The 72,089-nt window shown below is 36.5% G+C and overlaps 1 long non-coding RNA gene across 1 annotated transcript; it reads right to left on the reverse strand.

Moving 5' to 3' along the window:
* Positions 1–16,963: 16,963 nt before the first annotated feature.
* Positions 16,964–35,701, reverse strand: LOC309626545. The gene is made up of 2 exons (XR_014243258.1): positions 28,380–35,701; positions 16,964–28,330 (listed from the first exon to the last, which is right to left on the reverse strand). It is a non-coding gene; the product is annotated as an uncharacterized lncRNA (long non-coding RNA).
* Positions 35,702–72,089: the final 36,388 nt, after the last annotated feature.

The following is a 72,089-nucleotide window of genomic DNA, read 5'->3' on the forward strand; positions in this document are numbered from 1 at the left end:
AAGGCATCTTTCATGTTTCACCCCTAGCTTGCAGATTTCAGAGCATTTATGGATTTGAATATTCCTTGTAAAGTACCATCTTTTGGGAGATGGTTAGAAAGAAAAGAAACTTCTGTGTTTTTCCTTCCTTATTTCAATGAGGCTGGGGATGAAGGTACGAAGGTGAATTCATATCGCATGAGAGAATTTTGGGTGAGTAATCTGAAACATCAATGTCCTGGCTGACTATTCCTTCAGGATTTCATGCATTCCTGATCCATGTGTACAGATCTCAGTTTGGGCAAAGCTACTGGACAAACAGAGACTTACTGTAACCCAGCAAGCTCTGTTCAGCTTGGATGTACAGAGCTTGATTTCTTATCAACATGAGAGCTATTTGGAACAATGGAAAAACATTTTCCATTTCCACTTCTCTCAACTATAGTAAGATAAAATCTCTATTTGGCTTATGCACGATTGGGTGGTTGGTGGTGAACAGAAAATCTCAGAAGTGACCTAGTAACACCAAGCTTGTATACATTTTGTAGTTTGGAAAAAACAATTTGAAATATACATTTAAAAAGTGTCTTAATCTTGACATGCTTTTAAGACTATATAGTAAATATAACATCTCAGGTGAAGAGCAGAGTCATAGCAGTTGGAAACCTGGAAGGAAGTCTCTTGTTTGCCCGAAAAATGAAAGCATGTTGAGCCGGCACACAGAGCATAGGCATGTGTACACAAAAATACACGTGCATGTACACACACACACATACACACACACACAAATGGAGCAGTATTCAGAGATCTGGAAAGCACCTGAATCACACTCTAGGGAAAAAAATTTCTAAGTATCTTTTCTGCTTTTTTCCTTTCAAACAAAATTTCATTGTATAAGTTTGGGCATTCCACATTTCAATGTGAAATTAATCAGAGTAAGAGACCTAAGCACAGGGAGAAGCATGGTGGACATCACAAACAATGATCTAGGAGCATTACAGATGTCACGTGAATAAACACACTTTTAGTAAGTCAAGGAGCCTATATGGCTACCACCATGATATAAAGAATGTGTGGCTATATGCACTTAAGGTCTTAAAAATGACTCCACCCATATCATCTACACTAAAAGAAAAATGTTTATAATAATACATATATTGACTTCTGCTTTCTAGTCAATAACAAGATTTATTGTCCCACTCTTCAGTCAATTTTAACCTCTTTGGGTCAACAAATCTTGATATTGATCTCAACAGAAGTCAATACATGCTTATTATTTACCTCCACATTTAGACGCCTACCAACAACTCTTATGGGCATTCCTTGACAGGCAAAAGTGAATACTTGCTACCTCCTTTCTATACAAGGTAAATTTCTGTGGGGTTTATATATAATGTCACTTTTACAAGCCTAAGTTCAGATCTAGTTATAAAACTAAATGAGGAAAAAAGATAGATGGGTTTCAATAATCTGTAATTATAAACTAGGTAGAGGTTTAGTATTCCCTTATAATTTCCCAAAAAATAAAATCATGATTTTTATATTAACTATTCTCTAGTCATTTCCTACATCAGAGATGATTAGACAATGTGATATTTTTCATTCGCAAAAAAATATTTTTAAGAGTGAAAATCTTAATCTGACAGTATATAAAGGTTAACATTCTAGACTATTTTAAATGCTTTCAAAAGCAAGAAAAGCAGACAAGTCACACATTCCAGAAATTATCCAAATGTCTGCCAAGCTCTAGCATCTAAATGTTGAGATATTTGAGATGTGTAACTTCCATCCTAGTCAAAGATATTCTAGGTTAGATAACTAAGCAGCTTTCAGGAAGGGATTTTTGTTTGTTTGTTTGCCTGGCAACTGAAAAGAAATGAAGATCAAGGAAGCAGCCTTGCCTGGACTTTTTTAATGAATGTGGCACGAGTTCTACCAAAGGCAATTATTAAACCATCCCCCAAAGTTGTTTGTTCCACTTATGAATGCAGCCCTGGTTCCATAAGACCTCTAGGTGTAAAACAGCATCATCAGCTGTCTTGCTAACCTCACCTGTTGAAATATCAAAAAGAAAAAAAAAAAAAACCCCACCAATATGTACAAACCCAGGGGCAGACAAAAAAAATACACTCAGGGCTGTAAGGAATTAATTTTTTAAATTCAATAAATAAACCTCCATTGCACATGTATGCTAAAATGCTTCAAATTAAAATTCAACAATGGTTATCTTTTGTGCTGCCCTTGAAATACTCTGCCTTCTCTAGATTGACTCACAGACATCATAAGGGCCACATTTAAAACCTATGTCTTGCTGCAGGCAAAATGCCAATAAATAATAACAACAAAAAGGGAAGAAAGAAAAAGACAAATGGAGCAGGTAACGCAGATTGCTTTATCACCAGCCAAAGTTTGCTGCGGCACCGTTCCTTCTATTTTCCATATTATATAGTTGTGAATCAAATGTGAAGAAACCAAAAATGGAACATTAGGAGAAAAAAAGAACACTTAAGTATTTAAACGTATGTTAATTCAGAATACGTATAAGCTTTCATAATAATTTAGAGTGGTTTTCTAAAAGATGTGAAAGCATGCATGTTCTTTCAATAGCCACTACTAGCTTGTTAATCAATTTTTATAAGCTTTGTCTAAGAGAGTTAATTTTTTAAAACTGTGCCACTAATTTCACATTGTGCTTCCTGAATAAATTCATTAGCTTCCCTTACAAGTTTTAGTTTCTATGTGCCAAAATAACCTGCTCAAAAGTGAAAAATGCACTAGGGGAAGAGAAAAAGAAACCTGCTGTTATATAAACTTCAAACTCCTTTTGAAAATGTAATTTAAGCACTTAGTTTGTGACTTTAGACACATCTGTAAATTCATCTTGCAGGTCCATTTCTCAAATTTTTTCCCCCTTGCTTCCCCAAAATCAGAAAAATAGGGTCCTGTGCCCTGCTATTCAACTTTACAAGGCTGAACATGAGAGAGACTATGAACAAGACATCTGTGAAATGGCTATATTGCACAATGTTTTTAAGACTAATTTGTGATGGATTTGGGAAACATGAAATAAGAGAAATGACTTCTCAAGCTCAGCCCTACTGACATTTTGGGAGGATAACTATTTGTTGGAGGGGGAGGGGTACTCCTGTGCATGGTAAGGTATTTAGCAGGCCCCCTGACCTCTGACCCTCAAGATGCTAGTAGTACCCCCTTCCCAGCTGTGACAACAAAAATGTCTCCAGAGATTGCCAAATGTCTCATGAGGGACAGAATTGTCATACCAAAATAGACTATTGTAGGTAAAACATCAAGAAATATTGCAAAATCATCTACCACTATACTCATGACAGACTGGCCAAATTGATGGCCATTTTGGACTACTGTAGGCAAAAAGACGATTACTTAAGCACCCCTGCCAAAGTTGTTCATTCTGCTTATGAATTGAGTCCTAGTTCTGATATCCTCAGATTTCTAAGTGAAAACACAAAATGACAACCCTTAAAAGTCAAGTCTGCCAGTCTAGAAAAGAGTAGAATCTTAGAATTTTAGAGGTGGAAGGAAACTTAGAAAGCATCTATGCAAACATCCTCTTTTTACAGCTGGACAATGAATCCAGCAAGCCTAACATCACATAGCTATTTAGTGGCAGAGATAAGAATCCATATCTTTGAACTCTGATTCCAGATTCTTCTGTCTATACCAAGATGCAAATCTATTTACTATGGTAGATTACAAGTTACACATGGAACTTGTTTCAGCCCCATTCATATATGTAAATTTAAAAGATGGTGGGGGCAGAATAAAGATGGCAGTGTGGGAAGATGCTGAGTTAGCGTGGGTACCTAGGGTGCCTGCTGGCCACTGGTGGGGGACTGATGCCCAAGGAGATGGGAGGAACCCCCAAGTGAACCGGTAGGATATGGGGGGGCTGAGGGGGGAGGAGAAGTGGAGGCCAGATAGGATCGATGCTCCTGAAGCCAGGGGGGATCAGGAGAGGCTGGAGGGAGGGGTCCTCTGGGAGGAGTGGGAGAGGAGTGGAGGGCATTTGCCCCTCCCACTGGGGCCTGGGGAGCCTGCTGAGCTCCCAGGACAGTTCCCTGCAGTCCAAGACCCCCCCCTTGGCTGCATTGGTCCTGGGGGCATAAGATGGCAGCTGAGGGGAGAACAGGAGATGCAAGTGGGAAGACCCTCTGGACCAGAGGAGCAGGAGAGGAGAGGAGAGCTTTTGCCCTGCCCACTTGAGCCCAGGATACCTGCTGGGCTCCCAGGTGAGGTCCCCTGCCTTCTGAGACCAGGGTTGGGGGGCAAGCCTGGGCCCATTCTGTTCAGTTGAGCTTAAGCCCCACCCCCACAGCCCCCAGAGCCTTTTCCAGCCCTGTGGGTCCTAAGCATAGGCCCCACCCACTGTCCAAACCTTGCCCTTGCTTAGGTGCTGCCCTCCACAGCCAAAATCTTTTCCCCTCTTTTTTTTTTCTTTACCCTTCTCTTTTTTACTACTGTGGTACTGTTGTACCTTCCAGTTGTTGTTTCACCTATATTTTTATTTTTATATTCTTCCTAGTCTAATTTTACTTTTTACTTTGCTATAGTTCTTTTTTTTTTTTTTTTGCCACCCCATGTGGCTTGCAGGATCTTGGTTCACAAGCCAGGGGTCTGGCCAAAGCTCCTGCAGTGGGAACTCCAAGTCTGAACCACTGGACTAACAGAGAACCTCAGACCCCAGGGAATATTCATCAGAGTGAGGTCTCATGGAGGTCCTCATCTCAGCACCAAGACCCACTCTACCCAACAGTCTACAAACTTCAGTGTTGGAAACGTCAGGCCAAACAACCAATAAGACTGGAACACAATCCCACACATGAAAAAAAAAAAAAATGAGATGGCAAAAATTTATGTCACAGATGAAGGAGCAAGGTAAAACCTACAAGACCAAATAAATGAAGAAGAAATAAACAATCTACCTGAAAAAGAATTCAGAATAATGATAGTAAAGATGATCCAGAATCTCAGAAATAGGATGGAGGCACAGATTGAGAAAAAACAAGAAATGTTTGACAAAGATCTAGAAGAACTAAAGAACAAACAGATATGAACAACACAATAACTGAAATGAAAAATACACTAGAAGGAATCAATAACAGAATAACTGAGGCAGAAGAACGAATAAGTGAGCTGGAAGACAAAATGGTGGGAATAACTGCCAAGGAACAGAATAAAGAAAAAAGAATGAAAAGAATGGAAGACAATCTCAGAGACCTCTGGGACAACAATAAATGCACCAACATTCGAATTATAGGGGTCCCAGAAGAAGAAGGGAAAAAGAAAGGGTCTGAGAAAATATTTGAAGAGATTATAGTCGAAAACTTCCATAACATGGGAAAGGAAATAGACACCCAAATCCAGGAAACACAAAGAGAGTCCCATACAGGATAAACCCTAAGAAAAACACACCAAGACGCATATAAATCAAACTAACAAAAATTAAATTCAAAGAAAAAATGTTAAAAGCAGCAAGGGAAAAACAAAAAATAATATACAAAGGAATCCCCATAAGGTTATCAGCTGATTTTTCAGCAGAAACTCTGCAGGTCAGAAGGGAGTGGCAGGATATACTTAAAGTTATGAAAGAGAAAAACCTACAACCAAGATTATTCTACCCAGCAAGGACCTTATTCAGATTTGATGGAGAAATCAAAAGTTTTTCAGACAAGCAAAACCTAAGAGAATTCAACACCACCAAACCAGCTTTACAACAAATGCTAAAGAAACTTCTCTAGGTGGGAAACACAAGAGAAGAAAAAGACCCACAAAAACAAACCCACAACAATTAAGAAAATGGTAATAGGAACTTACATATTGATAATAACCTTGAATGTAAATGGATTAAATGCCCCAACCAAAAGACACAGACTGGCTGAATGGATACAAAAGCAAGACCATGTATATGCTGTCTACAAGAGACCCATTTCAGACCTAGGTACACATACAGACTGAAATGGAGGGGATGGAAAAACATATTCCATGCAAATGGAAATCAAAAGAAAGCTGGAGTAACAATACTCGTATCAGATAAAATAAACTTTAAAATAAAGACTGATACAAGAGATAAGGAGGGACACTACATAATGATCAAGGGATCAATCCAAGAAAAAGATGTAACAATTATAAAGGTTTATGCACCAAACATAGGAGCGCCTCAATACATAAGGTAAATGCTAACAACCATGAAAGGAGAAATCGACAGTAACACAATAATATTAGGGGAATTTAACACCCCACTTACACCAATGGAGAGATCATCCAAACAGAAAATAAGTAAGGAAACACAAGCTTTAAATGACACAATAGACCGGATAGATTTAATTGATATTTATAGACCAATCCACCTGAAAGTGGCAGAATACACATTCTGCTCAAGTGCACACAGAACATTCTCTAAGATATAGCACATCTTGGGTCACAAATCAAGCCTTGGAAAATTTAAGAAAACTGAAATTGTATCAAGTATCTTTTCTGACCACAGCACTATTAGATTGGAAATCAGTTACAGGAAAAAAAAGTGTAAAAACCACAAATACATGGAGGCTGAACACTGCGCTACTAAATAACCAAGAGATCACTGAAGAATCAAAGAAGAAATAAAAAAATACATAGAAACAAATGACAATGAAAACACGATGACCATAAACCTATGGGACTCAGCAAAAGCAGTTCTAAGAGGGAAGTTTATAGCAATTCAATCTCACCTCAAGAAACAAGAAAAATCTCAAATAAACAATCTAACCCTACACTTAAAACAACTAGAGAAAGAAGAACAAAGAAAGCCCAAAGTCAGTACAAGGAAAGAAATCATAAAGATCAGAGCAGAAATAAATGAAATAGATGAAGAAAACAATAGCAAAGATAAATAAAACTAAAAGCTGGTTCTTTGAGAAGATAAACAAAATTGATAAACCCTTAGCCAGACTCATCAAGAAAAAAAGGGAGAGGATGCAAATCAATAAAATTAGAAATGAAAAAGGAGAAATCACAACTGACACCACAGAAATACAAAGGATTATAAGAGACTACTACAAACAACTATATGCCAATAAAATGAACAACCACAAAGAAATGGATAAATTCTTAGAAAGGTACAATTTTCCTAGACTGAACCAGGAAGAATTAGAAAATATAAACAGACCTATCCCAAGTAACAAAATTGAAACTGTAATTAAAAATCTTCCAACAAACAAAAGTCCAGGACCAGATGGCTTCACAGGCGAAATCTATCAAACATTTAGAGGAGAGTTAACACCGATCCTTCTCAAACTCTCCCAAAAAGTTGCAGAGGGAGAAACACTCCCAAATTCATTCTACAAAGCCAACTTCACCCTGATACCAAAACCGGAAAAAGACATCACAAAAAAATAAAATTATAGACCAATATCACTGATGAGCATAGATGCAAAAATCTTCAACAAAATACTAGCAAACAGAATATGACAACACATTAAAAGGATCATACACTATGATCAAGTGGCATCTATCCCAGGGATGAAAGGATTCTTCAATATATGCAAATCAATCAATGTGATACACCACATTAACAAATTAAGGAATAAAAACCATATGATCATCTCAATAGATGCAAAAAATCTTTGACAAAATTCAACACCCATTTATGATAAAAACTCTCCAGAAAATGGGCATAGAGGGAAACTACCTCAACATAATAAAGGCCATATATGACAAACCCACAACAAGCATCATACTCAACAGTGAAAAACTGAAAACATTTCCACTAAGATCAGGAAAAAGACAAGGATGTCCACTCTCGCCACTTTTATTCAACATAGTTTTGCAAGTCCCAGCCATGGCAGTCAGAGAAGAAAAAGAGATAAAAGGAATCCAAATTGGAAAAGAAGGAGTAAAATGGTCACTGTTTGCAGATGACAGATACTACATATAGAAAATCCTAAAGATGCCACCAGAAAACTACTAGAACTAATCAATGAATTTGGTAAAGTAGCAAGATACAAAATTAATGCACAGAAATCTCTGGCATTCCTATACACCAACAATGAAAAATCAGAAAGAGAAATTAAGGAAACAATCCCATTTACCATCAAAACAACAAGAATAAAATACCTAAGAATAAACCTGCCTAAGGAGACGAAAGACTTGTACTCAGAAAACTATAAAACACTAATGAAAGAAATCAAAGATGACATAAACAGAAGGAGAAATATACCATGTTCTTGGATTGGAAGAATCAATATTGTGAAAATGACTATACTACCCAAATCAATCTACAGATTCAATGCAATCCCTATCAAACTACCAATGGCATTCTTCACAGAATTAGAACAAAAATTTTTACAATTCGTATGGAAAAACAAAAGACCTCGAATAGCCAAAGCAATCTTGAGAAAGAAAAACGGAAGCTGGAGGAATCAGGCTCCCCAACTTCAAACTATACCACAAAGCTACAGTAATCAAGACAGTATGGTACTGGCACAAAAACAGAAATATAGATCAATGGTACAGGATAGAATGCCCAGAGATAAACCCACGCACATATGGTCACCTAATTTATGACAAAGGAGGCAAGAATATACAATGGAGAAAAGATAGCCTCTTCAACAAGTGGTGCTGGGAAAACTGGAGAGCTACATGGAAAAGAATGAAATTAGAACACTCCCTAACACCATACACAAAAATAAACTCAAAATGGATTAAAGACCTAAATGTAAGACCAGACACTATAAAACTCTTAGAGGAAAACATAGGAAAAACACTCTTTGACATAAACCACAGCAAGATCTTTTTTGACCCACCTCCTAGAGTAATGGAAATAAAAACAAAAATAAACAAATGGGACTTAATTAAACGTAAAAGCTTTTGCACAGCAAAGGAAACCATAAACAAGATGAAAAGACAACACTCAGAATGGGAGAAAATATTTGCAAATGAAACAACTGACAAAGGATTAATCTCCAAATATACAAACAGCTCATGCAGCACAATATCAAAAGAACAAACAATACAATTAAAAATTGGGCGGAAGACCTAAATAGACATTTCACCAAGGAAGACATACAGATGGCCAAGAGGCACATGAAAAGACGCTCAACATCACTAATTATTAGAGAAATGCAAATCAAAACCACAATGAGGTATCGCCTCACGATGGTCAGAATGGCCATTATCAAAAAATCTAGAAACAATAAATGCTAGAAAGGGTGTGGTGAAAAGGGAACCCTCCTGCACTGTTGGTGGGAATGTAAATTAATTCCACCACTATGGAGAACAGTACAGAGGTTCCTTAAAAAACTAAAAATAGAACTACCATATGACGCAGCAATCCCACTACTGGGCATATACCTTGAGAAAACCATAATTCAAAAATAGACATGTACCACAATGCTCATTGCATCACTATTTACAATAGCCAGGACATGGAACCAACCTAAATGTCCATAGACAGATGAATGGATAAAGAAGATGTGGCACATATATACAATGGAGTATTACTCTGCCATAAAAGGAAATGAAATTGAGTTATTTGTAGTGAGGTGGATGGACCTAGAGTCATACAGAGTGAAGTAAGTCAGAAAGAGAAAAACAAATACCATATGCTAACACATATATATGGAATCTAAAAAAAAAAAAAAAAATGGTACTGATGAACTTAGTTTCAGGGCAGGAATAAAGACATAGGCATAGAGAATAGAACTGAGGGCACAGGGTGGGAGGGGGAAGCTGGAGAGAAGTGAGAGTATTATCGACATATATACACTACTGAATGTAAAGCAGTTAGCTCGTGGCAGCATAGCACAGGGAGATCAGCTTGGTGCTTTGCGATGACCTAGAGGGGTGAGACAGGGAGGATGGGAGGGAGGCTCAAGAGGGAGGGGGTATGGGGATGTGTATGCATATGGCTGATTCACTTTGGTGTACAACGGAAACTAACACAGTATTGTGAAGCAATTAGACTCCAATAAAGATCTATTTTAAAAAAATTTTTAAATAAAAAATAAAAGATGGTGACAGTATAAATAAACTTTGCTTCAAATTTTTAAGCACAAGACCTTATAGCTTTTATTATCATCTCAGATGATAATTCACTAGACTTGATCTTATATTTAGTACTAGGCATATTCAACTTGGAATCTACTTTAAAGTACTTTGTTGCTTCCTTTTGAAAGATATCTTGACATAACTAATAAAATATTATTAGATATTTTCACTTAAATATTTCTTTATCTCCTGAAACTTCTCTCTTCCCCAAATCTCCCTCCAGATTTTCCTAACTCTATGATTCTCCTAGTTTAAAAACTCACATTGCCTTTTCTTATTTATTTTTATTTCTTATTGTTTTCCAAACATTTTTGAAATCCTGTTTACTCCTTTTCTTCATAATATATTTGAAAAACAATTCTTTCTGTTCATATCCATTGCTAGCACACTGTAGTGGTCTCTATCAATATGTATGTAGACTAATAAGCAATGCCAAATTTATTTTGCCCTATTTACCCTTTTTTACATCTACTACCCAACCCACCTTGCAGACAACCACCTGAGGGTTCTTTCTGCAATGTTTTATATCATGAATCTATCAGTAAGTATTCATGGAACAATTCTTGAGTTAAGGCAATGTTCTAGGCATAATTGCTAGGTGGAAGTATTGAGGTATGTCATGGGGAGGAAGGGATTTGTAGCCAAAGAAGTTTTAGATAGGGTCCTTACTTTCAGAATTTATGTTTCAGTCAAAATGCACATTGCAGTAAACTCAAAGTCTTAGTGCAACAGCACAAATAGGTACATACAGAAACTTGACATTTTCCATTACAAATTCCTGAGGTGATTTACCTTAGTAAAATTTCAGTTTAAAGATAAATCTTAATGATAGCTTGTAAAGACCTTAAAATCCCACTTGTGATCATCTTAACACTGTTCTTTCCCATGTGTGCTGGTTACAGCAAACAGTTTTGCAATGGCATCAACCAATGTGCAATAGTACCTGATGTTACCATCTGCTCTTTGCAAATTGGAAATTTAATTATATCACATGCTCAGACTGACCAATGAAAGCATGGCTAGAGCCATTTTGAAAGGACCTTTCTAGTTCTTCAGAAACTATTGGACCAGACCAATATTTATTCAGGACTATTTATTCATAAGTCACCTCTCCACCAGTGTCCTGTGTTCTTGGTTTCCTTTTTTGTCCTCATGTTAGAAATAAACCTCAGGCCCTTAAATGTAGTGTAGCAGGACTAAACGATGGGAGACTATGAGACTTTGGTGGTTTATCAGAGCTGCCTCAGTTTGCTCTAGTATTTGGATAGTGATTTAGCGTTCTTGTGTAATAGGTATCCTTTTAGTTAAAGTTACACAGTTTCTCTATTTAAAATATGATTGGAATTGTCACTCTGTGTGTATAAGACACATTTTTCTTGTGTGGCCTTTCCCTAACTTTTCTAGGGACATCCATTCTTCATATCCATGTTGTTATCATGGGAGCACCTATTTTATACGATATAAATTTGCCCCTAGGTTGCAGTTGATTGGTTCAGTAGGTAGAATCTGATACAAACTGGGCCACTGAATTCCTTCCCTGAGACTTTGAATTTTAGAGGGAGAGTTTTGGCAATCGCTCTTGCAACCGAAGATGTCAAATGTCAGTTAACCAGGGAGCTTCTCAGTGGCCAATTTTAGGCCATGAAATGGAACCAACTGGTTTATACAAAGAGAAAGAACAATGGAACAGATGAATAAAAAGGTACCTTGGCTAGAGATAAAGCGAATCCTGGTACTCTCCTATTCCCAGGTAGTTCTGGTAGTTCCTGAGCCCAACAGCATAGCTGATGTTTCCATGGCTTAGATTTTCCTTGGATTCTATGGGCTATCCCATTATTCTCCCAATAGATCCTCCTATTTCTGTAAGCTTTTCAAGCTGCATTTTGTCACCTGCAGTTAAGATATATATCATGAATACATTCTGCCTTTGCAAACCCCTGAGGGCAAGATGTGGTAGCTTCAAATAAGGAGCAGTCTAAGAGCCATGAACATTTAAACAGGCACACAGCCTGATACCCATGTGCCACTGTCCTTTAGTCACATATGTACATCCCCACATAGGTGCTAACATATGTAAAGTCTAGACTCTATCTTATAAAAAAGGCCACAAATATAAAATTATTAAGAAGAGGCAAATTAGAGTTTATCATTCATTATCTGGTTTAAAACTTTTACTTGTATCCCATTATTATTGGAATATAAACTCACAGGCCTGGTGTTCTAGGCCTCTTACAAGCAGCCCCTAAGCTCCCTGTGGCAGGGTTCCATCATTTCTACAAAATTGCTCCCTTCTTATTTTCACCTAAGTTCCTTTGTGATGCTTCCTGCCTAAGAGGCCCTTCCTCTTACTCTATGCCCAATGAAACCCTTATCACTCAAGATCACATTTAGTTCCCACCTCCTGAGTTCTTGATCCCACAGAGGGCTCCTCATTCTCTGAAATCCTATAGCTCTTACTATTTCAATCACTTGCTCACCATTTACTATATTTTTATTGGAGTATAGTTGATTTACAATGTTGTGTTAATTTCTGCTATACAGGAAAGTGATTGAGTTACACACACACACACACACACACACACACACACATATATATATATTCTATTTTTATATTCTTTTTCATTATGGTTTATTATAGAATATTGAATATAGTTCTCTGTGCTATACAGTAGGACCTTGTTGTATATCCATTCTATATATATTAGCTTACATCTTGCTAACCTCACTTACTATTTATGCCATATATAGTTAATTAACTATTTCAGAGTTGCTGGTTTTAATTCCTCCTGGGAGATTATTAAAAACTCTTTGAGGGTAAAGACCATGCCTTTTATTTATTTTTACTATACACTCCCCCTGTCCTGAATCCACTGAGAGGGAGCATTTGGTAGTGTTTTATTTGAATTAACACATACAAGAGTAAAATGTGGTATATTCTCTAAGGGAACCAATTATAAATTTTTTATAAAGGGGCATTAAAAAGTTAAATGAAAAAGCTCAGATTGGCAGAAGATAAAAAAGTTTAACAACTGCTACAGATATAGGGACATTTGAGAATGAATGATAGTTCTAAATCTTAAAGGAAAGAAACAAGCGTATGAATAAATCAGAAGACATGATGGCTAAAGAAAAGGAGAAAACAGTCAAACCCTACGTAATATTTTTTTCTTTTCCTAAATCAAGGGACATCCATGCATCCTCCTCACCCTCTAGACTGTAAACTCCACCAGGCCAATTATCACATCTGCTCTGTTTATCATAGTACAACCAGTCCCTGGACCTCAGTCTAGTGAGATTCAATGAACATTTCTGGAATAAGTGAACCATTGCATAGTCAGAATACATTTTGTAGTAAGTATTTCTATAGAGGTCACATGTACTTTCTAGAATTTCCAGAATAGGTACCCACATTCTGCAGTGACAACCAAGGACTAATTGACATAAGTATTAGAAATATTATTGATGAAAAGTGTATGGTCAGGGGAGTAAAACCTCCGTGACGTAAAGACTAAATTCATATTAGTTGAAGACAGGAAGACTGACAGCTGCCATTAACAATGAGCTCTGATAAAAAGGAGTGATCCAACCCACAAGGACAGCGTGAGATTGAACCAATGCAGAAAGCAGAGGACATAGAAGCCGATGTGATGAGTGGCATAGAATGGATTCAGCTAAAACCAGAAAGATGTTCCCTAGTTTCTCCTAGATAAAGTCTTCATGAGTATCTCAGGGAAGAATGGATGCTGATTTTATCAGTCATCTTTCCCTAGGTAATACTTCAGAAACAAATGACCTCCAAGTCTAAGTCGCTTGAGACCACAAAGCTTGATCACGTTTCAAGTTGGCTGCAAGTCCACTGAGGACCTGCTCTTTATTCTGGAACATAGATCAAAAGAGCAACTGTTATATGGGATTCTGCAAAACTAGCATTGACAAACATAGCAGATAAAAATACAAAACACCCTGTTAGATTTGAATTTCGGATAAACAACAAATTATTATTATTAATATTGTTATTTATTGTTATTTCTTTTCTTTAATGTAACTATGTCCCATGCAATATTTGGGACATACTTACACCAAAAATTTATTTGTGGTTTATCTGATTCAGATTTCATTGCAAGTCCTATATGTTTTCTGGCAACTCTTTGCCGGACTCATGAATGAAGGAAAAGAGAAGTGGCGTGACCTCACGAAGGCTTTTAAATCTTCTGCTCAGAAGCGGCATTTGACATTTCTACTCTTCACTCATTGACCAAAAAGACACATGACTAAGTCTGCCATCAGTGGGATAACAGATACAATCCTCTCTTAAGAGACAGGCCTAGGGGCTTCCCTGGTGGCGCAGTGGTTGAGAGTCTGCCTGCCAATGCAGGGGACACGGGTTCGAGCCCTGGTCTGGGAAGATCCAACATGCCGCGGAGCAACTGGGCCCGTGAGCCACAACTACTGAGCCTGCGCGTCTGGAGCCTGTGCTCCGCAACGATAGGCTGCAATAGTGAGAGGCCCGCGCACCGCGATGAAGAGTGGCCCCCGCTTGCCGCAACTAGAGAAAGCCCTCGCACAGAAACGAAGACCCAACACAGCCAAAAATAAATAAATTAATTAATTAAAAAAAAGAGACAGGCCTAGCAAGGAAGGTGCGGCCGGATTATGATGGTAATACTACCTACTACAGTACTGAGTAAAAAATGTAAAGTTCATCTAATAGTGTGTGTGTGTGGGGAGCAGGGGTGCTTTTCAATGATCTTCTTTTCATCTCTGAAAAGGAGCTAAAACAACTCCTTCATCTGTGTTAAGGAAAAGTACCTGGAGCAGGAAGACCTCCCTGCCATTTGCAATCTCTCCTTCTCTGAGCTTCCAAAGGAACAGCCATGCTTGCTGCTCTGCTCCTAGTTGAAGGAACCACTTGAGTTTGACAATGAGGGGTCGTTTCTGTTAGAGTGACTGTCTTAGGCCCCATTCTTTTGGGGCAAGGCTCCTGATACTGGTGAGTGAGCAGTGAACAGAGAATGGAAATCTGAGAGGGAGAAGGAAGTGGTTTTGCCAGCAGAGGCTAACACACTTCTGAAGTGTTGTTTTCGGATGGTGGGGGGATTTGTTTGTTGGTTTGGTTTTTTTGGGCCATGCCATGCAGCTTGTGGGATCTTAGTTCCCCGACCAGGGATCAAACCCCAGCCCAAGGCAGTGAAAGCACCGAGTCTTAATCACTGGACAACCAGGGAACTCCCACCTCTGTAGTGTTGATGTTTGCCTGTGACCCACGGCCTCTTTCACATCTTTTCCTTGGGGAAGGCCTTCCTTCTTTACCCATTGCAGGCTCTTCTTTGTAACCATCTTTCCTATTAAAGGCACTCTTTGTTCATATTTCACTACATTTCAAGGGATATTTTGCTAGGGGAGAGGGCAAAGGTTGGTGGAGATATGGGCTGGTTATACACAGGATTTTCCTGGTCCCTAAAGCCCTTCTAGTTTGGCCCAAGGTTTTACATATATTCAGAATCCTTGTTGAAAAATCAATTTCTAACTTTCTTATTCTTCTGTATGTCCCAGAAGTCATTGTTTACTTAGTACAGCATGTGAAAATTGCTCCTAGTTGATTTCCAAGGTCAATCATAATAGAACTAGATCCCTGAAATAGCCCGGAATATGATGAATACTTATCATCTGCACTGACTTCTTTTTGCTGGGTTTTTCTTTCCAGTTCAAGGCTGTTTCTAAATATTATTTTCCTACCACATTATAATATGCTTCATATTCGGAGTTTTCCTAAATAGGACATTTGACTAATGAAGTGAGATAATGGGGAATTAAATGGTTTTCAGTGTGAAGGGAAACAACATTATTTACAGGGTATATTGCCGATTAAGGAAAAGAAAAGATTTTCTTTTCTTTTAAAAAGAGACAAGATGATAATTAAGTTCCTTAAACACAAAGATTCCCAACTTGTGATATGGTGTGATCTTTTGGGATTTCCTAATTTAATACCAGCCACACAATGATAGTCCTTTCATATTAAATATACTGGTATAAAATGAAATTTACATACTGCCTGTCACAATTCCTGACAATTAACATGAGCTTGTAGGTGAAAAGTATAGTTCATCTGAAAACACATGACTGTCTAAAATCTCCAAAATATGTTTTTCTCAGATGGAATTACTTCATCACAGTGCCATCAGCACTAAGAAACAGAAATGAACTACATGGTTTTTTTAAACTATAATCACTGGAGATTGACAAAATGGTGTAAAACAATGGGACAAAAATTTGCAGATACTAAATATATATTTAAATAAACTATGTGCTTCAGGCTACAATAAAGCTTATTTGACCCTATTAACAACATGTTTTAATTTTAAATATATACAGTAAGTTCCCTACATATGAACGAGTTCCATTCCAAGAGAGTGTTTGTAAGCCCAATTTGTTCCTAAGTCCAACAAAGTTAGCTTAGGTACCCAACTAACACAACCGGCTGTATAGCACTATACTGTATTAAGTTGATAATACTTCTCCTACAAATAATACATAAAAAACAAACACAAAAAATAAAGAAAACATTTTTAATCTTACAGTACAGTACCTCGAAAAGTACAGTGGTACAGTACAACAGCTGGCATACAGGGGCTGGCATCGAGTGAACAGGTAAGAAGAGTTACTGACTGGAGGAGGGAGAGGAGGTGGGAGATGGTAGAGCTGAAGGACCGTCAACAATAGGAGATGGAGGAGAAGCTGCAATTTCACTCACATCTGACGTTGATGGGACAGGTTCTGGTTCCTTGCTGGATTCAATTCGTTCACATCTTTGAAAGTTTGCAACTTGAAGGTTCCTATGTAGGGGATTTGCTGTATTGATAATCTTCAGCTTTCTTTAAAATATAAAGTAATTGATAATTTTCACTTTTATACCTGTGTATAGTTTTTTTGTTTCTGTTTTTTTTTTTTTTTTTAATAACGAATGTAAATTTTTCTGTAGTTGAGAATGAAGATTCCAGAACTAGGAGGAGCATTTTAACATCATCTAGTTCCAGGGTGGTAGAATCTGGTTCAGGTCCTTCCAATCCCTACTTCTTTGCCTCTGGCAGATGTTGCTGATCAATAGAAGTCTTTTTGGAAGAGCCAGGGCTGGGAGTGACGGCCCTTAACACAGCAGTTCAGATAGTCACCAGCAACTGGTCTGAGCTGGCAGAGAAGATAGCTGTTGCTGAAAGTCCTGCCTCTTTATCTCAAAGAAGAGAATACTGGGCGCTAGTTAGGCTGTGGGACTTGCCACCGTAAGGCAGAGCAGGGAGTGGGTCTGTTTTGACTCATAAATCCAGTGCTCATCCACTTTACCAGACTGTTTAGGCAATTTACTTTAATGCAGATTCTTTAAAATGGCATTTTATTTTTGCATAGCATTATTGATATAGAATATTACACAATCATTATCTCTCCCAATAATGTCAGAAGAGAAACAAGGAATAAAATAGTCCTCTTATTTATCATACAGAATTAGTGAAAAAGGAGTTGCAAAAAAGCATAAATAGCATAAGGAAATACTACTTTGTGAATAATTCAAATTAATATCAGCATTGTTCTAAGCACTTTTTATTCTCAATTGTTTAAAATGGTTGGGGGAAAGGTGAGAGAGAATTTAAGACCCATAGCCTGTGAGATGGGAGATTCTGTCTCTAGAGGAGTCAGTGTGGATATTCCCAAGTTTAAGACTGGTTTAACCGGTAATCTGTCAACTGATGATAAATTGATCTACTATAGAAAACAGGAGGCTAAGAACTAGGGGACAGAGGGCACCCACATTCCTGTTAAACATCACAGGCAGGGAAATCTGCACTTTACCTCTGTGCTCTGTACCTCTGGGCATGTTGTCCAGCATCGTGGAAACAGCCCTTAGTCCCGTTTTCAGTTTTGAGTCAAGTGGAGAGTGTACACAAAGGACGGTTTATTTTAGCAATACCTGTTTCTTGTCTTAGAAATACCCATTTCATAGTTTCAGCTTCAGGTAGGGACCATCCAAGGCATCACTGGTAAGCAAAGAAGTGAGTTTTCAGCATCATCACTATCTTTTCTTTTCTTTTTTTTTTTATAAATTTATTTTATTTTATTTATTTATTTTTGGCTGTGTTGGGTCTTCGTTGCTGCGCGTGGGCTTTCTCTAGTTGCAGCGAGCAGGGGCTACTCTTCGTTGGGGTGCGCGGGCTTCTCATTGTGGTGGCTTCTCTTGTTGCGGAGCATGGGCTCTAGGCACGCGGGCTTCAGTAGTTGTGGAACACGGGCTTAGTTGCTCCGTGGCATGTGGGATCTTCCCGGCCCAGGGCTCGAACCCGTGTCCCCTGCATTGGCAGGTGGATTCTTAACCACTGCACCACCAGGGAAGTCCCTCATCACTTTCTATTGTTATAACTTCCTCCCCATCTTCTGCTTCCCCCTCTCCCCCTCCCCTTCCACTCCCTTCGCTTCCCCCACCCTCAATTTGGTGACACACTCTTCATTCTTCTGAGATATTCTCTGCCATGGGCCTCTGAGACCTTGTGTATTAAAATTCATTATCAGGTAAAGATCTGACAGTACTAAAATATAATGCTAAAATATGTGACTAATAAATGTCATCTTCCACTGGGATATTTGCATTTTAATAAGCACGAAGCCTTAAGCCAAAGGAATCAGGGATCTGGGGTTTGGTTTGGTGACATGGAGGTCTTAGTGAGGACTTCTCCCTGAACTTCTATCACATGTAGGACCCAATCTTCCTAGCGGGGAAGATAGCAAAATGTAAGCTTAAAGGTTGTCATGTAAATCAAACAGCTTTGAGGGCTTGGGGAGGAAATGGTCAAATGAGACATTCCATCATATATGTAGAAGTGAACTTTGTCTCCTGAAAAATAATTTTTTATAGTAGATTTTGACATGAGGAACTCTATAACTTTGTTTTCTGCTTGAAATTCTTGCTACCCCCTCAGTGCCCCTACCCTGAGGGGTAAGGTCTCTTTTTTGAGATCTCATCCTTCTGATAACATGATGCTCAACTCCCCACAAAGACATTTCATCCTCCATCTTCAGGCTGAATCTCAGAGCATTGACTCATCAAAAGGATCACTCTTAAATGTTGTTTAATTATTATTTCTTTTTCTCCCCTTTGTTCCCAAGGAGCTCTATTTCTCATGTTCCCAAATGCACTTTGTAAACTACAGAGTGTTAAACAAAAGTGAATACACATTATCTCCATGATCTTATTATCATCTCAAATTTTTCTGGAGCCAGGAGAAACTGACCTTAGGTAATCAGATTATGGTAGAGGGGATTATAAAAAGTGAGTCAAATTGTTAGTGTTTGCAGGGGACATATCTTTAAACACATATTTTGGTGATCGCTGTCATAAAATGTTTAAATTTCTAATGAGGGATTTCAAATGGCCCTAAGAATAAGACCAAATAGCAAAAGGATGGTTTAAGTTTTGATTATTGTTAAGACTGAGAATTCAAATGAGATATACTCCAGCAATATTGTAAACTGTGGGCAGACTAACAAAATAAAAAGGACACATGGACTCATGTACTTTGCATTTGGCAGAAAGATTGCTAAAGTTAAAAAGAAAATAGTGGAGTAGAAGAAGAGCGATAGAAGAAATATAAGCCAGAATTTTCCATATTTCCTCAATTTGAAAGAAAGGGCAACTATCTCCTGTGTTTTGCGTGGGCACTACTTACTAGGGTGCTCTTGCTGGAGAAATGTGAAAAACTGTAGAGTGCCCTCTGCTTTTGTTGCGCTTTCCAGCCTTTCTTACAACATGTGTGTCCAGTATTAGTAACGTTGGTAAAATGGTCTTTCACCGAGAGGAAAGTAGGTCAGGGGTTTAGGAAATGAAAGAGATTTAATACATTCTGTATGTATACTTATTCCTCCTTCAAAAGCAATATTTGAAAGAAAGAAAAATATTTAGAAACACAAATTTAAAAATTAACATAATAGGGAAACGAATCACTGAAGTTACAAGAAAAGACTTCTGGAATGAGATGCTGCAGTGTAGTTTTCCTCTGGACAGCAGTCTGAGAAAAAAATTTTTTCTCTAAGCCTAAGCCTTCATGGAACCAAACTGTATAGGTGCTGGACGCATTATGCCTTGAGATATTTTGCCAAGGAAGTGGTGTTTCATTCTATATTAAAGAAAGGCACATTCTTCCTCACACTCACAAAAAAAAGAAGAAAAAAAAAATCACACCTCTATTCAGAGCCCAAGTTGTCATCAGAAAGGAAAAGGTTGGAGTTCATTTATCCTGTGCATTTCTATGGCTACAGAGATAATTGGGTTGATTCCATCTAGCCCTCTGCTTCTCTCGCATTTTAATTGAAAATCCTCCAGAGTGTTAGAAGCACAGAGCTGGCCTGAGACTTGAGGAGACTTCACTTAGGCAGCAATGGACCAAAAAGACAACCGGAAGGCAGGCTAAGCAGTGTGTGGGACCAGGAGCCTCTTGCGTGGCTGCTAGAAACTGACCAGCACGAGGGCGGGGGCGGGAGTGGGTTTGTGTGTTCTGTACCTCGTTTTTTTTTGCTTGAGAATACTTACAGGTTTCATTTCTGGCTACTTTCAATTTAAGATTTTTATCACAGCTTTTCCGTCAGGGTGAGTACCTGAAGACAGGACCGCTATCATCAGCCTGCACAATTTCAACAGAGTCTGCTGATTTATTAAAATAAAGGGCTCAAAAGCAAATGGCATTGGCGGCAGCAGAGAGTAAAACCAGCCTGTAACTTTTGGGTGGTGTTAAAATGGGCATGCATTTAATATGGTTTTCATGTTTCATCATCGAGCCTGTCCCTATTAAAACTTTGCAGGTTCGGTTGGTCAAGTTTTATGTGTGAGTGGGCTCTCTGAGCAGGCTCAACACATACTTAGGAGATTAATTCATAAGCTGTTCTAACTCTGACTCTCCAAGGTTTGTTCTGTCTCTGTGTTGTTTGCATAATGCACTTTTGTACAGCTAAAGCACTACCTGTAAAGGGATTATTTTCATATGCAGCACATTAAAAATCTAGCTCAATTCACAGATCCCATTCTGTGTCTATGCCTGAGATAACAGGTGAAAAGTACCTCATTACAAGTGTCCAGAAGCAAACATAAGAACGCGAATGTTTGGGGAGAGAATGTACCCCTACTGAAATTAATTCCCCAATGGTTTTATTAAAGTCTGCAAATTGCATTATTTTCCCATCATATTTGAAATACTGCCCTCCCTTAATGCCTGCTCTAATCCATGCTATGCCATCTTCCCTGGAGTGTCTAGACATGGTGTCTTAGATTTATGTGTATGATCTCAGTGTGTTACAACATCGCTCCTGACTAATGCATTATTACAATACTTACAGATATTCCCAAGTGCCACTATATTGATTAGAAAATCACCAATCTGCATATGCACACCATCTGTGCTGCAGAGAAGCAAAAAAATGCAGGATGACATTTGCTTTATTCGAAGGAAGATTCAGAAACCACTAATAGAACGAAGAGGGAATTCTCTTTTGCAAGGAAGGGATTTGGCTTTTCTAGAATTAAAAAAAAGTGCACCATATGAATTTTTATAGAACTATCCAGTGTGAATCCAAAGTGTTTAAAACTCCTCATCCCTCTCCCCTTTCTGGTAGATTGGAAAGCCCAGGTCTCGGCATGCAAACAGCATGCTTAACCACTTAGATCCTGAAAATGATAGCATATCAGGACCACTGGTGCCATGAAATTGATAAATCTCAGCTCCACTGCCGCAGCCATTTGGTGGAAAACTGCCTGTAGTGAGCAGTCGGCTGTGTCTCAGTGGAAAGGCCGAAAGCATGCCTGCAAAAGATGAATGAGGCACGCACCTACTGGGCTAAAATGCTTTTAAAGGACAGGAATCTGTTTATCTTTGATTGATTGTTCAGTCTGATACTTTCCTTTATAAAGTTTATTGACTACAAGAACATAAATCAAAGAAAAACAAATCACAGGTTCAATTTTGGGGGCATTGACATCCTGCCATCTCTGCAGCAACTGCTCACACAAGTCAAGGGGCAGGAAGAAGGATGCAAGGAACCACGGGGAAAAATCACATGATGGAAACGGGCACTAGGAAAGCCCTACTCTTATTATTCTCCTAAAGGCTCTTTAGATGGCAAATGTCTTGTTACATACAGCAATACCAGGCGTTTAGGCAGCTGTTGGAATATGAATGGTCAAAAACAAAAAATAGAAAAAGGATTTTTTTTAAAAGAACTAATTGCAAGCAAGTGACATTCAGATCCAACATTTTTTAATGTCCCCTATTATTGATCACGCTGTTTGTCTCCAGTCTTATTCATTTGAGGGTATTTATTTCACTCCCTCCAATTCTTAAGGAAAAAAAAAAAAGAAGAAAATACTAAAATAAGCACTCTAATGACCTTTGGGTGAACTGAGGGGATGGCAGCAGGAGGCTCTAATCATATTCCCACTCAATCCTGCCCCATCCCAATGGAGGGGGTTATTGCCTTGCTCACCTTGCCTTTACAGAGCTCTTGTCTACACGGATTGTGGGGTAAACTCTAGCCATGGTAGAACCCAAATGGATTTGTGCCAGCAACCCTAAAGAATCATCACATTGTGTCTCTTTTAAAACTAAATGTGTAGGGACTAAAATACCTACAGAGGGACTTCCCTGGTGATGCAGTAGTTAAGACTCCACGCTCCCAATGCAGAGGACCCAGGCTCGATCCCTGGTCCGGAAACTGGATCCGACATGCATGCCGCAACTAAGAGTCCACCTGCCACAACTAGGGAGCCTGCCTGCCGCAACTAAGACCTGATGCAACCAAATAAATATTAAAAAAAAAAAAAAAAAAGCTTTTGTCTCATTACCTCTTAAAAAAAAAAACCTACAGAAAGTCCTCTGTTAGTGTGGGTGTGTGCCTCTCTCCACAGTTTGGTTAGACCAACAAGCAGTTTTCCATTGTGAAGAGTTAATGGCAGCATTCTCAGACCTTGTCCTTTTGAAATATGCCTGACTTAAAAAATAAAACACAATTGCATTCTTCATTCCCTATGCATTTTTCAAGATTGTTGTTTTCTATTTTTCACATTTTAGTCAGCTGAAAATTACTTAAGGGACACTTCAGAGTTTAGGATGGTATTGTCTTTGGGTTCCAGAAGCCTGTCTCTGAACACATTTTCTGTATTTCATGGAAAAATCTGTGGGGAGGGGGTGGGGGAAAAGGAGGAGACATAAACCAGTCCTCTCATAACCCAATGAGTGTCTGTAAGAATTTCCACCTACCACCCCAGGCTCTGTAGTCATGGTGTAACAGCTGCGTCTCGGAGAGTAACACTAGCCAAACTGACAGTGGCTGTAGCAAATCGAGGGACGGAGTTTGCTGCTGGAAAGAGTGTAAAGCAGCACGTCCTTGCTCCTTCTCTGCAGGAACTGGGAGCACCTCACAAAGCCTTCCCAAGAGCAAATATCACTTTGCAGTGGTCACCACTGGCAGAGCCACTAATGAGGCCTAATTGGGGCAACAGGGTCTGCCTGTGCACATTAGCATCTCTAAGTCATCCCAATTAAGGAACAAGAGACAGCAGGGTGGGCATTGTTTGGAGAGCGGTGCCCTGCTTGGGTATGCCGTGAGGAACAAGGCCAAAGGCTGAGTGCCTTCAACCACCCAACGTGTGACCTAATTGCTAATTGATGCACAACCTTGGGTGGCCTGCAGCTTCTTAATGAGGTTTCAGACCGTTTGGGGTCCTAAAACAACAAGCTTGTTTTTGGAACAAAGCCAACAGCTTATCTTCATTTATCAGTGTTTTACCCTTTCAGAAAAAAAAAAAAAAAAACACTTCGCAGGATGCGAATGAGAAACACTAGGCACTAAACTGTAAGTCAGAGAGGCCCATTGTGGTTAATAGGTAGAAAGTCTAGGGGACTGTGGTGTGTAAAGCAATGATAGAGAAGGTATTTCTGGAGCATCAAGAGGTGAGGGAAAAATAGAGAAATGTGTAGCACATTATAGGTTAAAAATGAGATCACAGCAAGAAACTTAAAATTTATAGAATTTATTTCAGAACTCACTGCCCATGAGAATGGTTTCATTATCACACTTGCCATAGTCCACTTCTGGTCTTCACATTTTTAGGGAACCATGGAATGAGTAGAAAAGTTTTAGGTGCGTTACAAAGATTGAGAAAGGAGGGCTATTTTTGAAGAGATGAAAATGGGGGTGGGCTGAAATCTTTTATTCATTACTTTATTCATTCATTTAACACATATTGTTTAACTGCCTTCTATTCTCCAGGCACTCTGCTAGGTACTAGGGCTTAGAGGGTATAAAAAACAATATAATCACTTATATCACAGAATTTACACTCTAGCAGAAAAAAAGTCATTAAATACAAAGAAAATAATAATGAAAATAATAACTGAATTTTATTGTTTCATAGTATATGCTAGGTAAGAATAGGATGTTAAATCCATCTAGAGGTCAAGGAGTTTCCTGAAGAAGTTGAGTTGACCCTGATTTTGAGGAGGCCATTCCTCTGGCTCTTAGAATACAACTAATTTATAGTTTCCCTTAAAGTCATACAAAATATTTGGACTGCTCTTAAAATCCACAAGTAACATAAACTCTACGTAACAAATATAGCATCATTTAAAAACATCCACTTGATTTCTACATAATGACTGATTTAAATGGGGAAAGGTGTAGATTGCGAAAAAAGATAAAGTAGAAAGGGACAGCAGAGAAACAGAAAAGAAAGCAAGAGAGACAAAAAGGGAAGGAGGAAAACAGTAAGGGAAGAAATATACCCAGAGTAATGGGAATACTCATCAAAAGACATAAGAAGATGAAGAAGAAAGTAATTGGTAGGTACAGATAGGAAAGAAGAAGAAATAGAAGGGAAAATATTTGTACATGGGAAAAAGGAGTGGAACAGTGAAAAATGTATTGTAGCTCTTAGGGCAATTTCTAGTCTGAAGTGAACGGATCTGGTCAAATCCTCCTCATCCCTTACATTGTATTTTCTGGTAGTAGTCACAACTCTTTATTAACTTGTTCTTAGATGCTAAAGAGCTGGTCAACCCCTATTTATAGCTCTTCAATTGGAATAGCCAAATATGCTCTTCTTAAATTATTTCCAAGAAAGTAAAATAACAGTAAAAATTATAAGATATATTTTTGATAACCGTAAGAGATTATAATTACCAGCATGTTCATTGGTCAGTTTACTAATTTAGCAAAAATATGGTGAGTGAGTACTAGTTAAAAATATTATGTAAGATATCTGTAGGATAATCAATAAGCTCCATTAGTATTTTTAATACAATTATCCAGAATATCACATTAAAGACACCCACTATTTTTGCTCCTTCTCCTCCTCTCCTCACCACTCTATTTTCACCTGTATCCTTTAATTTTCTTCCTTCTGTCTGTCTTTGACTGATCCGACTTCCTCCTATCTTTCCATCCACCATTCAAGATTTGTGTTCTCCAGGGAAATTTTTCCATTAGAACTTTTTGTTTTCCTTCAAAACTTGTGATCAGAACCTCTCAGACCAGGATGTCATTTTGAATGAAGTCATGGTACAACTATCACTGCTGATCTTTGATACTTTCAATTACCACAGCAACACTATAGTGCCAAAGTCACTTTAAAGAGGGAAAGGGGAATGCTCCCACTCTCTGTATTATGCTCAGAGGGGAGTCCCACAGCATGATATACCTGGAGCCCAAATTAATATAGAATATAATTAAATCCAAAGTAAGTAGAAGAAAGAAATAAGAAAAATTAGAGCAGAAATCAATGAAACTGAAAACAGGAAATCAATAGAAAAAAAGTCAACAAAACCAAAAGTTGATTCCATGAAAAGATCAATAAAATCAAGAAGCCTCTAGTCTGGCTAAGTAAGACAAAAATAGAGAGGACAACATTTATTAATATCAGAAAGGCAAGAGAGAACATTACTACATATCCCATGGACACTAAAAGAATAATAAAGGAATACTATGAAAAACTGTATGCCACAAATTTGATAACTATATGAAATGACCAATTTCTTGAAAGATATAACCTGTCAAACCTCACATAAGAAAAAATAATCCGAATAGGTCCATATCCATTAAAGAGATTGGATCAATAATTAATAACCTTCCAAAACAGAAAGTAACAGGCCCCAATAGGTTCACTGGTGAATTTTACCAAACATTTAATGAAGAAATTATACCAAATTTTACAATTTCTTTCAGAAGATAGAAACAGAGGGAAATCTTTCAGACTGATTCTATGAGGGCAGCATTACACTAATATCAAAACCAGAGAGACATTACAAGAAAAGCAAACTACAAACCAGTATCTTTCATAAACATGCATGCAAAAGTTCTCAACAAAATATTAGCAAATTGAATCCAACCATGTATATAAAAAAGAATTATATACCATAAATAAGTGAGATTTATCCAAGGTATGCAATGCTGGTTCAATTTTCAAAAATCAGTTAATGTAATTCATCAAATCAATAGGCTAAAGAAGAAAAAAATCACAATTTTATCAATAGATGCAGAAAAGGCATTTGACAAAATCCAATGCCCATTCAATATTGAAGGAGAAAAACAAAGTTAGAGAACTGACATTATCTTACATCAAGATGTAGTTACAGGTGTAGTTAGTCTACATCAAGATGTAATCAAGTAATCAATACAGAGTGGTATTGGTGAAAGGATAGGTCAATAGATCAGTGATACAGAATAAAGAGCCCACAAACAGACCCTCATAAATATAGTCAACTGATCTTTGACAAAGAAGCAAAGATAACACAGTGGAGAAAAGACAGTCTTTTCAAAAAATGGTGCTGGAACAACTGGTCATGCAAAGAAATAAACATAAAGACAGGACTTACACTCTCACAAGAATCAACTCAAAATGTATCACAAAATGTAAAACACAAAACTATAAAACTCTAAGAAGATAATGTAAGAGGAAAACTTTATGACCTTGAATTTGATGATGACTTTTTAGATGTATCACTAAAGGCATGATCCATGAAAGAAAGAATTGATAGGCTAGATTTAATTAAAATTAAAAATTTCTGCTCTGCCAAAGACACTGTAAAGAGAATGAAAAGACAAGCCACAGACTGGGAGAAAATATTTGCAAAAGACATATCAGGTAAAAGAATGTTATCTAAAATGTACAAAGAACTCTTAACACTCAAGAATGAGAACACAAACAACCCAATTAAAAAATAGGTCAAAGACCTTGACAGACACCTCTCCCCCAAAATATGAATAAGGCAAGTTTGCATATGAAAAGATGTCCCACATCATATATCATCAAGGAAATGCAAATTAAAACAACAATGAGATATCACCTATTAGAATGACCAAAATCCAGAACACTGACAACACCAAATGCTGGTAAAGATGTGAAACAGTATGAACTCTCAGTTATTTCTGGTGGGAATGCAAAATGGTACAGCTATTTTGGAAGACAGTTTGGCATTTCTTGCAAAACTAAATACACTCTTACCAGGTGATCCAGCCATCATGCTTTTTGATATTTACCCTAAGGAGCTGAATATTTATGTCCACAGATAAACCTACTCATGGATGTCTATAATAGCTTTATGCATAATTTCCAAAACTTGGAAGCAAATAGATGTCTTTCAGTAGGTGAATGGATAAATAAACTGTGGCACATCCAGACAATGGAATATTATTCAGCACTAAAAAGAAATGAGTTATCAAGCCATGAAAAGACATGGGGTGGTCTTAAAAGGATGTTACTAAGTGATAGAAGTCAATTTGAAAAGGCTACATACTGTATTATTCCAGTTATTTGACATTCTAGAAAAGGCCAAATTATGGAGATATTAAAAAGATCAGTGGATGCCAGGGGTTAGAGTTGAGGAGGTATGAATTGGTAGAGCACAGAGGATATTTAGGTAGTAAAAATACTGTGTATCGATAATACTGGACACATGTCCTTACACATTTTTCCAAACCCATGTAATGTACAACCACAAGAGTGAATCCTAAGGTAAATTATGAATTCTGGGTGATAATTATATGTCAGTACAATTATCATCAATTGTAACAAATGTACCACTTCAGTAAGGGATGTTGATAATGGAAGAAATTATGCATGTGTGGGGGTCTGCTAATTTTTTTGGTAGATATGAAACTGCTCTAAAAATAAAATTTATTTTAAAAAAGCTAAAAAAGGGAGAGAGACACCAGGGGCAGGCACACACAGAAAAAAATCATGTGAGAATACAGGGAGAAGGGGGCCCTCTGCAAACCAAGGAGAGAGGGCTCAAAGAAACTAAAGGTGCTAACACCTCTGCAAACCAAGGAGAGAGGGCTCAAAGAAACTAAAGGTGCTAACACCTTGATCTTGAACTTCTAGCCTCCTGAATGGTGAGAAAATAACTTTCTGTTGTTTAAGCCACCTAGTCTGTGGTACTTTGTTATGACAGCCCTACCAAATTAACACAAGGGTTAAATCACACCCAGGGAGTTACTTTAGAACATGCTGCTTTATACTCATCACACTGGGCACTACTCTTTGCTTACAGTCAGGATTTATATCTGCTCTGGCTTTTCTCACCAGAATTCTTTCTTCCTAGTGAATTTTATGCTTGGGGAATCTGTTGTTATTTTTTTTTTAATTTGTTAAATTTTTGTTTTCATTATTAAAGTTTCATCTTTAAGCCTTTTCCCCCAGTTTCCTCAAGTACGTGGTTTTTTTGTTTGTTTGTTTTGGTTACACACCTACAGAAAAATGCAGAGATCACAAGTGTATAGCTTGTAAATTGTAACGAAGTTTACACACCTAAATAATAATCCACGTTCAGAAACAGAACACAATCAGGACCTCAGAAGTTTGTTCGAGACCTCTTCCAGTCATTATCTCTTTTCCCAAGAGTAACCATTATCTGATTTGTAATACCATAGGTTAGATTTGTCTAGTTTTTAATATAAATGGAATTACAGAATATGTAATCCAATGTGCAGATTTCTTGAATCAAGATTATGCTGGTGAAATTTGCATGATACTACATTTGGTTGCAGTTTATTTATCTCATTAGAGTATACTATTCTATTTTATAAATATAATTAATTCATCCATTCTACTGCTGACAGACTTTGGGATAGTTTTCAGTTTATGGCTATAATGAATAGTGCTGCTATGAAAATTTCTGGGTCACTAGGTATATATTCTGTTTTAGTTGATACTGCTAAACAGTTTTCTAAAGTGTTTCATATTTATACTAGCATTGCATGTGAGTTCTAAATTGATCCAAATCCTGCCAAAACTTGATTTTGACACTTTTTTTTTTAGCCATTTTGGTGTTGTACAGTGTTACTTGTGGTTTTAATTTACATTTCCCCGATAACTAATAAAGTTGAGCACATTTTTGTATGTTTGTCATTTTATTTCAGGACATACCTGTTCAAGTTTTTCCCCATTTTAAAAATTGTCTACCTTCATTTTATTGATTGGCAGGAGATGTTCATATATTGTGAATAGGAGTCTATTGTTGGATATTTGTATTGAAAATAACTACTGATGCTTTGTGGGCTGTCTTTATCTTCTTTAATGGTGTCTTCTGGTAATTTGAAGTTCTCAATCCTAATGTTGTCCATTTTACCCATTCTTCTTTCTGTTTGTATCCTGCATAAGAAAAATTTTCTCACTCCAACTCACTAAGATATTCTTCTAGTTTTTCTTCTAAAATTTATTCATTCATTTTGAATTCATTTTACTTTCATATTGAAATCCATAATCACTGTGGATTTTATTTTGTGTATGATGTGCTAAACAGGTCCAGTTTTCATTTTATTCCAAATGGATCTCCAGTTGACCCAGGATCATATATTGAAAAGATAAATCCTATCCCTGCCTCACTGCAGCATTATTTTGTTTTTCACCTTTGTTATAATTGAATGTAGATATTTTTCTGGACCCTTTATTCCATTCTTTTTGTTTGTTTGTTTGTTTTCCTTTTTAATGTCAAAACTTCATAGTTTTGACATCCGATAGTGTAAGTTCTACACCTTCATTCCTTTTCTTCAAGATGCTTTGGCAATTTTTACACCTTTGTATGTCCATATAAATATTAGAATTATCTTGTCAACTTCTACAGTATAACATCCTGGAATTTTATTTTGGTTTGCAGAGAATCTATCAATCAAATAGAGAATTGCTGTCTTTAAAATATTTAGCTATCTGACTCATGAATATGATTTATCTTTCATTAATTTAGCTTCTTTACTCTTTCTCTGTAGTATTTTATGGTTTTCCATATAGCAGTGTGGCACATCAGTTACTAGATTGATTCATACATTTCTGACTTCCTATGCTTCTAAAAATTGCATTTAAGAATTTTATTTTCTGATAGTTTGTTGCTAGTGTATAGATACACAATTTTTGTGTATAAGTTGGTATACAGTGCCCTTGATAAATTCACTTTTTATCGTTTGTATATTCTTTTGGATCTTATTCATACATAGTCATGTTCTCTGGGAGTAATGAAATTTTCTTTCTTCTTTTCCAAATCTAGTATCTTTTATTTTATTTTCTTGACTTATTTCACTGACTAGGACCTCCAATGTGATATTGAATTGATACGGTGATATTCAGCATCCTTGTCTTATGAGTGTTCACAGGGGCAAAGTTTTTCAATAATTCATCATTAAGTATGATGTTTCCTGTAGGTTTTTTGGTAGATAGTACATATTAGATTCAGAAAGGACCATTCTACATCTAATTTGTACCTTTTTTTTAACTTACTTTTTTATTAATTTTCATTGGAGTATTGTTGATTTACAGTGTTGTGTTAGTTCTGCTGCACAGTAGAGTGAATCAGTTATACATCTACATATATCCACTCTTTTTTAGATTCTATTCCCATATAGGTCATTACAGAGTAATGAGTAGAGTTCTCTGTGCTATATAGTAGGTTCTTATTAGTTATCTATTTTATATATAGTAATGTGTATATGCCAATCCCAATCTCCCAGTTTATCCCTCCCACCCCCCTTTATCCTCTTGGTAACCATACGTTTGTTTTCTACATCTGTGACTCTATTTCTGTTTTGTAAATAGGTTCATTTGTACCATTTTTTTAGATTCCACATATAAGTGATATCATATGATATTTGTCTTTCTCTGTCTGACTTAATTCACTCAGTTTGACAATCTCTAGGTCCACCCATGCTGCTGCAAATGGCATTAGTTTGTTCTTTTTTATGGCTGAGTAATATTCCACTGTATGTATATATACCACATCTTCTTAATCCATTCCTCTGTTGATGGACATTTAGGTTGCTTCCATGTCCTGGTTATTGTAAATAGTGCTGCAATGAACTTCGGGGTAATTGTATCTTTTCAAACTATGGTTTTCTCTGGATACATGCCCAGGGGTGAGATTGCTGGATTATATGGTAGCTCTATTTTTAGTTTTTTAAGGAACCTCCATACTGTTCTCCAGAGTGGCTGTACCCATTTACATTCCCACCAACAGTGTAAGAGGGTTCCCTTTTCCCCACACCCTCTTCAACATTTATTGTTTGTAGATTTTTTGATGATGGCCATTCTGACCAGTGTGAGATGATACCTCATTGTAGTTTTGATTTGCATTTCTCTGATGATTAGTGATGCTGAGTATCTTTTCATGTGCCTCATGGCCATCAATTTATAACTTTTCTAAACCATAAATACATATTCGTTTCTATCAAATGCATTTTCTACATCTATTAAGATGTTCATGATTGTTCTTTTTTTCTCTTAATAAGGTGAGTTATATTTACGAGTTTTTTAATAATAAATCACACTCATATCTCTGTTTGGGTAAATGATCTTTTTTATATATTGCTGGATACAATTAGCTGATAATTTGCTTAAGAATCTTTTGAAAGTATGTTATCAGAAAGATTGGTCTGAATTTTTCTTTCTTGTACTGTCATTGTCAGATTTTACTATCAATGTTATCTGGTTTCATAAAATAATCTGTGAAGTATTTTCTGTTTTCTGGAAGAGTCTGTATAAGACTGTGTTTTTTTTTTTTTATTTTTTATTTTTAAATCTGATTCTCTTGCCTCCAGCCCTGAGTACACACAAACACACACACATAGTCAATCTGGTATGATTATGAACTTCAGTGTTGTTATGGTTGACATGTTACTTCCATCTCCTCAATCTCACCCTACATTTGTTTCTGTAGCCTAGTGTAAATCAATGAATGCAAATAAGTCTTGGGCATAAGAAGAAATTTGTCCAACTTTGCACACTAGACATAGTCAAGACATAGAACTGCACTCTTTGGATTCCTTGGTATTTTTAATTAATACCACATAATTCAGTACATTCTCTGTCTTAAGTTAATCTTTACTTTCTAACTTATACCAATCTTTTTCATGACTGGATTGAAAGTTTCTTGAGAGTAGAAGCAATATTACATCTTTTGTTTAAATTAAAATATACATACAGTTGAAGCCACCTATCTGTCTACTCAGTGATTACTACAATTATGAATTTGGTCTTCATCTTTCACATGCATATTTTCATATGTTAATTATATTTGCATGTATAAAAAGGCAATATGGAGTGTTGGTTTTCATAATTTCAAACTTTATATAAATGGTATTATGCTATGCATATTATTCTATTAAGACGACTTTATTTTTCCTTCCAATTTTATTATAAAGCATAACCCTTATCTGATAACATAGGACCACTTCCACTTTCCACTGCCACCACACTGGTCCAAACTACAATCATATTTCATCTGCAGTATTGCAACAGTCTCTTAACTGGTCACCTTTCTACTTTTGCCCCTACCTCTATAGCATTTTTTTTTAATTTAGAAGTTTTGTGATGCATTTATAATTGGAATTTGATAATTTCCCAACCCTCCAGACACTCCTTCCGATCTCATTTACAGCCTCTTACTCTACCACCCCCTTGATTACCCTCCTCCTTGATCACTCTGCCTGAGCCACATGGCCCCTTTAATATTCCTCAAACCCTCCATATTGGACTTTTCTAGTTCCTGTTCCTTTTGCCTATAACTAGTGTCCCTCAGATGACCACATGGCTCACTCGCTCAGGTATTCCAGGTCTTGACTGAGAAGTGAGGCTGTTTTTGACCAGCTTATTTACTTCCCTGGCGCCTCACCCCGCTGTGTCTATGCTAGCACTCCCTATCCTACTTCCCATCCTTCCCATCTTTTGACAGTTCTAGAATCATGTGTATTTGTTGATATTTTGTTTGTTTGCTAATTGGTTATTTGTCTTCCTCCTCCAAGAGAATGTGAGTCTTATTAAGAGCAGAAGTTTTTATTTTGTTGATACTATATCCTAAGCACTCAAAATGATGCCTGCAGTACAATAACTTCTCAATAAATACTAATTGACAGGATATTCAAAGAATGTATTCTGTAGCTTGATTTACTTTTTCAATGTCACATTTTTGATGTAGCTGAAGATATATGTAAATCTATTCATTCATTTTACCTGATGATGTTTATTATTACAGTGTATGAATATACCAGAATTCATTGATCTGGTTTCCTTTTGATAAACATTTAGTTTGTTTGAAAACTATATATTACTCAGCACATTTTTAAGTTAACATCTATGTTTTTTTAATCCAAAGTTAAGAATTGCAAAGGATACATATTTCAGCATATTCTATGTTTTATTTGTGCTTTAAAAATATTTTGGTCAAAACTTTGGAGCAGATTTGGCTAATCTGATTTATGGGAATTGTTTATCATTTAACTAAAAAGGCAAACCAGTCTTTGTTGTCAAAACAAACAGTTATCAGACTTATTTTCTGTCAGAAATATATATGACTTTTCAATATGTTATTTGATTTTTCAATTCAAACAAAAGTGCTTTATACTCATCTCCATGACAACCAGTTCACTTTTGAATTCTATTTCTAAGATAGATGGAAAGAAAAAAGAATAGACAATAAGATAAAGACACAGGGCTTTGCCTTGTGTTGTCACTAGTATAAAATAAGGCATTGCCCCCTTCAGAGTTTTTTAACCAAGCTCACTACTTGCAGTCCCAGGACTCTCCCTTATGAGCCATGCATTCTTGAAAGGTCTCTTTGGGCAGTCCACCATTGTAAGGTTCAAAAAAGGAGAAAGATATTCTTTCTTTTTGAAAAGGATGATTATGAAGGAGCCTAGGGATAATTAAAGAGAATAGGCAGACCTCTCTTCTAAGGACTCCCGTTTCTAAAAAGGGTATCATGGAAATTGAGGATCTTAATGATGGATCCCATAAAACTATCTATGCCTGCATATTCCTTAGAATGTCATTGTATACCCCTAGCTGTATGAATACATCAGTGAGAAGAAAACTGCTCTACCATATATACTTTAAGGTAAATACTTGGATTGAAAGTATGATATATCTTCAACACTATTAAATATTATTAAGTAGATTTCCAGAATGTCTGACACAATTTTCACTCTATAATTAGAACATGAGAATCACCATCATTCCACCTCCTTTTCTGCACTGTCAGATTTTCATATTTTAAATTATATGGTGTATGTACAATTTTATCACATTGTAGTTTAAATTTGTATTTCCCTTGTGAATTATGAGGTTGAGGTTTTTTTTTTAAGTTTATGGTCATTAGTTTTACCTATTCTGTGAATTGATGGTTTATATTCTTTGTCAAGTTTGTTTTTGGATTATATGTTTTTTACTTATTGATTTACTGTATGTTTTACAAAGCTTCAATATTAATCTTTACCTATTACACATGTTGCAAAACTTTTCTCCCAGACTATGGCTATATTTCTTAAGGAAAACTTCTATGTTTGAACAGTTTTAGGCTCACAGAAAAGTTTCAATAATTCCTGTATACCCCACACCCAGTATCTCTTATTACTTATATTAGTGTGGTACACTTGTCACAATTAATGAACTAATACTACATGTTATTATTAAGTAAATTTTATACTTTATTCAAATTTTCTTACTAATGTCTTTTTTCTGTTCCAGGATCCCATACAGTATATTAACTTAGCCATTGTGTCTTTTCAGGATCCTCTTGGCTGTGACTGTTTCTCAGTTTTTTCTTGTTTCTGATGACCTTAATAATTTTGAGGAGTACTAATCAAGAATTCCTCAGTTGGAATTCACATGATATTTTCAAAGTGGTTATACGGCAGATAAGGGTTTTAGGGAGGAAAATCACAGGAGAAAAGAGCCATTCTCATCACGTCATATGAAAGTTACATACTGTCAAGGAGATCTTCTAGATGGTGGAGGAATAAGACGTGGAGATCACCTTCCCACAAATACATCAGAAATACATCTACATGTGGAACAACTCCTACAGAACACCTACTGAACACTGGCAGAAGACCTCAGACTTCCCAAAAGGCAAGAAACTCCCCACGTATCTGGGTAGGGCAAAAGAAAAAAGAAAAAACAGAGACAAAAGATTAGGGATGCGGCCTGCACCTCCGGGAGGGAGCTGTGAAGGAGGAAAAGTTTCCACACACTAGGAAGCCCCTTCACTGGCGGAGACGGGGGGTGGCAAGGGGGAAGCTTTAGAGCCACGGAGGAGAGCGCAGCAACAGGGGTGCAGAGGTCAAAGTAGAGAGATTCCCGCACAGGGGATCAGTGCCGACCAGCACTCACTAGCCCGAGAGGCTTGTCTGCTCAACCGCCGGGCCAGGTGGGAGCTGGGAGCTGAGGCTCGGGCTTTGGAGATCAGATCCCAGGGAGAGGACTCAGGTTGGCTGCATGAACACAGGCTGAAGGGAGCTAGTGTGCCGCAGCTAGCCAGGAGGGAGTCCTGAAAAAGTCTGGAACTGCCTAAGAGGCAAGAGACCATTGTTTCGGGGTGCACAAGGATAGGGGATTCAGAGCACCGCCTAAACAAACTCCAGACACAGGTGCGAGCTGCGGCTATCAGCGCTGACACCAGAGACGGGCATGAGATGCTACGGCTGCTGCTGCAGCCACAAAGAAGCCTCTGTGCAAGCACAGGTCACTATCCACACCTCCACTCCTGGGAGCCTGTGCAGCCCGCCATTGCCAGGGTCCTGTGACCCAGGGACAACTTCCCCAGGAGAACGCACGGTGCACCTCAGGCTGGTGCAATGTCATGTTGGCCTCTGCCACTGCAGGCTCGCCCCACATTCCATCCCCCTCCCTCCCCCTGGCCTGAGTGAGCCAGAGTCCCCAAATCAGCTGCTCCTTTAACCCCATCTTGTCTGGGCAGGAACAGACACCCTCAGGTGACCTACACACAGAGGCGAGGCCAAATCCAAAGCTGAATCCCAAGAGCTGTGCGAACAAAGAAGAGAAAGGGAAATCTCTCCCAGCAGCCCCAGGAGCAGCAGATTAAATGTCCACAATCAACTTGATGTACCCTGCATCTGTGAAATGCCTGAATAGACAACGAATCATCCCAAATTGAGGTGGTGGACTTTGGGAGCAACTGTAGACTTGGGGTTTGCTGTATGAGACTGACTGGTTTCTGGTTTTATGTTTATCTTACTTTTGTATTTAGAGTTTATTATCATTGGTAGATTTGTTCATTGATTTTGTTGCTCTCTTCCTTTTTTTTTATATATAGATATATATATTTTTTTCCTTTTTCTCTTTTTGTGACTGTGTATGTGTATGCTTCTTTGTGTGATTTTGTCTGTATAGCTTTGCTTTTACCATTTGTCCTAGGGTTCTGCCTGTCTGGTTTTTTTTTTTCTTTCTGTGTTTTCTTTTTTAAATATAGTTTTTAGCGTCTGTTATCATTTGTGGATTTGTTGTTTGGTTTGGTTGTTCTCTTCTTTCTTTTTTTATCACTTTTTAATTTTTATTACTTATAATAATTTTTAAAATTGTTTATGTTTATAACTTCATTTCTTTCTCTTTCTTTCTTTCTTTCTTTCTTTCTTTCTTTCTTTCTTTCACCCTTTTCTTCTGAGCCATGTGGCTGACAGTATCTTGGTGCTCTGGCCGGGTGTCAGGCCTGTGCCTCTGACGTGGGAGAGCCAAGTTCAGGACCTTGGTCCACCAGAGACTTCCCAGCTCCAAGTAATATCAAATGGCGAGAGCTCTCCAAGATATCTCCATCTCAATGCTAAGACCCAGCTCCACTCAACAACCAGCAAGCTACAGTGCTGGACACCCTATGCCAAACAACTAGCAAGACAGGAAGACAACCCCACCCATTAGCAGAGAGGCTGCCTAAAATCATAATAAGGTCACAGACATCCCAAAACACACAAACAGATGCGATCCTGCCCACCAGAAGGACAAGATCCAGCCTCATCCACCAGAACACAGGCACAAGTAAGTCCCCTCAACCAGGAAGCCTACACAACCCACTAAACCAACCTTAGCCACTGGGGGCAGACACCAAAAGCAACGGGAACTACGAACCTGCAGCCACTGAAACGGAGACCCCAAACAGAGTAAGTTAAGCAAAATGAGAAGACAGAGAAACACACAGCAGATGAAGGAGCAAGGTAAAAACCCACCAGATCAAACAAATGAAGAGGAACTAGGCAGTCTACCTGAAAAAGAATTCAGAGAAATGATAGGAAAGATGATCCAAAATCTTGGAAATAAGAATGGAGAAAATACAAGAAACGTTTAACAAGGACCTAGAAGAACTAAACAGCAAACAATGATGAACAGCACAATTAATGAAATTAAACGTTCTCTAGAAGAAATCAATAGCAGAATAACTGAGGCAGAAGAACAGATAAGTGACCTGGAAGATAAAAGAGTGGAAATAACTACTGCAGAGCAGAATAAAGAAAAAAGAATGAAAAGAATTGAGGACAGTCTTAGAGACCACTGGGACAACATTAAATGCACCAACATTCAAATTATAAAGGTCCCAGAAAAAGAAGAGAAAAAGAAAGGGACTGAGAAAATATTTGAAAAGATTATAGTTGAAAACTTCCCTAATATGGGAAAGGAAATAGTCAATCAAGTCCAGGGAGCACAGAGAGTCCCATACAGGATAAATCCAAGGAGAAACACTCAAAGATGCATATTAATCAAACTATCAAAAATTAAATACAAAGAAAAACTATTAAAAGCAACAAGGGAAAAACAACAAATAACATACAAGGGAATCCCCATAAGGTTAACAGCTGATCTTTCAGCGGAAACTCTGCAAACCAGAAGGGAGTGGCAGGACATATTTAAAGTGATGAAAGGGAAAAACCTACAACCAAGATTACTCTACCCAGCAAGGATCTCATTCAGATTTGATGGAGAAATTAAAACCTTTACAGACAAGCAAAAGCTGAGAGAATTCAGCACCACAAAACCAGCTTTACAGCAAATGCTAAAGGAACTTCTCTAGGCAGGAAACACAAGAGAAGGAAAAGACCTACAATAACAAACCCAAAACAATTATGAAAATGGAAATAGGAACATACATATCAATAACTACCTTAAATGTAAATGGATTAAATGCTTCCACCAAAAGACATAGACTGGCTGAATGGATACGCACACAAGACCCATATATGTGCTGTCTACAAGAGACCCACTTCAGACCTAGAGACACATACAGACTGAAAGTGAGGGGATGGAAAAAGATATTCCATGCAAATGGAAATCAAAAGAAAGCTGGAGGAGCAATTCTCATATCAGACAAAATAGACTTGAAAATAAAGACTATTACAAGAGACAAAGAAGGACACCACATAATGATCAAGGGATCAATCCAAGAAGAAGATATAACAATTGTAAACATTTATGCACCCAACATAGGAGCACCTCAATACAGAAGGCAAATGTTAACAGCCATGAAAGGGGAAATGGACAGTAACACAATCATAGTAGGGGACTTTAACACCCCACTTTCACCAATGGACAGATCATCCAAAGTGAAAATAAATAAGGAAACACAAGCTTTAAATGATATATTAAACAAGATGGACTTAATTGATATTTATAGGACATTCCATCCAAAAACAACAGAATACACGTTCTTCTCAAGTGTTCATGGAACATTCTCCAGGATAGATCATATCTTGGGTCACAAATCAATCCTCAATAAATTTAAAAAAATTGAAATTGTATCAAGTATCTTTTCTGACCACAATGCTATGAGACTAGATATCAATTACAGGAAAAAATCTCTAAAAAATACAAACACATGGAGGCTACACAATACTCTACTTAATAACCAAGAGATCACTGAAGAAATCAATGAGGAAATCAAAAAATACCTAGAAACAAATGACAATTAAAACATGATGATCCAAAGCATATGGGATGCAGAAAAAGCAGTTCTAAGAGGGAAGTTTATAGCAATACAATCTTACCTCAAGAAACAAGAAACATCTCAAATAAACAACCTAACCTTGCACTGAAAGCAATTAGAGAAAGAAGAACAAGAAAACCCCAAAGTTAGCAGAAGGAAAGGAATCATAAAGATCAGATAAGAAATAAATGAAAAAGAAATGAAGGAAACAATACAAAGATCAATAAAACTAAAAGCTAGTTCTTTGAGAAGATAAACAAAATTGATAAACAATTAACCAGACCCATCAAGAAAAAAAGGGAGAAGACTCAAATGAATAGAATTAGAAATGAAAAAGGAGAAGTAACAACTGACACTGCAGAAATACAAAGGGTCATGAGAGATTACTAAAAGCAACTATATGCCAATAAAATGGACAACCTGGAAGAAACTGACAAATTCTTAGAAAGGCACAACCTTCCAAAACTGAACCAGGAAGAAATAGAAAATATAAACAGACCAACCACAAGCACTGAAATTGAGACTGCGATTAAAAATGTTCCAACAAACAAAAGCCAAGGACCAGATGGCTTCACAGGCGAATTCTATCAAACATTTAGAGAAGAGATAACACCTATCCTTCTCAAACTCTTCCAAAATATAGCAGAGGGAGGAACATGCCCCAACTCATTCTACCAGGCCACCATCACTCTGACACCAAAACCAGACAAAGAAGTCACAAAGAAAGAAAACTACAGGTCAATATCACTGATGAACATAGATGCAAAAATCCTCAACAAAATACTAGCAAACAGAACCCAACAGCACATTAAAAGGATCAATCACCATGATCAAGTGGGGTTTATCTCAGGGATGCAAGGATTCTTCAATATACGCAAATCAATCAATGTGATACACCATATAAACAATTTGAAGGAGAAAAACCATATGATCATCTCAATAGATGCAGAAAAAGCTTTTGACAAAATTCAACACCCATTTATGATGAAAACACTCCAGAAAGTAGGCATAGAGGAAACTTACCTCAACATAACAAAGGCCATATATGACAAACCCACAGCCAACATCATTCTCAATAGTGAAAAACTGAAAACATTTCCTCTAATATCAGGAACAAGACAAGGTTGCCCACTCTCACCACTATTATTCAACATAGTTTTGGAAGTTTTAGCCACAGCAATCAGAGAAGATAAAGAAATAAAAGGAATCCAAATCGGAAAAGAAGAAGTAAAGCTGTCACTGTTTGCAGATGACATGATACTATACATAGAGAATCCTAAAGGTGCTACCAGAAAGCTACTAGAGCTAATCAATGAATTTGGTAAAGTAGCAGGATACAAAATTAATGCACAGAAATCTCTTGCATTCCTCTACACTAATGAGGAAAACTCTGAAAGAGAAATTAAGGAAACACTCAAATTTAACATTGCAACGAAAAAGAATAAAATACCTAGGAATAAACCTACTTAAGGAGACAAAAGACCTGTATGTAGAAAACTATAAGACACTGATGAAAGAAATTAAAGATGATACAAACAGATGGAGAGATATACCATGTTCTTGGATTGGAAGAATCAACATTGTGAAAATGACTATACTCCCCAAAGCAATCTACAGATTCAATGCAATCCCTATCAAACTACCAATGGCATTTTTCAGAGAACTAGAACAAAGAAATTCACAATTTGTATGGAAACACAAAAGACCCCGAACAGCCAAAGCAATCTTGAGAAGAAAAACAGAGCTGGAGGAATCAGGCTCCCAGACTTCAGACTATACTACAATGTTACAGTAATCAAGACAGTATGGTACTTGCACAGAAACAGAAATATAGATAAATGGAACAGGATAGAAAGCCCAGAGAGAAACCTATGCACATATGGTCACCTTATTTTTGATAAAGGAAGCAAGAATATACAATGGGGAAAAGACAGCCTCTTCAATAAGTGGTGCTGGGAAAATTGGACAGCTACATGTAAAAGAATGAAATTAGAACACTCCCTAACACCATAAACAAAAATAAACTCAAAATGGATTAAAGACCTAAATGTAAGGCCAGACCCTATAAAACTCTTAGAGGAAAACATAGGCACAACATTCTATGACATAAATCACAGCAACATCCTTTTTGACCACTTCCTAGAGAAATGGAAATAAAAACAAAAATAAACAAATCAGACCTAATGAAACCTAAAAGCTTTTGCACACAAAGGAAACCATCAACAAGACGAAAAGATAACCCTCAGAATGGGAGAAAATATTTGCAAATGAAGTTACTGACAAAGGATTAATCTCTAAAATTTACAAGCCGCCCATGCAGCTCAATATCAAAAAAAACAAACAACTCAATCCAAAAATGGGCAGAAGTCCTACACAGACATCTCTCCAAAGAAGATATACAGATTGCCAACAAACACATGAAAGGATGCTCAACATCACTAATCATTAGAGAAATGCAAATCAAAACTACAATGAGGTATCACCCTACACCAGTCAGAATGGACATCATTAAAAAATCTACAAACAATAAATGCTGGAGAGGGTGTGGAGAAAAGGGAATCCTCTTGCACTGTTGGTGGGAATGTAAATTGATATAGCCACTATGGAGAACAGTATTGAGGTTCCTTAAAAATCTAAAAATAGAACTACCATACGACCCAGCAATCCCACTACTGGGCATATACCCTGAGAAAACCATAATTCAAAAAGAGTCATGTACCACAATGTTCATTGCAGCTCTATTTACAATAGCCAGGACATGGAAGCAACCTAAGTGTCCATCGACAGATGAATGGATAAAGAAGATGTGGCACATATATACAATGGAATATTACTCAGCCATAAAAAGAAATGAAATTGAATTATTTGTAGTAAGGTTGGTGGACCTAGAGACTGTCATACAGAGTGAAGTAAGTCAGAAAGAGAAGAATAAATACCGTATGCTAACACATATATATGGAACCTAAAAAAAAAAAATGGTTCTGAAGAACCTAGGAGCAGGACAGTTATAAAGACGCAGACGTAGAGAATGGACTTGAGGACATGGGGAGGGGGAAGGGTAAGCTGAGACGAAGTGAGACAGTGGCATGGACTTATATATACTACCAAATGTAAAATAGATTTCTAGTTGGAAGCAGCCGCATAGCACAGGGAGATCAGCTCGGTGCTTTGTGACCACCTAGAGGGGTGGGATTGGGAAGTTGGAAGGGAAACACAAGAGGGAAGAGATATGGGGATATGTGTATATGTATCGCTGATTCACTTTGTTATACAGCAGAAATTAACACAACATTGCAAAGCAATTATACTCCAATAAAGATGCTAAAAAAAATAAAGTTATATACTGTCAATAGAATTTATTATTCTTAATATCAGCCCTAATCACATGACTGAGGTAGTGTTTGTCAGGGTTCTCCATTGTCAAGTAACTCATATTTTCTCCCTTTCCATGTTCTCTCTTCTTTGGAAGGAAGTCACTATAGGCAGTCCACACTTAAATTGTGGGAAGTTATATTCCACCTCCTTAAGGACAGAATTTATACATAAATTACTTGAAATTCTTTTGTGTGAGAGATTTGTCTATTCTTCCCCATGTATTTATTTATTCAGTTATTTTTTTAATATCAAATTGACTTATGGGTATTAATTTTATACTTTAGATCGTAAGTCAATGCTACTTTATTTTATTGCTCAAATTGTTCCAACTTTTGCTGACTCTCTTTTTTACTTTACTTGAGGATTTTTATTGTAAATATTTGAAAAATATTAATGTGATCATATTTGTTAATATTTCCTTTCATGGTTTGTATTACCTTATGTCATGTTTAAGAAATTCTACCCAGTCCTGTCTTCTTCTAAATATGTAATATTTTGTAAATTCAAATACAAATAAGGAAATTATTAATTTCAGCTTGAATTTTTGTGTATAATGTTGGACAGTGATCCAAATTATTATTTTTTGCATATTTGACAAATTTTCCCTGTATTATATATTTAACAGGCTATCCTTTTGTTACTTATTTGTAATGTCATCACAGATATATATTAATTTTTGTATATACATGGGTCTGTTTCTGGGCTTTCTTTCCTATTCAGGTTGTTTATTTTTCATCACTGCGTCAATATTATATTGTCTTAATTGAAGTGTAATAAGTTTGTTTATAGTGAGCAAGTACCCACACTTTGTTCTTCAGAATTGTCTTAGCTGTTCTTGGTCCTTTTCTCACACACATAAATTTTAACATCAGATTGTCAAATTCTATATGATTTCTTGTTAGGAAGTTGACTTGAAAAAAATTGATTTCTTCTTTTTGCTTTTTGAATAAAATACTTTATTTCCATTAAATATTATCATTGGTCATGACTATGCATAGAAATGCTTTTGAATTTTGTATGTTGACATTATAAACAGGAATCTTGATGAATTTTCATATTAGTCTAATGGTTAATTTAAGATTATCTACTTGCAATCAAATGATTTCTAAATAATGACAATTAGAAGACTAATGCACATGTAGTATTTATTTTTATTTTGTTGCGTTAACTAGGATTTTCAGTACAATATTCAACTGTGATAATATTTTTCATTCTGAAGTATACATTGAGTGATTTAATAAAGCCACTCTAGCATTCTTATGATGAGTGTTTGCATAGTATTCAATATGTCTCTTCACAGCTATATCTATATCTATATCTGTATCTATCTATATGTGTATCTATACCTAAAGTCAGGTTCTATACTCAGCATATAGATGGGTTGTGCTTTCTTTTTAACCTAACAACCTCTTCCTTTTAATTGCAGTGTTTTTTTCTTTTCCATTTAGTGAAAATAATGACTGGCATGGCTAGATTTAAATCTGCAATCTTGTTATTTCTTTTCTATTTGTTCTATTTACATTTTTTTTCTTTTTCTGTCTTTTGTTTTAGTTTGAGTATTTTTATGAATCTCTTATTTCCACTATTGACTCATCAGATATAGCTCTTTGTTTTATACTTTTAGTGGTTACTTTAGGATTTAAAAGGTGTATGTTTAATTTGTTACAGTCTACCTTCAAACATGACACCTCATTACATGGAACGTAGAAATCTTACAACAGTTTACTATTATTTCCCCCTCGTATCCCTTTATGCTACTGTTGTCTTATTTTTTTAAATGTTACAAATTTGTCTTATTTTTTTAAATGTTACAAAACATTGGTGTTATTTTTTGCTTTAATCAATCAGTTATCTTTTGAAGAAATTTTTTAAATGAGGAAATAAGAGTCTTCTGTGTTTGCCCACATATTTACTATTTCTGGCTCTCTTTATTCCACTGTGCAGCTCCAATTTTCCATCTGGTGATATTTGCTTTCTGTTTCAAGAAACTTCTGTAATATTTTTTTGAAGTGAAGACCTGCTGACAATAAATTCTCTTAGCTTTTGTTTATCTGAAAAATTATTTATTTCATTTTTACTTTTTGAATATTTAAAAATTGTTATTCAATATAATATTCATACATTATTATTTTTTATTTAGCAATTTAAAGATGTCATTCCATTGTTTTGTGGATTGCTGAGATTCTAAGAAATATTTTATCATTTTTATTTTTTTCCTCTGTGTATAATGTATCTTTTTTTATTGGTGATTTTAAGAGTTTCTCCTTATCAATGGTTTTCAGGAATTTGATTATGTGTGGCTTGGTGTGTTTTTGTTTGTGTTCATCCTTCTTAGAGTACAATACACTTCTTGCATCTGTAAGGCTTTTTTTTTTTATTGAGGTATAGTTGATGTACAATACTATATGTTTCAGGTGTACAATTAGTGATTCATAATTTTTAAAGGTTATAGTCCATTTATAGTTATTATAAAATATTATATATATTTCATATTATACAATATGTCCTTGTAGCTTATGTATTTTATACATACTAGTTTGCACCTCTTAATCCCCTACTCCTATAATGCTCCTCTCTCCTTCCCTATCCCTACTGGTAACCACTAGTTTGTTCTCTATATCTGTGAGTCTGTTTCTTTTTTGTTATATTCATTAGTTTGTTTTATTTTTTAGATGCTACGTATAAATGATATCATACAGTATTTGCCTTTCTCTGTCTGACATATTTCACTTAGCATAAAACCCTCCAAGTCCAATGAATCTGTAAGTTTACCTTGTTATTAAACTTGAAAAAATTTAGCCACTACTTCAAATATTTTTTCTGTCCTCACATTCTCCTTTTTTTGACAACTTTAATTATACATATATTAGAGCATATTGTCTCATAGGTTGTTGAGTTTCTGAGTTTGTCGTTGTTCAAATATTTTTTAATTTTGAGCTTCATTTGAAAAGTTTCTATTGCTATTTTTTCAAGTTCCCTGATATTTTTCTTCTGAAGTGTCTATTGTGCTATTAACACTATTTAGTGAAATTTTAATTTTAGCTATTTTATATTCCATCTCTAGTAACTCCATTTGAGTCTTTGTAAAATCTATTTTTCTCCACATTATGATTATGCTTTTCTTTAATTCTTTGAGCATATTGATCAATATCTTTTGGGCTACTTCCATTATCTCTTGTCACTTCTGATTATGCTTTTATCAATTGATGTCTTTCCTGGTTATGAGTCAATTTTTCCTGTTACTCCTTATGTCTAGTAATGTTTGGTTGCAAGTCAAACATTGTGACTCTCACATGTTTGAGTGCTGGATATTGTATTTCTTTTAAGAACAAGCAAGTTACCTGAGATTAGTTTGATCCTTTTGAGTCTTGTTTTTATTTTAAGGTAGGCCTAGAATAGGATTTATTCTTGGCCAAGTTTAGCCCTACTAATAAGTTGTAACCCTCTGAGTTCTCAAATGAATTTCCCATATAGTCAATGAGGCCTCCCCAGCCTGGCTTTTGGAGATTTGAATGATTTCTTGCTTTGTGTGAGCTCTAGGAATTATTTGTTTTGTATATTTGTAATTATTATTTTTCTAAAAGTTGTTTTCTTGCTTGATTTCATAGAGTTTCTACATAGGTATGTGAAAATTAGCATTCATTAAATACCCAAGACAACTCTGAGCAGATTTCTGAAGCTCTTTATATATCCCTCCTTTTTTGTACTGCGCCTTGAAAATTTTCGTCTCCTTGGCCTCCCTAAAAGCTGATATCTGTCTTCTCATTTTGGTGAGAACTCTGGGGTCTATTTGAGTTCTCCCTCCCTGCACAATGGTCTGGAAACTCTCCAAGCAGAAACCTGGGGTCATCATACAGCTGATTTTATATTTTTCTTCTTCTCAGTAACCATAGTCCTGTGATGCTCAGTGTTCAGTTTCTAAAAACTATTGTTTCATATATTTCATTCAGTTTTCTAGTTGTTTATGAGGAGAGGGTAAGTTTGAACCCATTCCTCTCTCATGGCCAGAAGTGAAAGACCGCCTGGTATAGTTTAAAATTATTTTTTGTTGTTTTTATTGATATTGTTCTCATGGACAGTTTAGATATGATTTTCTAATCTCAGCCGTATTTTGTACTTGATAACTCTTAATAAAAAGGTTACTTTTAGCTAAAAATTCTAAAGTATTTTGTCAGATTTTTTTTCTCTATTGTGGATTTGTGATTAAGCCTAACAAGATCTCATCTAGGGGAGCTAAATAGTATCTATTTGGGGTATATATTAGCTGACTTTCAAGCTTCTTTTTTAACTGAATGTCTGTATATTGTCATATATGTAGTTTTTACACTAATTCTAACCACCAGACTGAGAAAATCAAGAATTAAGTGAGAGACACTCTTTTACATCTGGCCTTCATTGTATTCTGCCAGAGATCTAAAAGCAAATGCAATTTCAACTGCATAGTTGGTACTGGAATTTAAGCACCAAATGGTGCCTCAGTGTCTAAGGACATGCTGCTTATGCTACTTCTAAAAACATATAAATTTTCTTTTACCTTGCAGAATGTTGAGTTAAAAAAAATAATTCTGGAGTTTCAATCATTTCCTAGTAGAAACTCTAGTTTACCATAACTATTTCAAATAAACATCCCAACATACTAGAAACTATTTTCAATAGATGACAATGTCTTGTGGCATAATCTCATGCTAGTACAGTTAAAATGAACACTGCCTTTCACAGACAAAAATCTATTTTAAAATTCTACCTATAAAACAGCTGAGGGAGTATTGTAAACATAAGATCATTCTGTTATTTCCCTTGCCATTTAAAAGGTATTGTTTTTAAAATATACTTTATTTAGGCCCTGAAATAATTTTAGAAAATGTACATAGTTTTGCTTTCAAAGATCATGAGCAAGTATAAATATACCCATTTTAGTAAAAGAAAAACTTTCAGTCATGTTTAGTTACAATCTTCCCCATATGACACAATCCTCCTCTAAGGTAGAAAACTAATGTACATCTAAAAATTTCAAGTAGCTCTCATTTCCTGAAGTAGAACAAAATAGAAAATATTCAAGTTAAATTAATTGTGTTCAAAAATGAAGAGGTGAAACCTTATTTGTGTTGAAGGATGGGGCAGATGATTTTGCACTTAGTAGCAAAAGACCATTTTCCTTAAGAGGGATCATTTGGATCCACTCTCTCAAATCCCTTAGGTAACAAAAGCCATAGTCTAGTAAGATCTCAGTAAAAGAAGAAGAAAAAGAAGAGGAGGGGTAGGAAAAGGGGGAAGGGAAAGGGAAAAAGAAGGAACAGTAACCCCACAAACACAAATAATAACTAAAACAGACACATACACACAAAAAAAAAAACCCAAAAAAACTAATACTAAGTAAGCGGCCAAGACATCTGAAATAATTTTCTACACTAAATTGTAAAATTCTTTTGACCCCTATAGTAATTTTTTTAGTTCCATAATAATGTTGATTACTAATGAGTTTTTGGCTTGGTCTATGATTTTGGGTGATGATGGGAGTGAGAGGAGTGCTCAGAAGCAGCATAGGTTTATACATGTGAATATAGAAAAGTGCATTGTGATGGATAGTCCTTAATTTAAAGTAGCATAAAGAATTTGAAGATTACTTCAAAGGGCATTTAAAACCATGTATTTGAAATCCTTGATAAGAAAGTACGTACTTTCCGAAGGGACAAAGTTTTCAGGTAAAGTTTCTACTACTGAGATTTTCACTGAGAGGTATTTTGAAATTTGATGGCAGAAAATGTGCAAACTAGAGATATGTTCATTCTCTCGCTCCTCTATATTTAGAGACTAAAGGTAGTATGAGCTGCTTTCATATTTGGTTGAAATGCCTTGAGAAAGCAAACATTTTTTAAGAGAGCTGCTTATCTGCTGCTTATTTCAACTAGCTTGACCCTCCTACAGTAGTTTGGCTTTTAATTTCTTCCAACAGATACTCCATTCCCACACTCTTACCAGTCCCTACTCCTCCCAGTCGCAGACCACTAGGCAGCTCAAAAAACCAACTCTGTGTGAGACCCCTTTCACTGTGTAATTAAAATGATTGCCACTGTGATTATATCACACTCATTGGAGGATTAGGATGGGTTAGTCACCTGTATTACAGTGTACCTTTGAGTTTGTAACACAGAGATTCAGCCTAAAGCCAAGGTCAAAACTATGCATTATTTCACCTGAGAAAAGTAATATATAATCATTGAAAACAATGAAGAGAATATGGAAATTCAGAGTTAACTCTTGCTGTCTCATCTAACGTAACTTTCTCCAATTAAAACATGATGGTAGACAGACTCTCCAGTTATCTTTATAATTGACTTTTTTAGGTTTTAGGAAATCTCTGCATGTACTATTGTGTAGCAGATGTGACAAACTTCAGAGGGGTTGAATCTGGAACCCCATCAACATTCCCCAATTAAAACCAGAACTGTACCCCTGCAAACAGTTTCTGGAGCCTTAAATGCATGTTGAGAGAAAAGCATATTTATCCAGACTAGATGAGGGTAGACAAACCATAGAATATAAATTTTATAAGATTCCATGGTTAAAATTCTCTAAGCTATATTGGACTCTCTTTAATTATTACCATTGACTTTGGAATCAGTAGTCAGTTACGAATAACACATTCATTAGCAAAGAGAAAATAATCACCCTATTTAAGCCTCTGATAGAAAATTTCTATAGAGTATGGTGGGCAGCTTCCCTCCTCTTTACATTAACAGCAGTGGACTTCTTCTACAGCAGAGGGATTTAAATTAGAAGGAAAACCTTTGTGACTGAAGAGTAAATTGAGCTTTTTAAGAGTATGGTGGCAGCTTCTAACAAGATAATGGGTCCAAAACAATTAAGACTTCATACACTAATAAATATTTTGAAAATATGGGGACTAATATAGAGTTTCCAATTCTTTGTTTTTTTCTAAATAAGTATGTTAAATAAAAGCAAAATCTAGTTATTCAAAAAATACTTACTGAAAGTCTGTTCGTGATCAAGCACTAAGCTAAAATCTGGGGATATAATGGTGAGTGAGTCTCCTTCCTCATAATCTTATAATTTGGTTGAGGTGAGGCACTCACTGTTCAGAGCATGTGTATGTATAACATCATCTGATCCCCACAGCAATTCTATGAGGTGGGTAATTTTATATCCCCATTTAAAGGATGTGGACATTGAGACACAGAGAGATTACTTAACTTGCCCTTAATTTATAGCTTGACAATGATACAGTCTGAATGAAGGACACTTTTCATAATTTTCATAAATTCATCTTTATGCAAATCTTACTACATTGTTTCTATCTTTTTCCTTTTAGTAGCAGAATGGTAAAAACTTGAGACCAGGGCTACTGGTGAACCAGTAAAGGAAAGCCAGTCTTCAAAGGTGGCTTTCCAAATTAAGGTGCACTGAATCAGATGGTTTAACAGGACTTTCAGCCCAAAGACAGAGGAAGAGTCTAGACTGCATTTAGAGGACAATTCCATGTTTCTAATACCATAGATTAAATGTGTTTTCAGTAATAATATATGGACATTAATCTGACTCCTTAGGTATTACATTTTATGCTCTTTCAACTTACTATGAACAAGCAAAAAAATAAAATGCCCCAAAGCAAAAAATAACAAGGTAAGATATGTAGAGTGTCCCGTGGAGCTTCTATTCCAAAAGCAATTTGGAATTTCCTTTGTTTAAGAAAGTATTCGGTGCTTTGTGACCACCTAGAGGGGTGTGATAGGGAGGGTGGGAGGGAGACGCAAGAGGGAGGGGATATGGGCATATATGCATACATATAACTGATTCACTTTGTTATACAGGAGAAACTAGCACAGCGTTGTAAAGCAATTATACTCCAATAAAGATGTTAAAAAAAAAAAAAGAAAGTATTTGATTTGTTCATTTACTTGGGTTGTTTGTTAAAGGACAGCTAAGTATGAATAATAAAAGGAAATGTTCCATATCGCTTGCAGATTTTACCCACTTTGAGTATGGTTATAGAGATGAGAGGATGCTAAAGAGAAAAAAAGCTCCAATGCTTTCCAATAAACATTTAATTTTACTTTAATTGGAATTATTGATGTGAAGGAAATGAAAATTGATTACCAAATTCCCAAGGATTAAGAACAATATGAGAAAAAGACATTCCTTTTCTATAGATCTGGGCTGAAAAAGTCCCTGACAGAGCCTTCCTTTGATAGCCTTCAATTTATCTGACCATGTCTTGGGCCCAGCTCACTTGTCAGCTCCTGTAAGGGAGACAGCAATGCAATATACAAGCAACTGGGGTGTCTCACCACAGTGAGAAGCCACCTTTAAAGTCTTGTCCATAAACCCTCACCAAGCCTTGTTTCTGGAAGACCTTACATGAATGACTGCTTTTCCCAACTTAGATTGGCTGTGATGATAGTTGGTGATAATGCCATGGTAAAGATGTGGACTAGGGACCCAAGGTCCGACCTTAGAAAAGGTAACAACACAGCATGTTGTTTGTTACCTATGCTTCTGCCCCATGCAGTGAAAGTGCAAGTTCATCAGGCAAAGCCCTAGAAGGTAGGCTGGCAGGTCCGATGTATCCTATTGTTATGGTTTCTTTTTGTATTTGTATTTGTTATGGACTATAAACCATGATGTTGCAATAAAGGGCTGGGGCCATGAATTCCAATTGGCTGTGCATTGCTATTTCATGGAGGGGCAAGTCCAGCTGTAATGAATTCAGACGACAAAATGATTTTGGTTTCACGGCATTGCTCTGCTCCCTGGGAACCTGCAGAAGATAAGTGAGTGGATACCTATCATAAATCCAGACATACATGCAACATGAAAATAGCCAGTGAAGCTTTAAATCAATGCGTATGTTAGACCAATAAAAATGTTGGTCACACTATTTGGTGAAAAATATTAATTAACTAGGAACAAATTGATAAAATGTATTTCTAGAAAAGATGAAACTGCTCAAATATCTTTCTTGGTGTTTATTTGTATCTGCATGAATATAAAATGTTATTGGTTCTTCATCTTTAATACCTAAGGGATTTATAAGCATATTGCTTCAATAAAACTTGGTTCATCTGTACAGTACATGGATCAGATATGCATATTTAATTACTCTGAAAGTAATTTACTTGTACAGATGGTGGTATTAGAGGGTCTTACTTCAATTTAAATTACTTTCATTGGAAAAAAAAAGTGTTCCTTGGCTATGATTTCCAAGTAAAAATTTAACTTTTATAACATATGGACTATGCCTGCCAGTAGTCATTATACATGAATAACCCCACACGTGCAAAATAAACATTATTGTAAAAATTTGAAACAACTCACAGGGACTAATATTATAACAAGATAATTCAAGACTCTTTCAGATGCAAAGCTTAAGGTGCAGTAAACTCTAACGTTGCAGCCAAAGGACATAAATGAGCTTAGAAAAAAGCATGGGGATCTAATTTGTAGCTGAAAGAAATGAGCAGCCTCCTCAGCAGAGCACTGCAACCTAGCTCATTGTTCATTAAAACCTCTCACGCCCCTCTTTCCTGCATGAAACTTGAAGGAAATTAGGAAATACTATGTGAGCCATATCCCTAGCAGATCTTAGAGAATCACACGAACCTGTGTGTCCCCTAGCAGGGACTTCAGTCACTTTGTACTTCCCTCTCTAGAAAAGAAAAGGCCACCTTCCCGCTGCAGCTTGGTGTCTTCTGAAATGCAACATTTATCCTGTTGAAACAAGCACTCAAATAAAAATCATCACTTTCAAAGGCAAGCGAGTCACAAAGAAAGACAAATGGCTTATAGAAGATTGTATTGATTATTCCACAGCAGCTGGGTATTAAAAGTCGGGAAAATATAAATGTTTTTGCAAAAGATACTGTTTTCTATTATGAGATTATAAAAGTGTGCCCTTGTGTTTGTTCATTCTTCACTGCAAGTATTTCTTTATTAAAGCACTGTATCTCGGAGACAGCACATGTACTGTCCTCTATTGTGGTTGCTATGGTAAGTAGGCATGTTTTATTGAAAAGTAAGTGGCCACCACCGACATGAATGGCTCCCAAGTGACCTTAGCGTAAGCTCCCGCCCCCCACTTTTTTGAGTCGTCCTGATTTTTTTTAGATAAATGTAAATTTTCTATTTATTTGGAGTATGACAAAATTTTTCTGCTGTCTTCTCTCAGATCTATTTTTAAAATGATTTTATGCATTATGGGCCATGAAGACCAAAAAAAGAGTCCAGGCTGACACACAGAAAGTAAGGAAAGGAAACACCACAAGCATATGCTCTGTTGCAAGCAAAAAATATGTTATCAATGCTCTATATTTTATATACATTATAGTTTATAGTTTTTTTTTATACTTGATGTTCTTTTTTTTTTTTTTTTTTTAAACTGCTAGATTCTTTTTTTTTTTTTTTTAATTTTTATTTATTTATTTTTGGCTGTGTTGGGTCTTCATTTCTGTGCGAGGGCTTTCTCTAGTTGTGGCAAGTGGGGGCCACTCTTCATCGCGGTGCGCGGGCCTCTCATTATCGCGGCCTCTCTTGTTGCGGAGCACAGGCTCCAGACGCGCAGGCTCAGTAATTGTGGCTCACGGGCCTAGTTGCTCCGCGGCATGTGGGATCTTCCCAGACCAGGGCTCGAACCCGTGTCCCCTGCATTGGCAGGCAGATTCTCAACCACTGCGCCACCAGGGAAGCCCTATACTTGATGTTCTTTAATGATCCTTGCTTTATTAGTCAAGTCACGTCAACCTTGAAAATCTTTCTGATTATACGTCCATATATACATATACAAAATAAGCATATACTATAACACTTTGGAGATTATATTGCCAGATTCATTTTACATACTGAAGTGAGAATACAGACAGAAAAATGTTTTGGTGGTGTGTGCATGTTTAGGGAGTCCATTATAAGATATCTCTACAATGTGAAGCCATATCCATGAAGCAGATTTTCAAACATGTTGTACTCTGTGTGTGTGTATATATATATGGTATACACATATATACCATACATCTATCTATCTATCTAGAGAGAGAGAGAGAGAGAGAGAGAGAGATGAAATATTTGTCAAATGTTGGTAATGTGACTGATCACCAGTCTAGAAACTTTGAAGCAAAGTGGTGTCTATCCTCACTTCACATCAATCAGGTCATGACTGTTTGGTGTGGGTATTACCAAAAAAAAAGAAAAAGCTCTACCAGAAATGCTTTACCAAAAATGCTTGGTTTATGAAGACAAAATCTCCAATGACAGTGAAAAAAAAAAACTCAGAATAAAAAGCCTCCAATTAATCAACAGCATCCAGTTCCTTTAACGAATTCAGCTCTTTCTTTAACAATTTCTTACTTCTGCCATTTTTCTAGTTTTGTTTTATCTGCCTCAAATTTGGCCTGAAAATGACTAGCCTAGATTGCTCACTTGGGCCATTTACCTATGACTCGGTGGACAAGTTTTCCTATCATTTGAGGTTAGCTGAATTGTTATTTTCTCACCAATACTGGAAAACTACTGCCATTTCATAAAGAAGAAAAATGCACGGCAAGGTGAGAAGAAAAGATAAGGGAGAGCAGAGAAATGAGAAGAGTGTTTCTTAATTATGCTGTAGACTCTCTGATGGGTCCTTTTCCTACCCTACACTGTGCAAAATTAACTGGCACATAGTGACTGCCACAGATGACTCAGCAGTGGCACTTGAGTAACTCAGCTGTGCCTCTGAGACATATGGAAGTGATTGCTTTTATTTTTAAGAAGAAAAGTAAAAGAAAAAAAGAGTTTGACCAAATATACTCAAGATTTTTTAAAAATTTCCTTCATTCCTGTTTATCACATATTTTCAGTTGTAAGGGATTTCCCCCTGTACAATTCTTTTTATTGATTTTTATGTTAAAGCAATTGAAAGCAATGCAGTATCATTTTCTGGTATAATAGAGCCATAGAAGCGTGACAGCAGACACCTCACTGGGGAAAATATCATGTAAACGCTATACAAATTAGCTTCTTCTAATACAGTTAATAAAAGAAAATAAAGAAACATTTGCAGATGAAGTAAAATTAAACAACACATTAGAGCTCAGTGTAGAAGTTTACTGTAGTCTTGCCTTTTTAAATAAATGTCCATCACTAAAATGATCCTAAATACCCCATTAAGGAAAACTTACTTGCTAATAGGTGGGAACTAATGAGGCAATAGAAAGTATAATTGGAGAACTTGCTACCTCAATGACAGAAAATTATATGAGTATGCACAACCAAATACCAGTGTCTGTTCAAAAATTTTTAAACAGTTAATGCTTCAAAGTGAAAAAAGCATGTACACTTCATTTATTCACTTATTTGTTTATTCATTCAAATTTGATTTATTACTTCCTATGTGTAAGTGTTAAAGGCTACAGAGAGAAAAAATAGAAACAACCAGTGATGTTAGAGCAGCATGAGAAATAGGTTTCTTTATTCATCATATAGAGCAGACTACTTCATTAAGACTGACAAAAGTATGAGAGGCCCTGGATATCAGAAAGAGAACTGAAAATGGTAATGGGGTTCCATCCACAACAATAAATCTTCATAGAATAAGTGAATACCACCATTACTTCCCATGTGTGCCTTTTTATTAGCTTCCTCCCATTGTGATCTCATGTTTCCCCCTGGACTTTGATTTTCACATATGGCCTATATGGATTTAATGTGTCTTGTTCCATTAGCCACACCTTCAACTCTGCTTCCATGGAAGGAACATGAGTGTAGTTTTGCATTTTGATAATAACTCTTCAGTATCCAATTCCTGACTCTCCCCTGATTTCAGCTTCATTACCCTCACAGTTTGCTGACAGGTGGTACTGGTTTGCCCTGAAATGCCATCAAGATAAAATAAATGAAAACAAATGTAATTCAAGATACAACATGATAAGTGTCATAAGAGACAGATAAATGCAATGCTATGGGTTTGGGTCTGGAAAGTGCCATTCTCAGGGATATCTAGGAAAACTTGATTCAAGACATACAATGACATCAGAATTTAAATCTGTGAATCCAAAATGTGTTAGCAAAAAGCTGCCTCAAATTATTTAGGGGAGAATCTTTTATAAACCTAACAGAAAATTCTGACCCACAGAGCACTTTGATAGCTTAAGAATGGTTTATATACATAACTATAACCCATAACCAAAGGATACACATACAGAGAATTCTCACATTTTGTTCACAAATGTGGAGATGGGCTTTACAAAATAAGCCAATTATTTCAGCTTGAGTGCTTTCTTACATGCAAGTTGAAATTATTAAATTGAAATTAACCCCATTAGTACTGGATTTGAAGGAATTTAGGGGTATTTTTTATATTCATATCAATCAGACCAAAGCATAGTTTAAATAAACAACAAGGCTGTGTTCTCATGCATTTAGATGTCATCTTCAATTTTACCAGTTGCATGTTTCTTGGGAACAGGGGAGTGGGAATCTTCATTTTTAAGTTACTGTGGGTGATTCTGAGTCAGGAGTTTCATGGGTCTCCTGATGAGAAACAGTGCTCCATAGCATCTGTCTCTGCCTCTGAGACTAAGGCTGGCCAGTCAGGGCAGTGGATAAGGAAAGGCAATCTCAGACTTACCTGGTTTGTATAGATGTGTCTGAGGAAGAATTCCATCAGAAAGAGAGAATTTATACTGAAAATTCAAAAGAACGGAGTTAGGGCTTAGTGCCCAGAGTCATAAATGGCCATGAGTACTGTATATAGGAGGCAAAGAAGGAAGTGGAGAGTGATGACTGTTGAGGAGAAAGTGAAACCCAGTAGGACCCTGTGGGGATCCTGGGCAGGGAAGCTTTTCTGTGTCCCCCGTTTCTTATTTGTAGGGAATAGGCTCCAACTTCCATGACCTTCCCTGAGTTCCAAAGGGCAGATACAAATAGTTGCTAATCAGGGAAGGGAGGGGACACAGAGACAAGGGAGGAGCAGTTAAGAAACAATAGTGCAGCCTTGGGGCAGAATCTTGGTTCCGCCTCAAGGGGTACACATAACAATATCTTTGAGCTCTTCTGCAGAACTAAAACCCACAACAAATGGAAGATGAACTGCTTGATGAAGCATTCTTCATTCCAGAGAGAAGGTCATAGTTTGATAACCTCGAGAACCACAAAGGCTCATCAGGAGACCACCTGAGGCCAGACTAAAGGAATGACAGTCCTGCACACACCCTGATCCTTATCAGTAACTCTGCCCTTGAACCATTGCTATAAAACTCCTCACCAAATCCCCCCTGCATGGCGACACACAGGTTTTGTGGGCACAAGCCCGCTGTGTCCACCTTTGCCTGGCAAAGCAATAAAGCTATTCTTTTCTACTTCATCCAAAACTCTGTCTCTGCAATACGATTCAGCACTGGGGTACAGAGACTGATTTTTCAGTATCAAAAGTGAGCAAAGGAGAAGGTGGAATGAAACAGGGCTGAAAGATGTCAGGGAACTAACTCTGCCTTATGAACAGTTCCAGGCACACAGAATGGAGCACCTCAGAGTGGAGGCCAGTCCCTACATACTAAACTAAAATAATGGATAGAGATGCTGGGGAAGTCCTTTTGTAGAATTTAGTTAGCTGAGCAGAGATCTGAATAAATCATGGGGATGGATGGAGACTGAATTGACAAGACCATACTGTATTCTGGGAAACCTTGATTGAATGATTGACTGAAGCATTCATTTATTCACTCAGTCATCCAACTTGTTTAGCACATGTTCTAGGCACCCTGGTAGACTGTGGGGATTCATCAGAGGAAAAGATTGGCAAATGAACACATTTTTAGCTGAGTTTCTCTTTGTCATGATTTATTTTTAAGTATGAAAATAATAATGCTGATTGGGTATAATAGGATGCAGTTTCATTTTGGAAACACATTGACTAGTCAAAACAAAGTATTGTTCAATAGTAAACAAGTTGTATAATTCCGATTTTAATTGCCAAATAAGTCAATTATCCATTAACTTTGAAATGGAAGAAATGAGTAACATGGGTTATTGATATGTATAGACATTCCTCAAATAACTTTCCTCTCTTTCAACATAATCTTTCTTGGAATTAACTAAGTGGTGAAATTACTGCATTGGAGAATTATCATCTGTATGATTAGCAGGAAGTAGAAAATCTAAAATTGTGAAGTAGTAGAAACATAAAATAGTGAAGTGGTCAAAAGACAGGAAGCAGGAGGATGAAAACCTGGATTATCTTGTGGGGTGAGGCTGCTAGTTTCTGCCCAAATAATGCCTGCCACTGGTAGGAAGACCCTGTGGGTATGTCTCCTGACCTGTCTAGGTCAGACAAACCAAGAGTCTTTTGATTTCAGGGGCTAAGAAGACTGATAGGAACCAATACCTCCTTAGGGAAGAGGGAGTAAGGTAGGCTAGATTTCCCCAATTACCATCATATCAGTTGTCAGGGGGATTCTAACTATAGCAGAGTCTCTGTCATTCATTTAGTTTCATACCTGTGGCCTAGAGGGAAGAAAGGTTATGAATAAAAAGTGAAAGATCTATGTTCACTAGAAACTGTGTCATAAATTAAGGAAAAAACATGACACTTGGGTGCCTATTTCGAAAAGAAAGAAAGAAAGAAAGAAAGAAAAAGAAAGAGCGAAGAAAGGGAGAATCAACTGTACTTCGATAAAACAATAATTAAAAAAAAAATATATATATATATTTGGTCATTCAGATGACTAAAATTTACTTATATAGATTTGGTCTTCCTCCATGGTTTCTGGCACACATCTCTTAAAACTCTTGGAATTTCCTGAGTGAAAAGAACAATGTGAGCATCTTTTGTTATAATATTTGTTTTCCTGTCCTCAGTTCCTGAAGCCCCTTCAGAGCCTTAAAGGTGAAATGGGTGTCCTGTTGTTCATAACAAGCCCCTGTTCACCACAACTGGGTTTATGCTAATGAGGTGACTTTTGGAAAGCACCTAAGGATGGAGGCTGGTCATCAGGGGAACCAACCCTGATTAGAGGGTTGGAATTATCAATCCCACCCACTGATTTCCAGAAGGGGGAGAAGGGCTAGAGGTTGAATCAGTCACCAATGGTCAATGAGTTAATCAATCATGCTTGTATAAACAAAGCCTCTATAAAAACCCAAAAGGATGGGATTTGGAAGGCTTCTGAGTTGGTGAACATTTAGAAGTGCTGGGAGAGCAGGGCACTGGAAAAGGGCTTGGAAGTTCTGCATCCCTTCCCCATCCCTTGCCCTCTGCCTCTCATCCATTTGGCTCTTCCTGAGTTATAATCTTTTTTAATAAACTAGTGATTTAGTTAAGAAAGAAAGAAAGAAAGAAAGAAAGAAAGAAAGAAAGAAAGAAAGAAAGGGAGGGAGAGAGGGAGGGAGAGAGGGAGGGAGGGAGAGAGGGAGGGAGGAAGGAAGGAAGGAAGAGAAAGAAAGAAAGGAAGAAAGGAAGGAAGAAAGAAAAAGAAAGAAAGAAAGAAAGAAAGAAAGAAAGGAAAAGAAAGATAGAAAAAGAAAGAAGAAAGAAAGGAAGGAAGAAAGAAAAAAGAGAGAAAGAGAAGAAGGGAGGAGGTAGGAGGGAGGGAAGGAAGAAGCATTCCTCTCTGTTTTGCCACAGGACTCATTGGTGCTTCAGCTCCATAAACATTCCAATGCATATGCAGCCCCAGCAAAAGAGGTGGCAACGGAACCAGAGGATGAAGCAAGAAAGCCTGGCTAATCATCCATGCTGTACTGGCTTGGACAGTAGAGGATGGGACAGTATTCCTGAAAGTGGAACTCAGGGAATGCCAGCTGTGCCTGTCAGAAGTGATGTTGTGGTTGACAATCTTATTTCTGGACACATGTGAGAAACTCTTGGGGAGTTCCAGAAATTCTTAAGTGGTGGGGAAAATGTTTATGATGCTTGAGGGCCTTCTAATAACAGGTGGGAACTGGATCAAACAAGCTAAATATGGGTTATTCATGTCAAAATGACCCATTTATTATCGATCAGCTCACTGGTCTCAAGACCGACTGGGAGATAAAGGTTGCACCACACATATAATCAGTCCCTAAATCAATGAAATGTGAATATTATGGCTCTGTTGAGTAGTGTGGAGAAACTATTGTGTAAATGTTGTAAACCTAATTCAGTGGAGAGCTCTAGAAACTCACAAAACATCAAGACTTTTAGCACTGAAAATGTTCAGTGATGCCATATTTATTTAATATAAGGAAAGAGTAAGAGCCTGAGAAATAAAAAACATATTAGGCAATAGACACTAGAGTAAATTTAAAAGATAATTCTGGAAGCAAACAAATCTCTAGATAAAATTTTGTAACAGCTAATGTCAAAGAGGCATGTGCCTAAACTCAGGGCATTGTAAATGACAAAATTTTGTAAATAAGAACATTAGAATCTCCTTGGAAAAAAACAGAAAGTTAAAAGTTATTTATGTAGCACTTTATAATGTTATATCCTGGTAAGTTATTTCTTTTAGATTTTGCTACAATTCTATTATCTTTTTAATTATTTCTACTTTTTTCCCCTTTCTTTACCCTTCCCTCTCTTTCTCTCTCTCTCTTCCCGCTTCCCTTCTGCTCTCTCTCTTTTTCTTCCCTCCTTTTCTCCCTCTCTTTCTCTCTCTCCACTTTCTCTCAGAAACGCCTAATCAAGGCCTGAATTATCTTTCTCAGGAATCCACAGTTTACCTGAGGACACTTTAAATGTTAGTTTTATTCCAAAAGTCAGAATGCTTCTACATACCAAGTATATTACCGTATCAGTCACTGACAGGAGAGGTTCAGGGTTTAAAGAGAAAGAAGCAATCCTTGGATTGTTGTAGTGGAAAAATTATTCATGCAAAACTAACGTACTTCAGTTATATTTAATCTCATAGCATTGTAATATAGGTCCTATATTATTGGACTCAAATATCTATCCCTAAAATGTTTAATGTTGTCTTATCAAAAAGAAAACGAGACAAGCCTCTTAGATAGCCTCATCCACCAGAGGGAAGACAGCAGAAGCAAGAAGAACTACAATCCTGCACCGTGTGGAATAAAAACCATATTCACAGAAAGATAGACAAGATGAAAAGGCAGAGGGCTATGTACCAGATGAAGGAACAAGAAAAAAACCCAGAAAAACAACTAAATGAAGTGGAGATAGGCAACCTTCCAGAAAAAGAATTCAGAATAATGGTAGTGAAGATGATCCAGGACCTCAGAAAATGAATGGAGGCAAAGATCGAGAAGATGCAAGAAATGTTTAAAAAAGACCTAGAAGAATTAAAGAACAAACAAACAGAGATGAACAATACAATAACTGAAATGAAAATGACACTAGAAGGAATCAATAACAGAATAACTGAGGCTGAAGAACGGATAATTGACCTGGAAGACAGAATGGTGGAATTCACTGCTGCAGAACAGAATAAAGAAAAAAGAATGAAAAGAAATGAAGACAGCCTAAGAGACCTCTGGGACAACATTAAACGCAACAACATTTGCATTATAGGGGTCCCAGAAGGAGAAGAGAGAGAGAAAGGACCAGAGAAAATATTTGAAGAGATTATAGTCGAAAAATTCCCTAACATGCGAAAGGAAATAGCCACCCAAGTCCAGGAAGCGCAGCGAGTCCCATACAGGATAAACCCAAGGAGAAAGACACTGAAACACATAGTAATCAAATTGGCAAAAATTAAAGACAAAGAAAAATTATTGAAAGCAGCAAGGGAAAAATGACAAATAACATACAAGGGAACTCCCATAAGGTTAACAGCTGATTTCTCATCAGAAAATCTACAAGCTGGAAGGGAGTGGCATGATATACTTAAAGTAATGAAAGGGAAGAACCTGCAACCAAGATTACCCTACCGAGCAAGGATCTCATTCAGATTCAATGGAGACATCAAAAGCTTTACAGACAAGCAAAAGCTAAGAGAATTCAGCACCACCAAAACAGCTCTACAGCAAATGCTAAAGGAACTTCTCTAAGTGGGAAACACAAGAGAAGAAAAGGACCTACACAAACAAACCCAAAACAATTAAGAAAATGGCCACAGGAACATACATATCGATAATTACCTTAAACGTGGAAGGATTAAATGCTCCAACCAAAAGGCACAGGCTTGCTGCATGGATACAAAAACAAGACCCATATACATGCTCTCTACAAGAAACCCACTTTAAACCTAGGTACACATACAGAATGAAAGTGAGGAGATGGAAAAAGATATTCCATGCAAATGGAAATCAAAAGAAAGCTGGAGGAGCAATACTCATATCAGATAAAATAGACTTTAAAATAAAGAATGTTACAAGAGACAAAGAAGGACACTGTATAATGATCAAGGGATCAATCCAAGAAGAAGATATAACAATTATAAATATATATGCACTCAACATAGGAGCACCTCAATACATAAGGCAACTGCTAACAGCTATAAAAGAGGAAATTGACAGTAACACAATAATAGTGGGGGACATTAATACCTCACACCAATAGACAGATCATCCAAAATGAAAATAAATAAGGAAACAGAAGCTTTAAATGACACAATAGACCAGATAGATTTAATTGATATTTATAGGACATTCCATCCAATAACAGCAGATTACACTTTCTTCTCAAGTGTGCACGGAACATTCTCCATGATAGATCATGTCTTGGGTCACAAATCAAGCCTCAGTAAATTTAAGAAAATTGAAATCATATCAAGCATCCTTTCTGACCAAAACGCTATGATATTAGAAATGATTTACAGGGGAAAAAACATAAAAAACACAAATAAATGGAGGCTAAACACTACGTTACTAAATAACAAAGAGATCACTGAAGAAATCAAAGAGGATATCAAAAAATACCTAGAGACAAATGACAATGAAAACACGATGATCCAAAACCTATGGGATGCAGCAAAAGCAGTTCTAAGAGGGAAGTTTATAGCTATACAAGCCTACCTAAAGAAACAAGAAAAATCTCAAGTAAACAATCTAACCTTACACCTAAAGGAACTAGAGAAAGAAGAACAAACAAAACCCAAAGTTAGCAGAAGGAAAGAAATCATAAAGATCAGAGCAGAAATAAATTAAACAGAAACAAAGAACAACAATAGCAAAGATCAATAAAAATAAAAACTGGTTCTTTGAGAAGATAAACAAAATTGATAAGCCATTAGCCAGACTCATCAAGAAAAAGAAGGAGAGAACTCAAATCAATAAACTTAGAAATGAAAAAGGAGAAGTAACCACTGACACTGCAGAAATACAAACAATCATGAGAGATTACTACAAGCAACTCTATGCCAATAAAATGGACAACCTGGAAGAAATGGACAGATTCTTAGAAAGGTATAACCTTCCAAGACTGAACCAGGAAGAAACAGAAAATATGAAAAGACCAATCACAAGTAATGAAATTGAAACCATGATGAAAAATCTTCCAACAAACAAAAGTCCAGGACAAGATGGCTTCATAGGTGAATTCTATCCAATATTTAGAAAAGAGCTAACACCCTTCCTTCTCAAACTCTTCCAAAAAATTGCAGAGGAAGGAACACTCCCAAACTCATTCTATGAGGCCACCATCACCCTGATACCAAAACCAGACAAAGACACTACAAACAAAGAAAATTGCAGACCAATATCACTGATGAATATAGAGGTAAAAATCCTCAACAAAATACTAGCAAACAGAATCGAACAACACATTAAAAGGATCATACACCGCGATCAAGTGGGATTTATCCCAGGGATGCAAGGATTCTTCAATATACGCAAATCAATCAATGTGATACACCATTTTAACAAATTGAAGAATAAAAACCATATGATCATCTCAATAGATGCAGAAAAAGCTTTTGACAAAATTCAACACCCATTTATGATAAAAACTCTCCAGAAAGTGGGCATAGAGGGAACCTACCTCAACATAATAAAGGCCATATACGACAAACCCACAGCAAACATCATTCTCAATGGTGAAAAACTGAAAGTATTTCCTCTAAGATCAGGAAAAAGACAAGGACGTCCACTCTCACCGCTATTATTCAACATAGTTTTGGAAGTCCTAGCCTTGGCAATCAGAGAAGAAAAAGAAATAAAAGGTATACAAATTGGAAAAGAAGATGTAAAACTGTCACTGTTTGCAGATGACAAGATACTATACATGGAGAATCCTAAAGATGCCACCAGAAAACTACTAGAGCTAATCAATGAATTTGGTAAAGTTGCAGGATACAAAATTAATGCACGGAAATCTCTTGCATTCCTATACAATAATGATGAAAAATCTGAAAGAGAAATTAAGGAAACACTCCCATTTACCACTGCAACAAAAAGAAAAATATACCTAGAAATAAACCTACCTAGGGAGACAAAAGACTTGTATGCAGTAAACTATAAGACACTGATGAAAGAAATTAAAGATGATACCAACAGATGGAGAGATATACCATGTTCTTGGATTGGAAGAATCAATATTGTGAAAATGACTATACTATGCAAAGCAATCTACAGATGCAATCCAGTCCCTATCAAATTACCAATGGCATTTTTTACAGAACTAGAACAAAAAATCTTAAAATTTGTATGGAGACACAAAAGACCCTGAATAGCCAAAGCAGTCTTGAGGGAAAAAAACAGAGCTGGATGAATCAGACTGCCTGACTTCAGGCTATACTACAAAGCTGCAGTAATCAAGACAATATGGTACTGGCACAAAAACAGAAACATAGATCAATGGAACAAGATAGAAAGCCCAGAGGTAAAGCCATGCACCTATGGTCAACTAATCTATGACAAAGGAGACAAGGATATGCAATGGAGAAAAGACAGTCTCTTCAATAAGTAGTGCTGGGAAAATTGGACAGCTATATATAAAAGAATGCAAATAGGACACTCCCTAACACCATACACAAAAATAAACTCAAAATGGATTAGAGACCTAAATGCAAGACCGGACATTGTAAAACTCTTAGAGGAAAACATAGGAAGAACACTCTGACATAAATCACAGCAAGATCTTTTTTGATCCACCTCCTAGAGTAATGGAAATAAAAACTAAAATAAACAAATGGGACCTCATGAAAATTCAAAGCTTTTGCACAGCAAAGGAAACCATAAACAAGACGAAAAGACAACCCTCAGAATGGGAGAAAATATTTGCAAATGAATCAATGGACAAAGGATTAATCTCCAAAATATATAAACAGCTCATGCAGCTCAATATTAAAAAAAACAAACAATGCAATCAAAAAATGGGCAGAAGACCTAAACAGACATTTCTCCAAAGAAGATATACAGATGGCCAAGAAGCACATGAAAAGCTGCTCAACATCACTAATTATTAGAGAAATGCAAATCAAAACTACAATGAGGTATCACCTCACACCAGTTAGAATGGGCTTCATCAGAAAGTCTACAAACAACAAATGCTGGAGTGGGTGTGGAGAAAAGGGAACCCTCTTGCACTGTTGGTGGGAATGTAAGCTGATACAGCCACTATGGAGAACAGTATGGAGGTTCCTTAAAAAACTAAAAATAGAATGACCATATGATCCAGCAATCCCACTACTGGGCATATACCCAGAGAAAACCACAATTCAAAAAGACACATGCACCCCAATGTTCTTTGCAGCACTATTTACAATAGGCAGGTCATGGAAGCAACCTAAATGCCCATCAACAGATGAATGGATAAAAAAGTTGTGGTGCATATATACAATGGAATATGACTTAGCCATAAAAAGGAATAAAATTGGGTCATTTGCTGAGACGTGGATGGATCTAGAGACTGTCATACAGAGTGAAGTAAGTCAGAAGAAGAAAAACAAATATCTTATATTAACGCATATCTGGAACCTAGAAAAATCATACAGATGAACCGGTTTGCAGGGCAGAAATTGAGACACAGATGTAGAGAACAAATGTATGGACACCAAGGGGGGAAAGCCACGGGGGGGTTGGAGTGGTGGTGTGATGAATTGGGCGATTGGGATTGACATGTATACACTGATGTGTATAAAATGGATGACTAATAAGAACCTGCTGTGTAAAAAAAAAGAAATAGAGAAAACCTATTTATTAGGTTTATAGGCATGTGCAATTAAAAAAAAAACACTACTGTTACCTTGAAAAAAAAAGACTCTACAAAAAAATAAAAGAAAAGAAAACGAGTAAAGACAATTATTATCTGACTTTTACTTTAATGACTCCAGTGAGCTACATGGATTTACCCTTTTACAAGGTTGTGATGTGTTCCTCATTATTTCCCCAAGCTCTTCAAATGGTCTTGGCCAGATTGAAGCATTAAAATACACATTTTTGTGCTGCAGTTCAATTGAGGCTCCATCATGCTTTGTCTCACAACTTAACAAATGTAGAAATTCTGGAATGAAACAGGAAACAAAGTAAATAAAGAATTGTAAAATGAGACATACAGTAAAGTTTAAGTCATTTAGATATATTTGCCACCAAATTCTAATATCCTTTCATTGCTTTACTTTTCTTTATAGTACTTATCACTATTTAACATACTATATATTTTACTTGTCTTTCTTGTCATGTGAATTTTCCCACTGGAAGATAAGCTCTATGAGGGTGGGGTATGTGTGTGTTTGTGTGTGTTAACTGCTATTAACTCTTAGACTTGTGTCTCACACATAGCAGGTGATCCATAAATATATGTTGAATAAGTCAATCTCACTTTTCTGAAATTTAAGATTATTCTGATGTGTTAAAATATATGCTAAGCCAATTACTAATATAAATAAGATTAAAAGAAGAACGTTTACAATAAAAATTGCTTTCAAACACTTCAAAGGTAATTATTTTTGTAGATTAAAAAAGTTACTTAGAAGTCACTCAATTCATCATTATGAGTTGTTTAAAAAAAGGTCTGTTTTGTGTGTGTGCTAGAATATAGACTGGAAGATAATGTATTGCAGGTCTTTGCTTAAAAAGTGTTCCAGAATTCAGATACCTCTCACCTTTCCAAACTGACTTTTTCATATCTAAGAGGATCATGAAACCCAAAAGCATCTGCAGGGCTAGATTACTAAGCAATATTCGTTCACCAAAAGTTTTCTGGGTGTCTACTGAGTGAAAGGCCCTTTAGTTATGTGAAAGTGTATAAAAAATGAAAAGGACACATTCCTCAGGGAAATCAAGGGAGGGAGCAATGAATTCATTCTGAAACAAAGTAATATAGAAAAAGGAGGAGACAATAATAGAATAACACAACTATTTCTTAATTAGGATGAGTTGGATTTTAACAGAAGGATGTGAAGGGCAAGGATGTACCAGGTTGAGGACCCAGTGTGGACAAAGATGTGGATTAGTGAAAATGTATGGAGCTGTTTGGAAACCAGGAACTGTTTTTTTGTTTTTTGTTTTTTGTTTTTTTTTTAGATTTGCATGTTTTTTATTTACTTGATATAGATGTGTGTTTATTTGTACATGGTAACCATTTTCTTCTTTTTCCTTCATCTTCCCATTATTTTATATACAAGTTGTTGGAGGTTAACATTATAATTTAGTCTTTAGGTAACAGAATATTCAGTGAGACTGTGACTGAATTTGAGGCGTTGTTCATGTAGACAGTGATTGATACAATGAGTGATGGGACTCCTCATTTGGGAGACAGGGTGAGAACAGGAAGCAGGATAGCTGGGTCTTGATAGGTAGAAATACAACTATTTGGTTGTTGTAGGGGAGCTCACATGTGTGTAAAAGGGGGTAGATGGAACTGTTTGACGACTGGAATGTAGAGTGTGTGTAGGCATGCAGGTTTATTAAAAATAGAATCATTTTTCCTTAATATGCAGGATATTTGAGCAGAGATTGTGTAAAAACCTGCCTCAGAGACACTGTATAAGAGGAGTCCCATTCTATGTTGCTTTCTTACTCCAAGATTTTATGAAACTCTTTGGCAAATACACAAGAAAACAAATGCATTCTGGAGTCACAAGAGAATGCAGGTTGAGATTTGGAATTCCTGTAAGCAGAAGCAATAGATACAGTTTTACCAAGGCATTTTACAATTGGTCAGCTTATCAATTATTAAGTCAAAGACCTGAGTGGTTGTTGAAGGATCCATCAGATGAACCACATGTTAGAACGTGGAGCCTAAAGGAGAGATAGACTTTCATTCCCAAAGGAATTGAATAGTCTGAGAACCACTGAGCTCTATTATTCTACAACTCTTCATATTTGAGCTTAGCATGAGTATAAAGAAGATGAGTCATTATGTTTCTGTTCTCCATTCTAGAATCAACAATATTATTATTTTCAGCTAAATTAAGTTGCTCTCTTTATAAGGATTCATAATATGCAAAAGCAGTCTCTAAATTCTCATCTTAAAGCTATCATTCTTGTCAAGTTTACCAAGAGGAATGGTATACCTTTCTCTGGCTTCTTAAATTATTTTTTATTGTTTTTTTTCAATACTGATTATGACAGTAATACATAAGGACTGTATAATTTTTAAAGCTACAAATAAGTACAATAAGTTAGAAAAATACCTGAAATATCACAGCTGCTATTATTTTGGCATATTCTCTTCCCAGTCTTTTATAATGCTCCATGAATAGTCAGCATGAAACAAGAGTTAGCATGAACAAACACACAGACACATAAACGTACACACAGGCATCCCAGGTAAAACAGCTATATAAGTTATTTTTACTTAAAATATATTATATATATTTTCACATCAATTATGTTTCCTTCAGAACCTAATTTTTAATTACTGAATATAATTTTAATATATAAATATGCCATAATTTATTTAACCAATCTTTAGTCTTTGGTTATATAAAGTTTTCCTAATTTTTTCATATTAAAAATGTAGTGATATACATTTAGCATATCCACTATCATTTCCTTCTGATAAAATAAAATAAAAAATAAAAGATTTGCAAAATTTTAAGGGTTTGGACACACATTGCCAAATCACATTTCAGCTGAGCATGAGTGATTATTTCCCTGAATACTAAAAAAAAACAAAGAAGAGAAAGTCTTTTAAAATGTGACATATGATCTTAATGTTTTCTTGATTAGCTGCTTTTTCACTATTGAGAGTGAACATTTTAAATATGTTTATTAACCATTTATATTTATTCATTTGTAAAACAGGTGTTTATGTGGGAACTTGCATTTTATTGATTTCTAAGAGCTCTTTAAATGTTAGAGACAGCAAGCCTTTATTTATCATATGTGAATTCTTACTTAGAATCAAAAAAATACAGTTCTAGGGGCTTCCCTGGTGGTGCAGTGGTTGAGAATCTGCCTGCTAATGCAGGGGACACGGGTTCGAGCCCTGGTCTGGGAAGATCCCACATGCCGCGGAGCAACTAGGCCCGTGAGCCACAACTACTGAGCCTGCGCGTCTGGAGCCTGTGCTCCGCAACAAGAGAGGCCACGATAGTAAGAGGCCCGCGCACTGTGATGAAGAGTGGCCCCCGCTTGCCGCAACTAGAGAAAGCCCTAGCACAGAAACAAAGACCTAACATAGCAATCAATCAATCAATCAATCAATAAAATCTTAAAAAAAAAAAAAAGAAAAGGATACAAATTTACCCATTGTATGAACAAAACTATGTGGAAAAACTCAAAGAAAAATACTGAGTTTCCCCTTCCCTTTAAAAAAAAAAAAAATACAGTTCTACTCATCATGGATGTGGTATAATGGGAATACATTTTGACATTTAAATCACGTAAATTGTTTCTTAAAATGATTTATAGAAATAAAAAGCCTTCAGTTTGAAAATAAGATATATTCCACAATTCTCATGAAGAAATAGGTCTTAATTGTTCTACTAGAGATTTTAATACTAGTCATTTGAGTTATAAATAGAAATAAAAAGGATAATCACTCCATAAACTTACTAACAATCAGAGTGAAAATCAGGGGATAAGATATAGCTTCATCAGGAAAGCAATGGCTAGGTTTTTAGTTGCCAAGCCAAGCCTCATTCAAAACTGTCGGGAAATATGACTGATAGCACATTGAAAATATGTACAACAGTGAAAAACCAGGGTTTTGTGTAGATGTAATTAATTTTATTTTATTTATTTTATTTTATTTTTTTAATTATTTATTTTTTAATTTATTTTTGGCTGTGTTGGGTCTTCATTTCTGTGCGAGGGCTTTCTCTAGTTGCGGCAAGCGGGGGCCACTCTTCATCGCGGTGCGCGGGCCTCTCACTGTCACGGCCTCTCTTGTTGTGGAGCACAGGCTCCAGACACGCAGGCTCAGTAGTTGTGGCTCACGGGCCCAGCTGCTCCGCAGCATGTGGGATCTTCCCAGACCAGGGCTCGAACCCGTGTCCCCTGCATTGGCAGGCGGATTCTCAACCACTGCGCCACCAGGGAAGCCCCATTAATTTTATTTTTCTTTCAGAATTTTGATCAAGATTATATTGTTCTAGAAAGAAAGTTATACATTAAAACTAAATTATTCTGATAGCTTTATTAGAACGTATATGTTTAGTAATGAATTACCAAGATTTTTTTTTTTAATACAGGTGGTTCTTATTAGTTATCCACTTTATACATATTGGTGTATACATCTCAATCCCAATCTCCCAATTCATCACACCAGCAACCCCCCCCAACCACTTTCCCCCCTTGGTGTCCATACGTTTGTTCTCTGCATCTGTGTCTCTCAATTTCTGCTCTGCAAGCCAGTTCATCTGTACCATTTTTCTAGGTTCCACATATATGCGTTGATACACGATATTTGTTTTTCTCTTTCTGACTTACTTCACTCTGTATGACAGTCTCTACATCCATCCATGTCTCTACAAATGACCCGACTTCGTTCTTTTTATGGCTGAGTAATATTCCATTGTATATATGTACCACATCTTCTTTATCCATTCATCTGTCAATGGGCATTTACGTTGCTTCCATGTCCTGGCTATTGTAAATAGTGCTGTAATGAACATTGGGGTGCATGTGTCTTTTTGAATTGTGGTTTTCTCTGGGTATATGCCCAGTAGTGGGATTGCTGGGTCATATGGTCATTCTATTTTTAGTTTTTTAAGGAACCTCCATACTGTTCCCATAGTGGCTGTATCAATTTACGTTACCACTAACAGTGCAAAAGGGTTACCTTTTCTCCACACCCTCTCCAGCATTTGTTGTTTGTAGATTTTCTGATGATGCCCATTCTAACTGGTGTGAGGTGATACCTCACTGTAGCTTTGATTTGCATTTCCCTAATAATTAGTGATGTTGAGCATCTTTTCATGTGCCTCTTGGCCATCTGTATGTCTTCTTTGGAGAAACGTTTACTTAGGTCTTCTGCCCATTTTTGGATTGGGTTGTTTGTTTTTTTCATATGGAGCTGCATGAGCTGTTTATATATTTTGGAGATTAATCCTTCATCCGTTGATTCATTTGCAAATATTTTCTCCCATTCTGAGGGTTGTCTTTTCATCTTGTTTGCAGATTCCTTTGCTGTGCAAAAGCTTTGAATTTTCATGAGGTCCCATTTGTTTATTTTAGTTTTTATTTCCATTACTCTAGGAGGTGGATCAAAAAAGATCTTGCTGTGTTTATGTCAAAGAGTGTTCTTCCTATGTTTTCCTCTAAGAGTTTTACAGTGTCCAGTTTTACATTTAGGTCTCTAATCCATTTTGAGTTTATTTTTGTGTATGGTGTTAGGGATTGTTCTAATTTCATTCTTTTACATGTAGCTGTCCAGTTTTCCCAGCACCACTTATTGAAGAGACTGTCTTTTCTCCATTGCATATCCTTGCCTCCTTTGTCATAGATTACTTGACCATAGGTGTGTGGCTTTACCTCTGGGCTTTCTATGTTGTTCCATTAATCTATATTTCTGTTTTTGTGCCAGTACCATATTGTCTTGTTTACTGTAGCTTTGTAGTATTGTCTGAAGTCAGGGAGCCTGATTCATCCAGCTCCGTATTTTTCCCTCAAGACTGCTTTGGCTATTCGGGGTCTATTGTGTCTCCATACAAATTTTAAGATTTTTCGTTCTAGTTCTGTAAAAAATGCCATTGGTAATTTGATAGGGATTGCATTGAATCTGTAGATAGATTGCTTTGGGTAGTATAGTCATTTTCACAATATTGATTCTTCCAATCCAAGAACATGGTGTATCTCTCCATCTGTTGGTATCATCTTTAATTTCTTTCATCAGTGTCTTATAGTTTTCTGCATACGGGTCTTTTGTCTCCCTAGGTAGGTTTATTTCTAGGTATTTTATTCTTTTTGTTGCAGTGGTAAATGGGAGTGTTTCCTTAATTTCTCTTTCAGATTTTTCATCATTAGTGTATAGGAATGCAAGAGATTTCCGTGCATTAATTTTGTATCCTGCAACTTTACCAAATTCGTTGATTAGCTCTAGTAGTTTTCTGGTGGCATCTTTAGGATTCTCCATGTATAGTATCTTGTCAT

Source organism: Balaenoptera borealis (assembly GCF_965194805.1).
Source record: "Balaenoptera borealis genome assembly, chromosome: 1".
In the NCBI taxonomy this organism is placed as follows: Eukaryota; Metazoa; Chordata; class Mammalia; order Artiodactyla; family Balaenopteridae; genus Balaenoptera; species Balaenoptera borealis.